Source organism: Osmerus mordax, chromosome 19 (genome assembly GCF_038355195.1).
Source record: "Osmerus mordax isolate fOsmMor3 chromosome 19, fOsmMor3.pri, whole genome shotgun sequence".
Taxonomy (NCBI): Eukaryota; Metazoa; Chordata; class Actinopteri; order Osmeriformes; family Osmeridae; genus Osmerus; species Osmerus mordax.
In genome coordinates, this window is record NC_090068.1 from 14399666 (window position 1) to 14469976 (window position 70311).

At 49.8% G+C, this 70311-nt stretch overlaps 3 protein-coding genes across 14 annotated transcripts; 2 read left to right on the forward strand and 1 right to left on the reverse strand.

Annotated features, from left to right (window-relative positions):
• The first annotated feature begins 2871 nt into the window (after positions 1 to 2871).
• LOC136963436 (LIM/homeobox protein Lhx1-like) lies at positions 2872 to 6213 on the forward strand. Its single transcript, XM_067257575.1, has 5 exons — positions 2872 to 3041; positions 4080 to 4300; positions 4674 to 4948; positions 5313 to 5478; positions 5837 to 6213. Exons 1-5 carry the CDS (start codon positions 2872 to 2874, stop codon positions 6211 to 6213), a joined length of 1209 nt encoding a protein of 402 aa, XP_067113676.1.
• Positions 6214 to 7986: 1773 nt separating this feature from the next.
• aatf (apoptosis antagonizing transcription factor) lies at positions 7987 to 17059 on the forward strand. 4 transcript variants are annotated; one of them, XM_067257330.1, is made up of 12 exons: positions 7987 to 8078; positions 8668 to 8832; positions 9747 to 10148; positions 10244 to 10381; positions 11989 to 12103; positions 12228 to 12453; positions 12850 to 13008; positions 13641 to 13724; positions 14497 to 14564; positions 14666 to 14746; positions 15039 to 15110; positions 16486 to 17059. In XM_067257330.1, the coding sequence occupies exons 1-12, from the start codon at positions 7994 to 7996 to the stop codon at positions 16544 to 16546; spliced, it is 1656 nt and encodes a 551-aa protein (XP_067113431.1). In that variant the 5' UTR covers positions 7987 to 7993; the 3' UTR covers positions 16547 to 17059. The 4 variants fall into 4 exon arrangements, 3 of the variants coding, with proteins under 3 accessions (XP_067113431.1, XP_067113432.1, XP_067113433.1); XM_067257331.1 differs by having other exon boundaries at positions 13644 to 13724; XR_010878975.1 differs by lacking the exon at positions 14497 to 14564 and having other exon boundaries at positions 16486 to 16551.
• Positions 17060 to 17343: 284 nt separating this feature from the next.
• acaca (acetyl-CoA carboxylase alpha) lies at positions 17344 to 54491 on the reverse strand. 9 transcript variants are annotated; one of them, XM_067257322.1, is made up of 55 exons: positions 54355 to 54491; positions 53106 to 53334; positions 50331 to 50463; positions 49729 to 49867; positions 49395 to 49504; positions 48796 to 48877; positions 48466 to 48564; positions 48129 to 48235; positions 47812 to 47922; positions 47522 to 47731; positions 47159 to 47329; positions 46452 to 46613; positions 44493 to 44656; positions 44227 to 44377; positions 44021 to 44124; positions 43417 to 43644; positions 43108 to 43258; positions 42896 to 43030; positions 42619 to 42765; positions 42315 to 42503; positions 42105 to 42205; positions 41935 to 42023; positions 41441 to 41565; positions 41227 to 41340; positions 40462 to 40575; positions 40274 to 40363; positions 39897 to 40015; positions 38760 to 38783; positions 38087 to 38200; positions 36924 to 37058; positions 36107 to 36245; positions 35875 to 35982; positions 35731 to 35787; positions 34943 to 34987; positions 33157 to 33198; positions 32470 to 32685; positions 32197 to 32352; positions 31778 to 32002; positions 30067 to 30222; positions 29795 to 29941; positions 29070 to 29339; positions 28747 to 28844; positions 28241 to 28361; positions 28033 to 28143; positions 26013 to 26156; positions 25378 to 25498; positions 25132 to 25228; positions 23800 to 23896; positions 23295 to 23430; positions 23038 to 23215; positions 22648 to 22760; positions 22204 to 22358; positions 20797 to 20967; positions 19795 to 19931; positions 17344 to 19333 (listed from the first exon to the last, which is right to left on the reverse strand). In XM_067257322.1, the coding sequence occupies exons 2-55, from the start codon at positions 53303 to 53305 to the stop codon at positions 19207 to 19209; spliced, it is 7185 nt and encodes a 2394-aa protein (XP_067113423.1). In that variant the 5' UTR covers positions 53306 to 53334; positions 54355 to 54491; the 3' UTR covers positions 17344 to 19206. The 9 variants fall into 9 exon arrangements, with proteins under 9 accessions (XP_067113423.1, XP_067113425.1, XP_067113424.1 ...); XM_067257324.1 differs by having other exon boundaries at positions 36143 to 36245; positions 50331 to 50475; XM_067257323.1 differs by having other exon boundaries at positions 36134 to 36245; positions 50331 to 50475.
• Between the last annotated feature and the right edge of the window lie 15820 nt (positions 54492 to 70311).

The following is a 70311-nucleotide window of genomic DNA, read 5'->3' on the forward strand; positions in this document are numbered from 1 at the left end:
AGCACCCTGCTGTCCTCTGTACCAGCACCCTGCTGTCCTCTGTACCAGCACCCTGCTGTCCTCTGTACCAGCACCCTGCTGTCCTCTGTACCAGCACCCTGCTGTCCTCTGTACCAGCACCCTGCTGTCCTCTGTACCAGCACCCTGCTGTCCTCTGTACCAGCCCCCTGCTGTCCTTTGTACCAGCACCCTGCTGTCCTCTGTACCAGCACCCTGCTGTCCTCTGTACCAGCACCCTGCTACCCCACCACAAAATGATCCAGAGTTGAGATCTCAGTATGTCGGCACCCCATGAACACTGGTCAGATCAATACATATTTAAAAGGGCTCCCCAAAAATGTGTTTGGTACTACAGTACCGGTAAAATGTTTGGACACATTTTTCCCATATAATGTGTCCAAACTTTTGACTGGTACTGTATATGTATGTTTTTTCACTATTTAGATCATTAAATAGACTTTTTTCATTTATAATTGCTTGTGTGCGTGTGTGTGTGTGTGTGTGTGTGTGTGTGTGTGTGTGTGTGTGTGTGTGTGTGTGTGTGTGTGTGTGTGTGTGTGTGTGTGTGTATGCATGAGGGAGAGGGGTCTTTTTACACAACTTATTTCCATTTTCTTACAATTTGGTCATACTGCTGGGTGTTGATATCTCAATGGGCACAACGGAGTCTTACGTATGCACAAGCCATTCTATTCATCTGCTTGACGTGTCTGCAGGAGCCATTCTATTCATCTGCTTGACATGTCCCCAACGTAAAGCCGTAAGAGGCAGCGGTGAACTATTTCTCTCATGGCGAAAATAAAGCGTCGACTCTCTCCTGATCTATGGGCTATCAAATTAAGTCCGTCCAGCGGTGTTGGCTTTTTATTCAACTACTGCTCCTTCACTCACTTGAGGCCATGAAGACAAATACTGCATGTTGTTGTCTTCTCGTGCTGCTTCTGTCGTGTTTTCATGGTTCCATCAGTTAAGAGACAGATGTAATGAGACCGATCCAGAACTTCACCTTATATTTTCTCTGTACCAAATTCTCTGAGTTGCTATATTTATCTGCAATGTTTTGTGTTTTGATATATTTTCATATGTCCTTTATTGAGGCCTATAAATGGTCAATGAAGAAAACAATTCTGCACGGATTTTGGTACAAAAATAAATATTCCACGTTCAAGACGATATCTGAAATGTTTCAGTCCATGTGGGGCTGATTGTTCTCCATTTCCCCAGGCGGCAGATATCAGCAACGCGCAGGGCTGCGACCGCGAGGACAAGCCCGCTATCTCCTGGTTCAGCCTCACTGGACGGCCCACGTGCATTGCCCACCGCGCGATAATATCTGTAAAAAATGAGCGCCTATCGCTAGACATTATATTATAATCATTAGTGATCCATGCCCTTTCACCCGAAATGTAGAATAAGCTCAGACACATTAATCTATGTAGCTGCAGGCTTCTTCTCTGTCCTCGTCAGAGGATACGATTTGTCTGTCAAGGCACCATGCTGGCCTTCTTTTGCTAATTAAAAGTGGGAAAATGTTTTTTGTAGATCTATTGGCTAATATCCAGAATAAACATATTTTTTTGTGAAACGTAGCTCTACGACTATAATTGTGGAAACATTGTTTTAGGCAAATTCATAGAAATCTAAATGACAAGAGACGCGCTATGAAAACAATCAAATAGTCTGCGTTGAGTTCGGCTACCATTACATGTAATTAATTACATTATACATTAAAATAAGCATGCAATAAGATGATAAATAAAACAAAAATTTCGGTTTTATTCAAATGTGCTACTATTCCAACTAAAAAGCTACGCCAACATCTGAATTGGGGCACGTTGATATAATTTGAAGAATAAATATAGGCCTATGTGCGACTGTAATTTACTCCCAATAGTTTTCACTACAGATAATCCATGTGTCATATTATCTAATTGCATTAACGCAGTGTCAGCTTCCCACAATAAATACGCGCCTTCTATAAAGGTTCATTTAAAAAAACAAGAAAACGAATTTAGACGAGAGCGGGACATTTCACCAAAATGTGCCTATGAAATGCATTATCATGTCATTGTAATGAAATACTGTACCTCGAGTATCTGTTCAGTATGTCTATCCGCACACCAAGCGCTATTTCGAGTAGCCTATAGTTTCCTTGATTTTATGCGTTTCCAAACCAGTTCTATATGTATGTTAAAAAGGGCCAGTATTCGCTGTCCCTGGTCCTTAGCGGGTCCAGGAGAATTTAGAGGGGCATAGTAATTGCCACTCTACCATCAAGCTGCTGATTGGTTTTGATTCAACATGACGTCACGAGACTAAGAATAAGGCTAGCTCGTGCGCTCTCTAAGGCAGGCGTATTCTGCTGCTGCCGCCTAGACCCGAGTGTCACTTCCGGAGGATCGGACTATTAGGTCTGAAATTATAGGAAATTGAATATATTTGACACTGCAATTTAACTCTGTTTTAGACCATCTTAAATCAGATGTGGTGGTCGCAATGTATTCATGCGTAATCCATGCGTTCAAGGGTTAGACACATCTACGCTCCGGGTCATCATTCCCTTGATGAGGCCTGTCTGTTCTCAAGTTTACGTTTTAGCTCGTGCGATGTGGAGTCTGTCTTAAGTTGTGCGGCTCTGTCCAAGTATATCAAGAACCCTAACCCTCAAGAAAAAACTGCATGGAGAAGGACTTTTTATTAGAGCTGGAGGTTGAGAGGCTCTGATCCGGGTGTGTTGTGGGTGACTGGACCCTCCGGAGGTGGGCTGGAGAGGGCACATCAGGACCTATCAACCCCACTCTGGAGATACTTTACATCGGGACAGAAAAGGGAAAGAGAACTGACCCAATTGCTGGAAATAAAACTCAAAAAATGGTTCACTGTGCTGGCTGTGAAAGGCCCATTCTAGACAGGTTCCTACTCAATGTTCTGGACAGACCGTGGCACATAAAATGTGTACAGTGCTGTGAATGTAAATGCAATTTGACTGAAAAATGTTTTTCAAGAGAGGGGAGATTGTACTGCAAAAACGACTTCTTTAGGTAAGCAAACCCACCCGCAATGTGCAGCGAACAGACACCAGTTATTCCGTGATTGTCACCAAAATTGCGAAGTGATATAGTCTTTTTCCGTTGCTTAATGTCTATGTAAAAAAAGAATACACTAAAAAATACACAAAAAATACAAAATCTTTTTCTATAGGCCTTTGTAAAGTGTTTATAATGTGTGTGGAATCTAAACCTCTACATGCACGGCCTTCAAAAATAAAGATAAAGACCAGCTCAGGACGGCTCAGATTATGAACGGTGATCCATCCAAAGCTGCTACATGTTCTGGGACGGATTCAGAAAAATCGTCCTTTGTTTACATGGCGCTGCACGCGACAAGCCGCGGGGAGATTCCTGGCGGAGGTCTTGCAGCACGTTCTGCCAGTCGGCTCAATCGCGTATGTTTGCAGTGACTCAAGTGAAATATGCGATTAGAAGGATTTGAATAATAAAAAAGCTCTATGTGGAAAACCACGTAGAATCGCAGACTTCAGAGTGTTATAGGCTATTAAAGCGCTTATTTAACTGGCTGCATTGCAATATAGGCTACTTAAGGCCAGAATGGGATATAGCCTACAATGTGCTATATATATATAGGTTAGATTGCCTTTTGGTAATTATTTAATGGGTGCTCTTATTGGTTTACACACATTAAATTACAGATACTTGTAGAATTTCCCACAACAATGGATAATATACTACAAGATAAACATTTAATCTAAGTATAACTGAAACGAATTATAGCCTAACACAAGCCATTTAGTCATATGTTCATGTCTTTTGTTGCATTATGCTTTCATAAAAATAAAAGCAGAATTAGAAAAGGTGGACAGCATGAAATGGAATAAAAAAATTCTGAGTGAAAATATAGACTGCATTATTTAGTCTGTAGCCATCACCTAACTGAATGCACAATTTTTCGCGTAAAATATAAAATTACAACGTTGGTTGCGTTCGTTTGAAAAAAAGTTTACGTTGGTCCTATTTATTTAACTGATTTCTTTTTCTATTCTTCTCGTTTTTCCTGTTTAGGAGGTTTGGCACTAAGTGTGGAGGCTGCGCCCAGGGGATCTCACCCAATGATCTAGTTCGGAGGGCAAAGAGCAAAGTGTTTCACCTCAACTGTTTCACTTGTATGATGTGTAACAAACAGTTATCTACCGGAGAGGAACTTTATATACTAGACGAATTCAAGTTTGTTTGTAAAGAGGACTACCTAAGCAGCAACGGAAAGGAGACTACTCTTCTCTCAGGTATGGAGTCATGATTCACCCTCCACTAATCATAACACGGAGGGAAATTGTCGGTTGTCCTTTTGGTTGGAATAGTTTTGGCAAACTGGGATTGTTGACAATAAAAGCAGAGCATTGATTATTTGATATTATCACACAAATATGCCTAATTATTACTAGAGCCATAATGAGGCTTGAATGTAGGCTAGGCCTTTTATTATGATAATTTAAATTATCAGCACGGTTATTTTTAGTAGGTCTATGCCTATTGTGAATGTGAAATAATTTAGCCTGCGTTAATTTTGTTACTATTTTCCTGCTGTTTTAGGTGTAGTTAACTGTTCAAAATAATTTATAGTTACGATTATTTTGCTTCTTTTTTTTCTAACGACAGTCACGACCTGCAGTGACCCAAGTCTGTCTCCAGATTCCCAAGACCCTCAAGAAGATAGTAAAGATTCAGAAATAGGGCACCTCTCTGATAAAGACACGTGCAACAATGAAAATGACGAGCAGAATGTCGGCGGGAAACGACGTGGGCCGCGAACCACGATCAAAGCCAAGCAGCTCGAGACCCTGAAAGCTGCTTTTGCCGCCACGCCGAAACCCACAAGACACATTCGAGAACAGCTCGCGCAGGAGACTGGGCTCAACATGAGAGTTATTCAGGTGAGATTAAAAAATCCATACAATTGGCCATCTTTTCACATTTACGTCTAAAATAAAACAAAAATCGTTGTTAACTGCATAGGCTACGTGATGACATTGCAAGGACAGATACAAAGGGCAATAGCTTACCTTATCTACAAATTTTGCAGTCAAATCACAGTTTGATATTTTGTAGGCCTAAATGGAAACGACCTTTAAAGGGAATTGAACAGGATGGTTAATCTAGTACATTTTGGCCTCCAAATTTGGAGGTGCAGCATATGTAATCAATTATTAGTTATTTTTTATAATACCATTATTGTAATTTCACAAATCAATATGCTGCTATCAGTATTATGTGTCAACCATGTATGTGTTTGTGCAGGTATGGTTCCAGAACCGGAGGTCTAAAGAGCGCCGTATGAAGCAGTTGAGTGCGCTTGGCGCTAGAAGGCACGCGTTCTTCCGCAGTCCACGGCGCATGAGAACGCTTGTTGACCGACTGGAACCCGGGGAGCTGATCCCCAATGGACACTTCTCCTACTATGGAGGTAGGCGAGGCTCACTTAGTGACAGTCATGGTTGAATTATAATCCAATGATAATTTTGGATATTCTTTGTTGTTCAGTTAGAAATGTCTGCACTGTTATCATGGTAACCGGTGCAGTGATGTACAAAAATGGTTATACATTAAATACATGCAGCTGCTGTATCAATAGCCTATACATCAGATCCATATGAGTCCTTGTGAGGTGATAAGATGTTGATTAAATGGATTTGACGACTTTGCATAGTATGTTCTGCTATGTTCATGGCATTAGCGGTTTATGCATATTTTCAAGGTTTTTCTTCAAAACAGTATCTACACTTTCTGTGACACCACTCCTAATGATCTTGCTGTGTGTGCAGATTACCAGAGTGAATACTATGGTCCTGGAGGGAATTATGAGTACTTTGTCCCGGGGCCCCCATCCTCCCAGGCCCAGACCCCCGCAGACCTGGGCTTCGTGGCCTCCTCCGGCCCCGCGGGCACCCCCCTGGGGTCCCTGGACCCCCACCTGGCCGGACACCACCCCCCAGGAGAGGTGCCCTGCTACACAGACATCATCTCTCACCACCCTGCGGACTCTCCGAGCCCTGAGCCCAACGGGCCCGGCTCGATGCACAGCATCTCCAGTGACATGTGTGGGCCCAGCACCCCCTTCACCACGCTGTCGCTGAACAGCGGCTACAGCAACCAGCTGTCCCACCCCTCGTCTGAGATGAGCGAAGGCACGGTCTGGTAGTCAAGAGCCTGCAGCCACACGGCACAATGACCCTGAATGATTATGTCCTGAATTATTTTTATCCATTTTATTTATTTATTAATCTATTTATTGTCGTTTTATGTCATAAATTAATTTGATCCATTGACAACTACCTTTAATGCTATTGCTCTTTGACATGTTTAATGGCTAATGGGTTAGGGTTGCTGTTAGCAGTTACAAACTCAAACTGCTGTTTGAGTGTATTGTTTGTATCATAGCAACACAGGAACTCTTTCTACCTGGAGCTTCTTGTAGCTTTTACAAGTATTTAATTTAAATGTTCTACAAATTTTGTTTCTCTATATAATTCAGTCTTATTTATTTGAGGTATTTGTTATATTTAATTTGACAAATTATATTGCAAGTTCGCCTTCAAAAGGAGAACTTTAAAAAGTTGTATAACCCTTTAGTTGATAGGAAAAAACCTTGAATCTTAAGATGAGGTAAATCTTTGATAAATGGTTGGATGGTTTGGGGGGTTAGAACAGTCAGCTGTTTACGTACATTCTGCAGTGACCACTTCAGGGGTTTGGATTTCAGCATTGTTTTAAACCTCTTGATTCCAATAGAAAGAACTCTTTCAAGCAACAAACCAAACTTTTGTATCTATTCTATTTATAATATGGTCGTTATTCCTCACTGTGCTAGTTTGTATTATATGTGTTATGAAACCATGTGAAAACACTCATAGACAGTTTTGCCAAATAAGGATCACAGCACAAACCCTGTAAGTGATTGCACCTCCTCTGCTGAACTTACTGTAGGATGTGAAACAGCATGTGAGCCCAGCATGATCAGGTGTGGTCTCTAAAGGTCATCGTGTAGCAAGCAGGAAGGAAGCACAACTCTGAATTGAACAGTCATGACTTTTATGTCTTTATATGAAAGCCAAATTATTAAACATTGATGGTCAAATGTGAAACCAGCAGCTGTTTTTTTAAATATCGACTTCTTGTGATGTATTTTAACTGCTCTGATAAACCCAAGCCTATATGTGACCTCCAGTGCATATTAGACCATTCACTGTACAATAAAACACATTGAAGGTATATCAGTTAAAACTGGTTATTACAATAGGCTACAAGTTGGCTCAAATCACTGCTAATTGTACATATGCTTACTGTTGTAAAGTAAAACAGAATCATAGCCCAATAAAACCCGGTTTATCTTGGGAATTTCGCTAAAATTCAAGTATATCAAAATAACTGAAATATGGACATGAATGCCAGACCTTGAGAATTTGCCTTGGAACTTTTCTCTTCGGACTACAAAGTCTACCTTCAAGGGATGTATCAAATGCGTTTGTGCTTTACTTTGATGTTCGTATTATATATTATGTTTTAATTAGGAACAAAGCATGTATAGAAACAAAAAGAGGAAGCTGTCATAACTGGGATTAGAAGGATATGTGAATGACTATCGATGTTAGGTTATATGATACGTTTATTAGGCTATATTTGTTAAAGCTCACTGAACTTTTATACACAACATTCCGCATCGCAGCTCGTTTGTACTCACACGTAAAAAAAACAAAAAACAAACACACAACTTGTTGCTCTTAACTTAAGGATGTCGTTGTCACCTATAGACAAATGCAGTCATCTAGTAAGAACTGCTCACACACGCCACCCTGGTTTACAAAACGAGCAGAATGAACAGGCGCGTATTGGTGACGTAGTATGCAGTCATCATTACGCGCATTTAAAAATTCGGTAACTCGCAACCCCCTGGAGCAACAACGTGTATTGTTCATTGCACAATGGCTGGTTCAATATCCCAGCAGCTGGAGGATTTATTAAACCCTCTCCCAAAGTTCGTGGACCCAGAGGATGATCACGATGAGGGTATGGACTATATTAATAGTAAATAAGGAAGAAATAAGCAGTTCTTGTCTGCAGTAACAGTTCAACCCACCGGCCGGCGAGCCTCATGCCTTGGACATGTGTGTTGCACCGCTATCTAGCTAGCTAGATAGCTATCTAGCTAGCTAGCTAGATAGATGCAAAGGCAGCTACGAAAGTCAGGACTGGTACACCCCGTCTTCTCAATAAAACATAAAAGCGTACATATAAGGTGTACAACACGTGTCTGTTAACTGTTGTTTTTACATTGTTATGGTGACACAGACCGCTAACTTGCTGGATGGGACAAGTGGAATCCTTTTCAAGTTAGCTCGATTTGTGTAGTTGAATCAAGACTCGTTCAAGACTTTTACATGTCTTAAGACAGTACAGAGTACTCTGTTGCACTTTGTTACCACACTACTATGTTGCAAACTATAATTGAACCTGTGAAGTTTACTAGCTTTACAGATCTTTCGTGACTCAACAACTATATACTGCTACATGGTAACTCGCAGCATTAACAAATAGCGTTATGTCCTTTTGGCTCGTTTGACATAAAATTGCTCGCCAATGTGTGTGTTATTTCCAGAGACTAAAGCCAAGGTGATAGATACTTTTGATGAAGGCGATGAGGAAGAAGATGGCGTGTCTTTGAGCGCACTGCGGAAACAGGCCACAGCCCTGCTGCCAGAGACGGACAGCAGGTACCTGGGCCAGACCACCTCTCGCAAGGAGCTGCTGAGGGACATCACAGGTGAGTGCAGGAATGCTTTCTTTTTTCTTGGGTAGACTTAAAATACCCAAGGAGGTATTAAACTATGTATGGAGGCTGGGCTAGGAGGAGCCTTGCTGTGGTGTGGATGGTTAGACTGGTCTACAGTGACCCTCACGTAGACCCTTAAGTGTCAACAGGAAACATCTTTCTGTGGAACTCTGCCCTCTTGTGGTCTTCAAAGAGGCCCCTGCTCAGAAGACTGCTTCCTGAGCAGTCACAACAACATACTAGTCCTAACCTAATACTACTTTGATATTCTGGCCGATGCTCTACAATGATTTACCATGATGCATTACACAACACAGCAATACCACACAAATCTCTGTATCGTCAACACTGGTCCCATACAGTGTTCTCCCTGTTGTACTCATCAGGTCATCACACAGACCTCCTCTGTGTGTATCACAATGTATATTACAAAAGCAGAATAGCTTCAGTCTCGCTTGGGGGCCTTCCTGTTGGTTAAATAGACACAATGTTTTGCACTTAACTAAACTAATCCCAGTTTATACAAACAAAATGCTGTGATTAAGGCAGAGATTTGCAAGTCAAACACAGGGCCATCTAATCAATGCAAGCCCACTAGACTGTTGATTACTGCTGTAAACAGGCACATGGACATGTTATTTGGAATCTACAAGCTAGGACATAACAGCCTACATGACATAACAGCCTACATGACATAACGACCTATGTCTGACCTCCCTGCTGTAGCTTTTATATCTCTGTCCATTTCCCATATATCTAACCCTAACCCATATCTCTGTCCATTTCCCATATATCTAACCCATATATCTAACCCTAACCTCTAACCCTGTTTAGATGAATACAGGAGAAGACCACCTCAGGTGTGTTTTGAATGAGGTGTATATCATATATATTATATATTTTAGGAGATGATGAAGATGATATTGAGGATGAAGGGGAAGAAGAACAGGAGGGTGATGGCAGTGATGAAGAGGAGGGTGATGGCAGTGATGAAGAGGAGGACAGAGGGGAGGCGGGGCTGTCCGAGGTCGGAGGCTTGGTGTCCAGGATGAAGAGCGCTGAGCTGACATCTTCCTCAGTGATGGACTTCCACACGCTGACGGCAGGGATGGATGACCTGGAGGACGGAGAGAGCGAGGAGGAGGACGGAGAGAGCGAGGAGGAGGACGGAGAGAGCGAGGAGGAGGACGGAGAGAGCGATGAGGAGGCGGAGATGGAAGATGAAGAACTGGGAGCTGTGAGGACTTTCTCTAAGGAGAAGGTAGATGAAGAAGTGGAGAAGGGGAAGGCAGTGAAAGACCAGCTGGGTATGTATTGCTCTGCTGTGTGGAGCTGCTGTTGTTGAACTGAGCTATTCTGCTCAGCGATAGATGTTTTTATCGATTGTGTTTCATCCATGCAGCTCTTTGGGACCAACTGCTTGAGGGACGAATCAAAATCCAGAAAGCTCTTGTGACAGCCAATCAGCTTCCTCAGCCCCAGACCTTTCCAGAGTTCAAGAGGAGGGGAGGAGCTGAGTTGGCGGGAGCGCTGAAGAACAGTAAGTAGTTTGACACCAGGACCGTTTTATCATCCCTCAAAAACAAATGCTGGATATTTTATTATTTGCTTGTCAAAAAAAAATTCATGATTGTCAGCTCTCACACAGCATGACATGATGACATCACATGATGACATCACATGATGACATTACATGATGATGATGTACAGTGTTTCCCCTAGGTTTACAGCTTTGGGAGGGGGGGGGGGGGCGGGGGGGGGACCATGTAGAGACAGAAATGACATGCCGCCGTGTAAATAAGATAAATAACATTAGGCCATTTAGTTTAATAAAAGAGCAAGCTATAGACCTGTTTTATAGGAAAGGTAACCTTAAATTACTTATTTTGTGATCGGGCGCTATATATATATATATAATTTTTTTTTTTTTTATATTTATTAACTTGACCTTCCAGGGGGGGGGCGGGGGGGGCTGTTGGGGGGGCGGGGCGTTCCCCTAATATAATGGTAGGGGAAACACTGCTGTACAAATATAAGATGAGTGATTCGGCTGTCAACATTCCACTTTATCAAAATAAATGTAAAATAAACATCTTCACTTTCTGCCTGGTAACAGCTGACGAATAACAGTCCCAGTGGCTATTTCAGTGTTTATTTCAAGTTATGCAGTGCCAAAAAAAATGCATTCCTTTTTATCGTAAATGTAAAATACAACAAATGAGGACCTAAAGAGTTTGGCTGCTAGAGGCTGCCACTGCAGGATCCCTAACATGTATCTCAACATTTCCTTCCTTTAGAGGTTTTGTGTTTTTGAGTCCTTGGTAGGGTTAGGGTTAGGTAGGAATCCTCATTTAATTGCTCCTTCATTGTTGTTCAAACGTTACTGATTTGATTCTCAAATAGTTTTCTCCTCCTGTTTTACTCAAGGCTTGATAGTCCTCCTCCCTCACAGTTTTATAATCAATGCCCACAGTAATAGGATTCCTGTGGCCACGGGCAATTAATACCGTTTTCTCTCCACCCCACCCCCCCCTCCACGCTACGAGACACTGGCTTCTTCTCATTTACATATTTATTGCATTGAACTCAAATCTGGCGAGTGATTGATGTGGAGCCTGCCTCCTGAATTTTTAGCATCCCATTATTATGAGGGAGGAGGGGGGCGTGCTGGTGTACTTCTGATTAAAGTTGAAGAGGACCCAGTCAGTTCCCCTCCTCTCTCTTCATTCGCCCGGCGAGTCTGGAGAGTTTTGCGGCCCCGTTTTAATGGATGTTGACAAGACGTGGACCAACATTCCAAGCGTAGGATCTGAAGGCCTGCGGCTGAATCAGTCACGTCGGGGGGATAACAGGCTTGTTTATTGTTTTGGTTTGACAGGTGAAGTTAGGAGAGATATTGTTATAATTATGTAGCAGTGTGGTCGCTACTGGTATTGTCCCTGCCCAAGACGAATCAATATTTTACAGATTTAGTTTCACAGATAAAGACAGCCACCCTCCTAAAGGGGATACCATAGAACCATCACCTTCTGAATGATCCTATTAAAGATGATGTTATTGGGTAGATTTATCCCGATAGTGTATAGTGACAGGGGTCTCTGTGAAGATGGTTATAAGTGCTGCTAACAGACTCCCTCCCTCCCTCAGGTCACAAAGCCCTGAAGGCCCTCCAGAGGTCTCTGCTAGAGCTTCAGGACCAGCTGCTGTACCAGAGCCCCGACACCAGGCCCCTGGCCCTGGACAGGAGGTGGGGAGAGCACAGGTCAGGTTACCTCCAGACTAGAGGTACTCGTAGTCATGCATACTGCATGTAGGTTGTTTGTATTTGTTTATTTCTCTGTGCATCAGAATGTTTCAGCATGTGACAGTGGCTGTGACCTCTACAGTGAGGAAGAGGAGATTCAGAGTGATGAAGAGGAGCAGGAAGCAGGGCAGGAAGTGGGGGTTTCCGTGGCGCCCGGAGGGAAGGCGGGGCCTCCCAAGCGTAAGCTCGACATGGCAGAGTACCCACAGTTCATGGTGAAGCGCTTCGCAGCCTTCCAGCCATACAGGGACACCACACTGCAGAGCTGGCATGACAAGACCAGGCTGACCCTGGGGAAGGGGGCCAAGGTCAGAACACACACTCATACACCCACACATGTATACACACACACAAACACGTATGTGGGTGCCTTGTATGCACCTGCACAGTCAGAGAATTCTCATCATTCAAGTTTCCTGTCTCGATCCTTGAGTCAGAGAGAGAATTCTCACCACGTCTGTTTCTGAAGGCAGAGAATAACAGAGTGTACTCCCTCCCTCCCTCCCTCTGTCCCCTCCCCCTCCCTCTGTCCCCTCCTCCCTCCCCCTCCCCCCCCTCCCTCTGTCCCCTCCTCCCTCCCTCCCTCCCTCCCTCCCTCCCTCCCTCCCTCCCTCCCTCCCTCCCTCCCTCCCTCCCTCCCTCCCTCCCTCCCTCCCTCCCTCCCTCCCTCCCTCCCTCCCTCCCTCCCCTGTGTTGGGCCCCAGGGCTTCGGGGCGTTCGACCGCAGCGTGGTGACCCAGGTGGAGCAGGTGCTGCTGGACACGGAGAGGCTACTGAGACGTACCCAGACCCCCCGCTCAGAGTACCGTGTTCTGGGGAGGAAGGAGAGGCCTGGAGACAACCCCACAGAGACAGGGGGGGAGGTGAGACAGGGGGGGAGGTGAGACAGGGGGGGGAGGTGAGACGGGGGGGAGGTGAGACGGGGGGGAGGTGAGACAGGGGGGGAGGTGAGACAGGGGGGGAGGGGGAACGGGAACGGGGGGGGGGGGGGGGGGGGCAGGGGAGGTTCGGAGCTGCGAGCTATACCCTTAAAGTCCTTATTTTCAGTCCAAGAGCTTGGAGTGTCTCTCACAAGTTGTCCTGAAGGAGAGTGCTGTGTCCTCTCTGTGTCCGTATCGGGGGGGAAGCATTTAGCTGTTACAGCGCTAACTGACTGAGATACATTAGCTCGCTATCTTAATTGAATCTAGCCAGCAACTGCAGCATTGAACTATATTAACCTGAAATGTAGTCAGCAGCGAGTCCAGAATGATTCAAAGCAGGTTGTCTGATACATCCTGGCAGAGCGCTTGTTTCAGCAGTGTAGATTAGAAGCCCGACCACCATCCCTCTCCCTCTGCCAGCTATGTCAGTTTATCTGGAGAGCAGCCTGTTTATCTGGGGGGGTACATCTGGAGTTTATGGCTTCACCTGCAGGACTGCTGCATGACAGAGAGCTCTCTGCTCCTCCTCCCCCTCCTCTTCCTCCCCCTCCTCCTCTCCCCTTTCCCCTCAGGAGGGGGAGGAGCAGCTGAAGGCCAACGCCCACCTCAGATACCTGGACCAGGAGATCTTTGATGATGATGACTTCTATCACCAGGTGAGACTCCAAACTAACCACAACTCTAAACTACACCCCCCAGCTGGCACACAATGGACCATGAAGCAGCATGGATAATTGTTATTGTTTTATTTCGAGGGCAAGTCTTACTTTGGTGTCTAGATGTTCTTGTTAACCAGTGTCCCAGCTAACCCTAACCCAGCCTCAGCCAGAGTTCTTAGTCAGTAACTCTCTGCAGACCAGGAATCACGCTTGTGTTTCTGTGTGTCAGATCAACATCTGACCCATGGCTGTGTTTGGTGTGCGTGTTGATGTGTGTGTTTGGATGTGTAAGAGATCTCTCTGTCTCTCTCTGTGTCTCTGTCTGTGTGTGTGTGTATGAAGGGCTCGTCTTCAGGGCCAGCCTGAGGGACTGAGCTCGGGGCTGCAGGATGAGAGGGACTGAGAGGTGCTGTCAGGTAGATCAGTTTGAGGTTAGGGTTAGTCGTTGTCGTCCTGCCCCGGAGCTGACTGTGACGAAGAGACACAGATAAGAGGCACTTGATTTAGTGCTGGGGGTGTTCCCGGGCTCCTCACCTCTCTGTGAGGGTGTTCCCGGGCTCCTCACCTCTCTGTGGGGGTGTTCCCGGGCTCCTCACCTCTCTGTGGGGGTGTTCCCGGGCTCCTCACCTCTCTGTGGGGGTGTTCCCGGGCTCCTCACCTCTCTGTGGGGGTGTTCCCGGGCTCCTCACCTCTCTGTGGGGGTGTTCCCGGGCTCCTCACCTCTCTGTGGGGGTGTTCCCGGGCTCCTCACCTCTGCTTGGTTCCTCAGCTGCTGAGAGAACTGATCGAGCGCAAGACGAGCACAGCCGATCCCAACGACCAGGTAGCCATGGGCAGGTGAGACCACACCTGTGTGTGTGTGTGTGTAACTCTCAATCATATTGTGTGTGTGTGTGTAGCTCACCCTAATATTGTGTGCTTGTGTGTGACCCTCCCAGACAGTGGCTGGCCATCCAGAAGCTGCGCAGCAAGATAAAGAAGAGGGTTGACACCAAGGCGAGCAAGGGACGCAGAGTCAGGTGAGACCAGGGGAGGTGAGACCAGGGGAGGTGAGACCAGGGGAGGTGAGACCAGGGGAGGGGAGACCAGGGGAGGGGAGACCAGGGGAGGTGAGACCAGGGGAGGTGAGACCAGGGGAGGGGATACCAGGGGAGGGGAGACCCCTGTAAAAATCTTTATATTTCTGTTTATTCAGAGTGGAAGGATCAGGCTGTATCTGAGGCTGTATAGGAGGCTGTTTGGGAGGCTGCATAGGAGGCTGTTTGGGAAGCTGTATCTGAGGCTGTATCTGAGCTGTGTGTTTGTCTGCAGGTTCCACATCCACAGTAAGCTGGTGAATTTCATGGCTCCCATCGACCACAGCTCCATGAATGATGATGCCCGGTGAGTATCTTCTTATTGAGGTGGGACTGGAGATGAAGCTGCTTCCTCTGGCGTCCTCATCGATCTGCTCTCAGCTCTGTGCTCAACCATCCCTGAGTGTGTGAGTCTGTGTGTGAGTCCTCTTCCCTCCTCTCTCTTGGTATTGGTTATAGATATCGGTGCTGTGGATGACAAGGCAGGTATAGGGTTAAGCACAACCAGTTTTTTGTTAGAAATATAAGAGGACATGAGTGATCTCATCACTGTGGCCCTCTCTCTCACACACTCCATCCCATCTCTCCTCTCGTGTGTGTCTCTCTCAAAACCCCTCTCTCTGTCTCGGCTCAGGCAGGGCTGTGAGCTCTGTCTCCAGGCTCTCAGTATTCCTCAGCCTGTGTTTACCAAGCTCTAGCAGAATGACAATGTATGTATTATGTGCTCATGATGTGGGGTATTGTAATCCGTGACCCTGGTGGTGCATCTCAAACAGGGATTGGGGATTAAGCCCCCCTGTGGCAGGCCAGGGGCCCGGGGGAACCCTGCCACCTCCAACTCACTGAGTCTGAATTAAACAGCCATGCAGACCATCTCACCCTTCACCCCCTCTCCCTCCTTAATGGGGATTGAAAAGGTTTCAGAAGGGGCCACACTAACCCAGACCACATTTCCAGAAATCAGACCACATCTGTTCATCTTCCCTTTCTCCTTTTTTGCGTTGTGTTTGACTGAAACAAGCGGGGTCTGTCAAAGAGCTGAGCGGCTCTCATCCTGGGAGAGGCACGCAGCGACTCCCAGGAAGTGTGTCTGTCGAGGCCATAGATACTCGTGTGGAGGTGGTAATCAGACCAGCCCAGGGCTCAGTAACAACCCTCAGCTGCCCAGGGCTCAGTAACAACCCTCAGCTGCCGCACACACTGGAGGCAGCATGGGGCAGCTCTCAAGTGGTCGAGACACATGAATGTGGAATATTCTCTGCTCCTGGTGCATGATTGAGTCCTCTCTCTTACCTCCCTTTTCACTCTCGCCCCATGTCTGTCTCACCTACTGATTTCCACTTCTCCATCACATTCTAATATCTTGTCTACTTGGCTGGCAACACAAGGGTTTTTTTTTTACATTTACATTTAGTTATTTAGCAGACGCTCTTATCCAGAGCGACTTGCAGTAAGTACAGGGACATTCCCCCGAGGTAAGTAGGGTGAAGTGCCTTGCCCAAGGACACAACGTCAGTTGGCATGACCGGGAATCGAACTGGCAACCTTTGGATTACTAGCCCGCTTCCCTTACCGCTCAGCCACCTGACTCCCCTTTTTGTAGAACTTTCTAGCCAGAATTTGTCTTTTCAACATGGTTAAAAATGTATAAAGAATAAAAGCTTTCTTTTCCGTTGGTGCAGGACTGAACTGTACCGTTCACTATTTGGAAAGAACTTGAGTGATGGTGTAGTTCAGGAGTGACCAGGCCAGGGACACGGGCCAGGCCAGGCCAGGCCGGGGACACGGGCCAGGGACACGGGCCAGGCCAGGGACACGGGCCAGGCCAGGCCAGGCCGGGGACACGGGCCAGGCCAGGGACACGGGCCAGGGACACGGGCCAGGCCAGGCCAGGGACACGGGCCAGGCCAGCATTATGCAAATCAAGTTTCTGGACTTGGGAAGAGCATACTTCAGACTACCCACGATGAGCGAGACAAAATGCATACATTTGGCTCTGTTCTTAGTCTGGTTCTCTGGTGCCAGTCTGGTTCTCTGGTGCCAGTCTAGAGACAATCTCAGCCCGGTTTGGACTAAGTTCAGACTGGATTCCAGTCGGGGATTTTGTTTATTTTTTACCTGACTTTGTTTCATAGAGTTGACATTTTGTGTACAATGTTTTATATATTTGAAGTTTATCCTTCTCATTTGTGCTAAATGCTGAATAGAAACAAACCACCATTGAATGTTGGGTAATAAAAATGTATTTTATTGTAATAGTCGTTCGTCATAAACCTGTAAAAAACAATGTAGAGCCAGGCCGTATCCGGGTAAAACAATTCCCTGCAACTTTCTCTAAACAATCCCCCTTCCTCCTTTCCAGCCGTCCAGGAAGAGGCCTGATGCTGCTGTTAGGCGGTGATTAGCGTAGGAATTAGCCGGCCTAGCGCGCCTCCACAAATGAGCAGAGCCCCTGGAGACACTGGAGAGACAGGGCCAGGCGCATTTCCAATTATACCACCCAAATGACTCATTTTCTTATTGGGCCTGCTATAATTGTGGTGGGTATTGGGTGCATGCAACTCAATTTGTCTTCCATATTTGTTGGTAGCATGGTGATGGAGTACAGGGGCCGTGGGGTGAGGGCGGATCATACGAGAGAAAACCCCACAAGACCGGAGATCCGAGTCTGTTTGATCATCTTCATCTCTCCTAAGACAGTTGAAGTTTAAAGCTGGGAAATGACTTCACGTTGACGTGTCTAGATTACCACGGCAGGCGCTGCTGCCGTGATTGCGCAATCTGGAGATCCGTGATCTCGCTGAGAGGAGTGTCGTTACCACGGGAACAACGTATCTGCTGAAGGAACTGAGACGACTATGAACTGGAAGTTAAGTTTGTTTTATTAAATTAGAACAGAGTTCATAAACACAGTCTCCCTCCCATCAGCCAATCACCTCATTAGTAACAGGACGACACGCACTCCTGGTCAACATTCCAAATGAGTTTCCCGCTTCTTCAGCCATTAGACTTTTAATGGAATCAAGTATCAAGGTACGTGACTGCAACTCTCAGGCACATCTAGCCTTCATTTCTGAGCAAGGGACTACAGTTCCCAGGATGCATCACCCTCCCACAGTGACCTCACCAGGTGCATGCTACACACGTTACTCTCATTTTCTCCTTGGAAAGTCATGATTGAAAAAAGTTTGTCACATACAGAACGTTACAACGGTCAAAAAATTACTACAGAAAATAAAACTAATTCGCAGAACTTCACACTGATGGGTTAGTGTACAGTACCATGTTCCTTTATGACTGATGTGATAAATTTGTCACAATGATATTTAAAATTATTTCTAAATAAGTAACAAAACTGAATAGGTCGTAATTTATTTTCCCCTTCTTTAGTTGAGGATAGCTAATGACAGTAGCCACAGTGGGCCTATCACCCATACTCCACCCAGCTGTAGTGTGTCCCATTCTACCAAGCAAGCTGCCTTGGGGTGGAACAGGGTTAGAGAGCCAGGGTTAGAGTTAGCCAGGGTTAGAGTTAGCCAGGGTTAGAGAGCCAGGGTTAGAGTTAGCCAGGGTTAGAGTTAGCACGAGTTAGCCCTAACCAGCAGGGAGGGAACAGAAGAGACAGCTGTGGTTAGTTGTCTCTCTGAGGGGGCGTTATATCTGAACCCCAGGACACCTGAGGGGGCGTTAGATCTGAATGGGGCGAGCTCCCTGCATCCTGCGTCTCTCTCCTGTCCAGCCAGCTAACACCTCCCCTGCCGAGCGGACCCACCTGGGGTGTGTGTGTGGTTGTGTGTGGCTCCTGGGGTGTGTGTGTGGTTGTGTGTGTGTGTTCGCTCCTGTGGTTGACCATAATCAAGACCTCCCATGTCAACTCCCACTGACGCTCCCAGCAATCTAAAACTAGTTCATATTCAAGGTCAGTTCCATATTCAAAGGTCAGTTCCATATTCAAGGTCAGTTCCATTAAATCTCTCGACCCATTTAAAGCAGCCTTGGTCTATCTGAAAGCTAGCTTTTCTTTCGTGACATGCATTGTGCCTCATCATCAAGCCAGAAGCTATAAGTGCGTCAATTGTTGTTTTCTATCGCATCACACTGGCTTCTCAGTAATCCACATTAGTTGGTTTACAACCAGTTTGTTTCCCCACTTTGCTTGTTGAACAAGTTTTCAATTGCACTTACATACATACAACACTAAAACATGTAAGACATGAGTAAATTCAGGCCCCAGCAGATCTCCACTGTCTCTCCCCCCTTCAGAATCACTGCCCACAGTCCCTTCAGTAACAGCTCAGCCCTGGTGGACATGTTGGGTCCTCCAGACCCAGATTCCAGCAGTTCCAGTGAAGGAGCAGTGGGGGTCCTGGCTTTGTGGCAAGGGGGGCCTGGGCGGGGCCCCTCTAGGAGGACGCCGGGGCGTCCATAGTGGACAGGATGCGCACCACCTCGGCCCGCTGTGTGGGAGAGATGTGCTGGGTCATGTGCACGATGGAGTCCATGGCGACCTCTGGGTTGGCTTGCACCAGGCTGGAAGGAAACAGGGAGGTTAGGAGGATTGGATTTCTCTCTTAGAACGAGCAGGAAGTACACAGGCTGACACATAGGTCTGGACCCCCTGTGGAGTCCCACTTGTTGACACAGCACCCCCACACAGCACCCCCACACATCACCCCCCCCCCCCACACACACACACACACACACACACATCGCCCCCCCCCCCCCCCACACACACACAGCACCCCCACACACAGCACCCCCACACATCGCCCCCCCCCCATACATCGCCCCCCCCCCCCCCACCCCCACACAGCACCCCCCCACACAGCACCCCCCCCCCCCCCCCCCACACACACACATCGCCCCCCCCCCATACATCGCCCCCCCCACCCCCACACAGCACCCCCCCACACAGCACCCCCACACACAGCACCCACACAGCACCCCCCACACACAGCACCCCTGGTGCGTGACGCAGGCTAGAGGCTAACCTGCGTATGTGTTTGAGGATGTGGTCTCGCCGGATGTACTTGATGTTCTCGTCCACCACCGACCTGGCGCCCTCGTCCTCACAGAGCTGTCGCTCCAGCCACTCCACCACCTCCTCATTACTGTCCCACAGGTACGCCTGCACACACACACACACACGTCTGAGGAGTACGGTCCCTGTGTGTGTGTGTGTGTGTGTGGAGGGGGGGGCAGGTAAGTTTATAATAGTTGATTCCCGGCTGTGCCAAATGACGTTGTGTCCTTAGGCAACGCACTTCACCCTACTTTCCTCGGGGGAATGTCCCTGTACTTACTGTAAGTCGCTCTGGATAAGAGCGTCTGCTAAATGACTAAATGTAAATAATTCAACTCTGTTTTCAAGCAGGAGAATATCCATCAATTCTCTAATCTCTGGTTTTTGAACCTGTTTGACTTTAACCGAGTCAAGGAAAAAAATAAAATAAACACACAAAATAATAAAAGGAATAAAACAACAAGGACATCTTTCATTTCAAGAGAGAGAGAGAGTCTGAGCTCTACAAAGCAGGCCACTGATGCCTGTTTGACTGGACCTGATACAGAAATACATATTCATGGGTTCAGCCTCCTCTGTTGCCTGCCAGGCAGGGCTTATGAAGCTGGGGGTGTTAATGGCCTCACACTGGTTAGAGCGCTCCTGCTTGTATCCTGCAAGAACATTTAATGCCCTTATTAATCATTTTTAATCCGTTTGCTTTTAATTAAGAAACAGCGTGTTGCTCTCCTATCTGCACGTGCCAGGGCTCAGATTAATTGTGGTTTAAGATAGTCGTCCCTGATTGGAGGAATGTGTTAGCTAACAAAACACTTCTAAAAAGATACTCCACCATTAGACCCGGGGATGGCAGGCCCCAGTCTCCCCCAGCACCCCAGGAGAGATGCCCCTCCAGGGGAACAGGGCAGGCTGGCTCACCCAGCACCCCAGGAGAGATGCCCCTCCAGGGGAACAGGGCAGGCTGGCTCACCTTCACGGCCCCCTCGGCCTCCACGAACCAGCGGCGCAGCATGGCCTGGATCTGTCCGTCGGTCAGCTCTGTGTTGGCCTTCTGGATCTTCCTCTTCACTGTGTCCTCCAGCAGGAGGCGCCGCAGCCGCCAGTAGAAGAACTGACGTGACGTCCTCCACTCCAGGATGTCCTGAGGGGGGAGGAGAGGGGGGAAGAAGTAGAGAGAGACAAGAGGAGGGAGGAGAGGGGGGGAGGGAGTAGAGAGAGAAGGGGAGGGAGGGGGAGAGAGAGAAGGGGAGGGAAGAGTGGGGGGGAGGGGAGTAGAGAGAGAAGGGGAGGGAGGGGGAGGGAGTAGAGAGAAGGGGAGGGAGGGGGAGGGAGGAGTGGGGGGATGGAGTAGAGAGGGGAGGGAGGGGGATGGAGTAGAGAGAGAAGAGTGGGGGGAGGGAGTAGAGAGAGAAGGGGAGGGAGGAGTGGGGGAGGGAGTAGAGAGAAAAGGGGAGGGAGGGGGAGGGAGTAGAGAGAAGGGGAGGGAGGGGGAGGGAGGAGTGGGGGGATGGAGTAGAGAGAGAAGGGGAGGGAGGAGGAGATATGGGGGGGGTGAGAGGGAGAGCAGAGTACCAGTCAACACTGTTCCAGAGAAGGGTTAGGGGAAGGGTTAGGAAGTGAGTCCGGGAAGGACTGGTTCCATGTTCTACCGGGCTGCGGAGCAGCAATCCTTCACTGTCTAGAGATGCCTGTCTCCTTCCTGTCACCCTGTGTTCCTCACCCGCTCAGGTCCACTTTCAGACAGAAATTTGATTTCAGTATTATTGCGGTGATGAGGAGACTGAATGATGTCACTGTGGAGCTGGTCACTTCTTGGAACACGATGGCATTAGTGTGGCAGGAGAATGTGTGTGTGTGCGCGCGCGCATGAGTGTGTGAGTGTGTGCGCCTGCGGATGTTCCGTGCTTGCTGGGGTGATGGACCAGGGCATCACAAGGTAATTATAAAGACATGTTTCCCAGGCTGCGTGAGATTGGAACACTATTCCCTAGATGTACTGCTAGTCAGCCAGCCAGCTACACAGCCAGCCGCACAGCCAGCCACACAGCCAGCCAGCCGCACAGCCAGCTACACAGCCAGCCAGCCACACAGCCAGCCAGCCACACAGCCACACAGCCAGCCAGCCACACAGCCAGCCAGCCACACAGCCAGCCAGCCACACAGCCAGCCACACAGCCAGCCACACAGCCAGCCAGATATCTGTGACTACAGGCTGGGCCAACTGTCATACTCCACTATCACCCTTCCTCATGTGTGAGCACAGATAGCATAAAACATCCCATGTGAAAACACACAAACAAAAACACAGCCTGCCTATCGCATCTTTCATGTCCCCAGACAGGAAGTATGTGTGGCGTGCGGAGGAAGTGGGGCTCACAGTGATCACGCCCTTCTCCTGCATGCGGCCGGGCGTGTCGTGGAGGTCAGCGAACTGTACCGCCACCTGGTGGTAGATAGGGAGCAGGAACTCCTCTCGCTCCTTCAGCTTCGACTCGAGCTCCTTCCTCTCAGCTTGGCTCAGCTCTGGGGTTCCTGGAGGAGGAGGGAGGAGCAGGGGGGGGAAGGAGGGAAGAACAGGGGGGGGAAACAGGAAAGAAGAACAGGAGGATGACTCAGATTGATTTGTATCAAAGCCAATCAGTTAACCCTAACCCCCCAGTCCCCCCCTCCCCTCCCAGATATAGGGGAGTGAGAAGGAATTACAGCACATGTTCCCTATAAGATATACCCCTCCTGCTGAAACACAGAGAGGAGAGATACAGGGGAGCGAGGGGAGAGATACAGGAGAGAGAGAGATGTTGTGGGTAGCTAGAGGACTTACCCAGCTTCTCTGCCAGACCTGTGTAGACAGGATCCACTCTCCTCATGGTCTTTACCAGATCCTTCTTCCTGAACTTGATCTCCACTGTTCCTTCAGGCTCCAGAACCCCACCTCTGAAGGGAGGGTGGAGAGAGATAGGGAGAGAGAGGGAGAGAGAGGGAGATGGAGATGGAGAGAGAGATGGATATAAACAGAGAGAGAAGTAGACAAGATTGTTGTGGATTAAGACCTGAGTTTCATCATGTGATCCACAGATGAATATCAAGGATATTTATATCCAAACATCAGCCTCAGGAATCAACTTGTCTGTCTGACCCCCTGTCTGTCTGACCCCCTGTCTGTCTGACCCCCTGTCTGTCTGGACCAGGCCAGTCCTGTGTGGAGTCTCACCGGCTGTCCTTGTCAGCATACATCTCCATGTGCCGGGGGTTGATGGTGGGGTCTATGACCACCCAGGAGCCCCCCCGGAGCTCAGCCTGGGGGGGGATGTACACCAGTACCGGCTGCCGGTACTCCCTCAGACCGTCCACAATGTAGGCCCCGAATTTCAGCACCTGGTCATACATGTCTGGGGGAGGGGTTAAGAGCTGCATGTACTGTATATATACACACTCACACAGTCACACACCCCTCCTGGCTGCAAGTACCTTTCATGCCCCCTGAGAAGCCCCTCCAGTTGGCGAACACCATGAGCGGCAGCCCCTCTCGGTTCAGGTCCCTGATGGCCTGGGCAGTCTTGAAGGCCGAGTCTGGGAACCACACCTGGCCCGCCTGCTGGATGATCTTAACACACAAGGTCAGAACATGTTAACACACAGGGTCAGAACATGCTAACGCACAGGGTCAGAACATGCTAACGCACAGGGTCACAACATGCTAACGCACAGAGTCAGAACATGCTAACACACAGGGTCAGAACATGCTAACACACAGGGTCAGAACATGCTAACACACAGGGTCACAACATGCTAACACACAGGGTCACAACATGCTAACACACAGGGTCACAACATGCTAACACACAGGGTCACAACATGCTAACACACAGGGTCACAACATGTTACTATATGTATGAGTGGTACCCTCTCTAGTTACTATATGTATGAGTGGTACCCTCTCTAGTTACTATCTGTATGAGTGTCGGGACAGTACCTTGGCCTCTGAGTCCAGGTTGGCCGGGTCGGCCGGGATCGACAGCTCCACTGATCTGGTTTCCACGGCAACCACTCCCGTGGGTATGCCACCCAGCCTGGGAAAGGAGAGGTCACAGGTCAGTCATCAGTGAGACAGGGCACACTGTGCATCAGTGAGACAGGGCACACTGTGGATCAGTGAGACAGGGCACACTGTGGATCAGTGAGACAGGGCACACTGTGGATCAGTGAGACAGGGCACACTGTGCATCAGTGAGACAGGGAACACTGTGGATCAGTGAGACAGGGCACACTGTGCATCAGTGAGACAGGGAACACTGTGGATCAGTGAGACAGGGCACACTGTGGATCAGTGAGACAGGGCACACTGTGCATCAGTGAGACAGGGAACACTGTGGATCAGTGAGACAGGGCACACTGTGCATCAGTGAGACAGGGCACACTGTGCATCAGTGAGACAGGGCACACTGTGGATCAGTGAGACAGGGCACACTGTGCATCAGTGAGACAGGGCACACTGTGGATCAGTGAGACAGGGAACACTGTGGATCAGTGAGACAGGGAACACTGTGCATCAGTGAGACAGGGCACACTGTGGATCAGTGAGACAGGGCACACTGTGCATCAGTGAGACAGGGCACACTGTGGATCAGTGAGACAGGGCACACTGTGCATCAGTGAGACAGGGCACACTGTGCATCAGTGAGACAGGGCACACTGTGCATCAGTGAGACAGGGCACACTGTGCATCAGTGAGACAGGGCACACTGTGGATCAGTGAGACAGGGCACACTGTGCATCAGTGAGACAGGGCACACTGTGGATCAGTGAGACAGGGCACACTGTGCATCAGTGAGACAGGGCACACTGTGGATCAGTGAGACAGGGCACACTCTGGATCAGTGAGACAGGGCACACTGTGCATCAGTGAGACAGGGAACACTGTGGATCAGTGAGACAGGGCACACTGTGGATCAGTGAGACAGGGCACACTGTGCATCAGTGAGACAGGGCACACTGTGCATCAGTGAGACAGGGCACACTGTGGATCAGTGAGACAGGGCACACTGTGGATCAGTGAGACAGGGCACACTGTGGATCAGTGAGACAGGGCACACTGTGGATCAGTGAGACAGGGCACACTGTGCATCAGTGAGACAGGGCACACTGTGGATCAGTGAGACAGGGCACACTGTGGATCAGTGAGACAGGGCACACTGTGGATCAGTGAGACAGGGCACACTGTGGATCAGTGAGACAGGGCACACTGTGCATCAGTGAGACAGGGCACACTGTGGAGGGTTAGCCAGGCGTGTGTGTGTGTCCTCACCTGGCCCTGCCCACCACCACACTCTGAGCCCAGGGCTGCATGATCTCCATGAAAGAGCCGTGGTCAAAGAAGCCGCTCTGCCAGGAACCCTTAGGAGCTGGTGGGGGGAGAGAGACACAGAGTCAGAGTGAGAGAGAGAGATGGGAAAGAGCCCTCCTGGAAGAGAGACCAGCATCGTTCTACAGGACTACTGTGTTAAGTTTCCCCCCTTACTGTGTTAAGTCTCAGACACACAGTAAGACTTACTCTGGCTGGGGCGGCCAGCCAGCATCCAGCGGGGGTCGTAGGGAGCCTTGGTCGGCAGGAACTCAACCAGCCGGTCGATGGGGTCCTTGGCCTTGAGGATGGGCACCGGACTGGACGCACACTACAGAACGGGAACATCCAGAACACAAGTCATTACATATGGAACAGGTAGGAGACACTACAGCAGGGGTAGGGGTAGCTATGGTAGGGGTAGCTAAGGAAGGGTAGGGGTAGCTATGGTAGGGGTAGCTATGGTAGGGGTAGCTAGGGTAGGGGTAGCTAGGGTAGGGGTAGCTAGGGGTAGGGGTAGCTAGGGGTAGCTAAGGTAGGGGTAGCTAGGGTAGGGGTAGCTATGGTAGGGGTAGCTAGGGTAGGGGTAGCTATGGTAGGGGTAGCTAGGGTAGGGGTAGCTAGGGTAGGGGTAGCTAGGGGTAGCTAGGGTAGGGGTAGCTAAGGTAGGGGTAGCTAGGGGTAGCTAGGGTAGGGGTAGCTAGGGGTAGCTAAGGTAGGGGTAGCTAGGGTAGGGGTAGCTAAGGTAGGGTAGGGGTAGCTAGGGTAGGGGTAGCTAGGGTAGGGGTAGCTAAGGTAGGGTAGGGGTAGCTAGGGTAGGGGTAGCTAGGGTAGGGGTAGGGTACCTTGGGCATGTAGGAGAGCCACTGCAGGAGGGTGAACACACCCTCGAAGTCGTCGCACACCGTGCTGTGGGTCACACCGTTGTTGTGCATGATCTGCACTCCACCCAGCTGGTTGTTAGAGGTGTACACCTCCCTGCCCAGCACCTGGGGGGAAAGCACATACCTGTCACAACATTTACCAATGTGTGTGTGTGGTCCCGAGGACATGTGTGTGTGTGTGTGTGGTTCTGAGGACATGTGTGTGTGTGTGTGTGTGTGGTCCTGAGGACATGTGTGTGTGGTCCTGAGGACATGTGTGTGTGGTCCTGAGGACATGTGTGTGTGGTCCTGAGGACATGTGGATCAATACCGGTCCCCTACACACACACACACACCGGCCATCATTGACTGCCTTTATTACCGTTACGGTTATCTCCATGGCTACAAATCTGGGCCTCTCTCCTAAAGCTGTCAGCCCCGCCTGCCGCCCCGGGAATCACCGCAGTCACCTTGACAGGCTGACACACGGCCGGGCGACAGGAGGGAGTCAGCAGACTATCAAAGCCACCTGCGGTACACGTTGTTCCACTGGTTACTATCCAGTCACTATCCAGATGTTCTGAGATGACGGTTCTCTGGATGAGACCATCAGGGTCAGAGCTGATATAGAGGCAGGTGCATGGCATGGACACTGTCCAGCCAATTACAGGTTTCCTCAAATGAAATCAAATTTATTTGTATAGCCCTTTTTACACGCAAGCATGTCACAGAGGGCCTGCTGCAACTCATAGTAGCAACGGAAAGACACCAACACACACAAATGCTCACACACACACGTGCACACACACATGCAGGCGCTTCCAGCTAAATTTGCAAATGGAACCAAGCATGTTGTATTTTGTAACTGCAATTTGTCATGTACTTTGGAATGGAGTCATGTTAATGCAGTGACAGGGAGAGACAGGGGAGGGGGAGGAGGAGCCAGTGCTGCTAGAGCACACAGAGAGAAAACAATCTGCCTCAGCAAAACTTTTCATTCTGATTGGAGACAAATGATGTGGGTATCCTACTCCCTAGCCCCTGCCTCGGGCCTAACGCTATTTCTATGCAAATAACAACTTCACGCCTGTTTTTCCATTATCCCTGGAGGGGGCGGGGGGGGTGGGAGGCGCTCGACTGGCTGGGGGAGGAGGAGTGGGGGGGAGGGAGAGAGAGAGAGAGAGAGAGAGAGAGAGAGAGAGAGAGAGAGAGAGAGAGAGAGAGACAGACAGAGAGAGAGAGAGACAGAGACAGAGACAGAGAGAGAGAGAGAGAGAGAGGGTGGGTGGGTGGGAGGGTGAGGAGAGGGAGGACGAGTGCTATCACCAAGCAAGGGAGATGGAGGGTGAGGAGAGGAGAGGGAGGCCTGATCCCTAAGCTGGAAATACTGGACACTAGTGAAAGGTACAACCAAGATCCAAGACACAAGTCTGTCTGTCTCCAGTTCAGATGGAGTGTTTGCAGCATCTCAGAGGATCTCCACCGGTCAGAGGGCTTATTCACTGCTTCCCTGATGCACATGCTCAGAACACCCCCAAAAAACTCAATATGGCTCCTCCCACTAACTTCACCAAAATTAACCACAAAATAAATATTAATAGAGGATCATATTAAAATGCAGATGAGTTAACTGCATGAATTAAAGAGACAATCTATGGCTCCCAGATGTTGGTGCACAGCACACTTTACGGTCTCATCACAGGCCTCTTCACAGGATAATCACAGGAACCGCTTCCTGCTGTCTGTCCTCCGACGTTCATCTAATGCTCGTGAGAGGACACACCCTGAAGCTGTCTGAAACACGCCTGCACACACAGCCTCACACGCTGCACACAAAGCCTCACACACCCTTCCACGTCTATAGTCATATGTACATGACAGTTACAGCCATGAAACACTGGACCAGGCGTGCTGGGTTCCTGTGTTCTACCTTGTTGAGGAACCATGCTGGGTTCCTGTGTTCTACCTTGTTGAGGAACCATGCTGGGTTCCTGTGTTCTACCTTGTTGAGCGCTCCGGCGCCAGTGAGGATGATGTGAGAGTTGTCCACCTGAATGGTCCTCTGGCCCAGCCGCACCAGGTAGGCCCCGATCCCTATGGCTCTGCAGGTCACCTGGGGTCAGGGGGTCAGGGGTTAGATGAAAGACGGTTTGTATGTGTTTGTGTGTGTGTCTGTATATTTGCGAAGAACACAGGAAAGCCCAGTATACCAGGTTCATGGTGATGACCTCATCGTAGGCCAGGGAGGATTCTCCTGCAATCATCCCAGAACCCTTCAGGTTCTCTACCCCAAGCCCCTCCTCCTTGCCAATGATGTCAGTGATCTTGTACCTGCGGGGGAGGAGACATCTGACATCATGACCTGGCAAGGCTTGTGACATCACCTTGCCAGGAGGTGAGGGTTGGGTATGAGTGTGGAGGTGAGGGTTGGGTATGAGTGTGGAGGTGAGGGTTGGGTATGAGTGTGGAGGTGAGGGTTGGGTATGAGTGTGGAGGTGAGGGTTGGGTATGAGTGTGGAGGTGAGGGTTGGGTATGAGTGTGGAGGTGAGGGTTGGGTATGAGTGTGGAGGTGAGGGTTGGGTATGAGTGTGGAGGTGAGGGTTGGGTATGAGTGTGGAGGTGAGGGTTGGGTATGAGTGTGGAGGTGAGGGTTGGGTATGAGTGTGGAGGTGAGGGTTAGGAATGAGTGTGGAGGTGAGGGTTGCTGCAGGTCACCTGGACTCTCCTTCATCCTCCACATGCTCACAGTGGACAGAGTTGAGGGCCGACACCTTCTTGTAGTCCTGGGGGGTCAGGTACAGGTACTTGAAGCCCTAGGGGGGACAGGAAGTCTTCATTAGGGCTGGAGGGTCAGAGGTCATTCACAAGGATTTTATGAGGAATAAAGGAACGTGGCCTTAATTCACACTGAGGATGGCTGCTGCTGTTATCAGAGGCATGTACAGATCTACTGGATTTCATGTTGTGAAAAGAGTTCCGCCTTGAATGCTGTGAATATCATCAAACATCACCCTGCCCACTGAACCCTGAACCCTGACCTTGTAGGGGTCAGCTGGGTCCTGCCAGGCCACATGGAACATGTGTCTGATCTCCTCCGCCAGGCCGATGCGGGCGCCGCTGTTGGCAGCGATGTAGATGCGTGGGATGGCACTGGCACGAGACATCTCCGAGGCCTGCAGGAACAGAGCGTCTTCCTGGGGCCCGAACGAGCCGATCTTGTGTGTGATGTCGTTGCTAATGACTACCACCTCGCGCCCGGACGGGTACTCCGGAGTCCGCAGGGTCATCCTCCATGCTACCATGCCGATCTGGGGGGGGGGAGAGGAGACACACACACTGTGTAAGGGTTTACACACACCTAATCCTAACCACACTGTGTAATTGCCGTTTTGAAGGGAATCCTGTTATATGCAACTGAAGATAAGGAATGCTAGAGTCTGCGGGTCTATAACACGATGACCCTGCAGTTACGGAACAACAGGAACCTCAAGAGAAAAAACACCAAGAAGAAGAGGGCAGGTCGATCCAGGTTCTTGCAGCATCAGTAAATAGGTCATAAGGCCTTGGTAAGTTAGTCTTATAAACACACACTCATTTTAATAAGCATCTTAAAGCATAGGCATTATTACCTATTAGAAAACGCTTAGAACAAGCACCAGGATCTAAAGCTCATAAACAAGCACTTGTGGTTTATAAGTATGACAGGGTCCCGGTTGTGTTTAGGTAGCCAAGTTGACCAAGTGACCGTGGCAATGCTGCTCACCTCGTTGCCCCCGGGTAGGCGGTTCATCTGCACCAGCTGGCCCTGAGCGTCCAGCACCAGCTCAGTGAAGCTGAGCAGCTCTGAGGGCAGGGGGCAGGGGGGCAGGTGGGCCTGCGCCTGGCAGGAGTGCCACAGTTTCTTCAGAGCCTGCGGGGGAAACGGGAAGACAGAGAGAGACAGACAGGTGGATATATAGACAGAGACAAAGAGAGATGGATCTCCATGACTGAGGAGTGAAGCAGTGATGTTCCTGGTCCTGTGGAGGGTCCTACCTGCCTGACCATCTCAGGGAAGTCGTACACATAGGTGGTCCCCAGAGACTGGGCCTGGAAGCGCTTGGACTGCAGCAGGTCCTTGGTGACGTACGGGGTGTTGATGAGCATGCCATGCAGGGGCCCCTGCTTGTCCCCATACGCCTGGAACATGATCTGGACAGGGGGGGGAGGACGAGTCAGGCACCAGACCACCAGGAACACACGCTACAGACACACACGCTACAAACACAGCTACAGACACACACTACAGACACACACCACCAGGAACACAAGCTACAGACACACACCACCAGGAACACACGCTACAGACACACCACCAGGAACACACGCTACAGACACACACCACCAGGAACACACGCTACAGACACACACCACCAGGAACAGTTCATCTCCACTGACGCACACAAAATCACTCACTACAAACACACACACTCTACTGACATGTAAACAGCTAGTTCATCTCCACTGATGCACATCTACAGGAGCAGTTAATCTCTACCAACACAACCATAACCACTCTCTACCAACACAACCATAAACACTCTCTACCAACACAACCATAAACACACTCTCTACCAACACAACCATAAACACACTCTCTACCAACACAACCATAAACACACTCTACCAACACAACCATAAACACACTCTCTAACCCTAACCCAAATATGTGTCATTAGTCATCTTTAAAATAGGGAGTTCCCATGACTTGATAGGTGATCAGGGACCCCAACACCCCCCTTCCCAGACAGACATGGAGGGATGGAGTCATCTAGACTGATGATCCCAGGTGCTGCAGGGAATGATCAGTTATTAACCAGAGTAACCAGGTCTCTGTAACCTTGTTAAGGCTGTGTTTCCATCACATTAGGCCCTGAGCACAGCCCAACACAGGCTGTGTTTCCATCACATTAGGCCCTGAGCTCAGCCCAACACAGGCTGTGTTTCCATCACATTAGGCCCTGAGCTCAGCCCAAAACAGGCTGTGTTTCCATCACATTAGGCCCTGAGCTCAGCCCAACACAGGCTGTGTTTCCATCACATTAGGCCCTGAGCTCAGCCCAACACAGGCTGTGTTTCCATCACATTAGGCCCTGAGCTCAGCCCAACACAGGCTGTGTTTCCATCACATTAGGCCCTGAGCTCAGCCCAACACAGGCTGTGTTTCCATCACATTAGGCCCTGAGCTCAGCCCAACACAGGCTGTGTCACCTATAATCACATCCAGGAGGACGCCCAGTCTCAACACAACACAGGAGCTGATACAGAACACGGCCAGAGTCCTGGTCTCTCAAGCAGGGGGGGAGTTGCTTGCGCACAATGCTGCTTCATGTCCTCCCATCCTAAATAGGAACCACATTAAACACTTCTCAGATTCAAAACCATGGAACTAATGAGGCACATATTCCCCTCCACTGCAGAGGAGAGAATGGAAAGATGTGTCATGTCATTATTTCTCTGTCCACCTTCGTAAGAGTTCCAGCTTGTCAAACAGAGCTGTGCATGGCTACTGCCAGCACCTGTTACCTGACAGGAAATAGACCCAGGACGAGAGGATACAGCCTATGGATGTGACTTCAAGGGTTAGGGTTAAGAACATGTCCTCCTGAACAAAGGACATGTTCAGGAGGCTGGACAACACTGCCTGGACTTCCGCCAGCAGTCACTACTAGTGTGTGTGTGTGTGTGAGATGTGTGAGGGCCCCACCTGACGGTCTTTGGGCCCCACCTGTCCGGTGCGGGAGTCAGTGACCTCCTTGTACAGGCTGATGTCCAGGTAGTATCCAGACTCGTTGGTGAGGAACAGCCGGATGGGGATCTGCTTCCCCGTGGGTGTCAGCCGGATGTTGATCTTCAGTTCAGCCTGCAGCACGCGCAGCTTCCACAGGCGGCTACCGTAGCGCATCACCATGGAGCGCACCGACTCCTCGATCTGGTATACAGGGGCAGGGGTCAGGGGCAGCATAAGTGCAAACAGCTAAAACAGCTTCACACATAGAGGGACATCCCGGTAATAGACAGTTCCAGCACACAGCCCCCCCAGGGGGACCCCGGCAGCCCCCCAGGGGAACCCCGGCAGCCCCCCCAGGGGGACCCCGGCAGCCCCGTGTCTGGGACCCCACCCACCTTGGAGGGGTCCATGATGACGGTGGGGACAAAGTTGAGGAAGATGTGGTTGCAGTCGGTACGGACGGTGGTGTTGTTGAACGCCACCTCCAGCTCATCCATGGCCTCCAACAGCAGCCGCTCAGCCTCGTTGTGGAGGTACTCAAACGAGGCTTCCTGGACAACACACGGGACAGTCAGGCTGACACACACGACGACAGACACACGACCACACACGACCACACACACACAGACACACACAGACACACACAGACACACGACCACACTCCTCACCTTGGTAACCAGGTCTGAGTGGCGGATGATGGCCCTCACAAAGAAGCGGTAGTCCGTGACCTCGGTGCCCACCTCCACGCGGGCGGCACCCAGGTACAGGTGCATCTTGTGGTTGGCACAGGGGATGGCAGTCAGGGCAAAGTTCCTCATGCGGTTCAGCTCCAGCTGGAAGGCAAGAGCCGGCTCCAGGTGACGGTAGATCCTGTCCTCCTCGAACTGGACACAACAACATGGTCAGACCACAACCACACGGTCCTACACAGCAGGGAGAGGGGTCTCCTCCACAGAAAGTCCCCTCGTGGGTTCCCTGTAGGAGGTTGGTCCCTGAAACCTAACCCTCTCTCCTGGGTTCTTCAGGGTTCCTTTATCTCACTAGAGGAGCTATTTCACCTTCAGGGAGGATGGAACCCGGCCCAGAGCCACAAACAGCATGAGGCAGGAGAAATCTGCAATCTCAGCCTGCTAATGCGTGTCATTTTTCTTCAATGGGCGACATAATTAAATAGTTCATTACTTTAATGAGGTTTGGTGGTGCCATTGTAGTGAACCTGGCAACAACCGGGACACAACCATCAATTATCAGGATGGAGAGAGACCCTGGTGGTGAGGACCACACTGGAGAGAGACCCTGGTGGTGAGGACCACACTGGAGAGACCTGTCTGTCTGTACTGGGAGAGCAGACTCACCTTGTCTCTGGCACGGAAGGTGAAGAACTTAGGGAACTCTCTCTGTATCAGAGAGAGAGAAGATAGAGAGAAGAGAGATAGAAAAGAAGAGAGAGAAATAATACAAGTTACAAATGTGTTCAGGTGTTGTGAGACACATCATCACCCTTCCAGAGTGTTAGAGGTTAGTGACAGTCAGAGCTCTGAGCAGTGTTAGAGGTTAGTGACAGTCAGAGCTCTGAGCAGTACATACACACATACAAACTAACCCTAACTACACACATACAAACTAACCCTAACTACACACATACTAACCCGAACTACACACAAACTAACCCTAACTACACACACATACTAACCCTAACTACACACATACTAACCCTAACTACACACATACTAACCCTAACTACACACATACTAACCCTAACTACACACATACTAACCCTAACTACACACATACTAACCCTAACCCTAACTACACACATACTAACCCTAACTACACACATACTAACCCTAACTACACACATACTAACCCTAACTACACATATTAGCATCTGGACATGGCGCTCACAGCTCAGGATATGGTGACAGGAGGGGTGAGAATCTGACTAGACGACTGTCAGCCACACGTAAGTAGGCTGTTCTCTCTAGAAGGTTCTCTAAAGGGGTTCTCTGAAAGGGTTCTCTGACTCTGGACCACAGGCAGGCAGGCATAGCGTCGACAGCTGTGGTGAGACTCCTTCTCCTGTAGGAGCTACAGCCAACAGGATTACAGGCGTCGGCCTGATGATGAGTACACCTGCCTGTACATACAATACCTGTCTAATTACACGCCTAATGCCACGGCAACGCTGGCAGGCAGACACCGGGCCACTAGAACACATGATGTCCTTTAATTGTAGCCGTTACCCGCCTCTTTCTAGGGTCTAAATTGGGGAGTGTTGTAATTAGGCGGGTAGAAACCCTAACCCTGACCCTGACCGGGGAAATTGAGCTGCTTCCCCGTCGCCACGCCAACCATGGTTGTAACCTATTCTTTGCTAATTCAAACAAAAGGTGATTACAGACACAGCAGTAACAGCTACATACTGAGGGATGAATAAACCAAGAAAATTATCCCCGGAACCAGTACATCCTAGAATGCTGGGAGGTGTGGGGAGACCAGGACAGCAGTCCACACGGTAAAGCAACATGCAGTTGGATGCTAAAACACACTCGCTAGCTCCAACCCTCACAGAAGAGGCTGTATGGCTCTCTGTGGTGCTGGAGGGACAGGGTTCCCTCAGCGTAGCCCGAACCCTAGACCCAACACCCTAGCAAGGCTAGCCTCACTTCCCAGGTCCACAGTGGGGCAGTAGAGGTGTGGAGGCTGGCTGGGGCACACAGGGGGGGGGTTTGCCCCTCATGACAAAGCCAGATAACGAGGAGGTAGTGGGAGAGGGTGATTATCTCATCAGGCCTGTTCTTCTCTGCCTGAGGAGGGGAGTGAGCAGGCAGGAAGCAGGGGGAGAGCCTGCTACACCAGGGAACACTAATAATTACCCCCCCAAGTGTGTCTGAAATCAGTGGAGAATATATATATATATAACAATATATAGATACACTTGGAAAACACTCTTCATTGTTGCTGAGTGGGGTGGGGGGATAGATCGAACCCCTCCCTTCCTCCACTCCCATTCCTTAACTCTGACCACTGAAATAGTAGATCATCTTCTGCTTTCTATTTTCACTGAGTACGTCATGCTGCATAAAAGCGATCAATGAAACGTCCAATGTGATGTAGATCACATCCTTTCATTCTACTTACATGAAACCTCTGGTCGACCTCACAGTTCACCTGCTTCCTGAAATCCTGACAGCCCAACCCCCAGGGAGGCCAGGCGGGACAGGAAGAGGAGAAGAAGAGACAGGAAGAGACAGGAAGAGACAGGAAGCAGACAAAAACAGCCAAATTTAAGATGCTAATTAGGACCAATCGCAGGTGAGATAATTGACTCTTGTTATTGTAGTGATCTCTCTCTGGGTAGAAGATTGGGGAGAGCTGATGAGGAGCGCAGGAGACATGTGGAGGAGGGAGGAAGAGGGCAGGGAGGGGAGAGAGGGAGGAAGGGAGGAGGAGGAGGGAGGAAGGGAGGGATGAAGGGAGGGAGGGAGGGAGGGAGAGGGCAGGGAGGGGAGAGAGGGAGGAAGGGAAGAGGAGGAGGAGGAGGGAGGAACGGAGGAGGGAGGGGAGAGAGGGAGGAAGGGAGGAGGAGGAGGAGGGAGGGAGGGAGGGAGGGAGGAAGGGAGGAGGGAGGGAGGAAGAGGGCAGGGAGGGGAGAGAGGGAGGGAGGAAGGGAGGAGGAGGAGGAGGAGGGAGGAACGGAGGAGGGAGGGGAGAGAGGGAGGAAGGGAGGAGGAGGGAGGGATGAAGGGAGGAGGGAGGGAGGGAGGGAGGGAGGAGGAGGAGGAGGAGGAGGGAGGAAGAGGGCAGGGAGGGGAGAGAGGGAGGAAGGAGGGAGGGAGGGATGAAGGGAGGAGGAGGGAGGGAGGAAGGGAGGAGGAGGAGGGAGGAAGGGAGGAGGAGGGAGGGAGGAAGGGAGGAGGAGGGAGTACCTTCTGCGCCACAAGGAAGGTCAGTCTACGGATGCCATGTTCGATCAGCAGGGATTTCTGGGGAAGGAGAAGAGAGAGAGAGGCAGATGAGGAGGAGGTACTGTACCTCCACAGCAGCAGAGGGCACTGGAGCAGACAACCCACCTTGGACTGGGTGAACTCTCTGAACATGGAGGCTAGGCCGTCATCATCGATGTCACTGTCAGTCTTGATGGCAATGTTTAGGATGTGGATGGGCTCGTCCTGAATGCCCTGGGTTTGCACACACACAAACACGAATGCACGCAGTCAGACACACAATTCGATGAAAGAATCAGCCAAACTGTAAATGCATCCTAATAGTAAAGTCTGGATTGGGACTCCCAGTGGTTTGCACCTGTACAATAGATAAATCCAACCTCACCCCCCTCACCTTGCTGTCCTCCTCTCCGTACAGCACAGGATTGCCCCCCTCAGGGAAGGTGGGGCTGGGGGGAGGAGAGTCAGAGAAGCAGCTCATAACATCTTTAATGTTCCTGCAGGTGGAGAGGAGAGCTGGGTTAGACATCATCACAGCTAGGACCAGAGGAGAGCCAGGGGGCCAGAGTAGGGGGCCAGAGCAGGGGGCCAGGTGGCAGGGGGGCAGAGCAGGGGGACAGAGCAGGGGGCCAGGTGGCAGGGGGGCAGAGTAGGGGGCTAGAGTAGGGGGCTGTGGGGCAGGGGGCCAGAGCAGGGGGCCAGGTGGCAGGGGGGCAGAGCAGGGGGCCAGAGCAGGGGGCCAGGTGGCAGAGCAGGGGGCCAGAGCAGGGGGCTAGAGTAGGGGGCTAGAGTAGGGGGCTGTGGGGCAGGGGGCCAGGTGGCAGGGGGGCAGAGCAGGGGGACAGAGCAGGGGGACAGAGTAGGGGGCCAGAGCAGGGGGCCAGGTGGCAGGGGGGCAGAGCAGGGGGACATAGCAGGGGGCTAGAGTAGGGGGCCAGAGCAGGGGGCCAGGTGGCAGGGGGCCAGAGCAGGGGGACAGAGCAGGGGGCCAGAGCAGGGGGCCAGAGCAGGGGGCCAGAGCAGAGGGCCGTGGGGCAGAGTAGGGGGCCAGAGTAGGGGGCCAGAGTAGGGGGCCAGAATAGGGGGCCAGAGCAGGGGGCCAGAGCAGGGGGCCAGAGCAGGGGGCCAGAGCAGGGGGACAGAGCAGAGGGCCATGGGGCAGTGTGGTTTCTCACCTGCAGAACTCCTGGAAGGAGCGGAAGGACACCATGGCGCCCATGCGCTGGCAGGGCGGGGTGAAGGAGGTGTCCAGCAGCACATCCGTCACGCTCACCACCCCATAGTGGTTCAGGTTGGACGAGAAAGACATTCTGGAACAGAGCACAGTGACCCTATCAGAACCCTAACCCTCGCCCAGACCAGCCCACAGCCCCCACCCAGGAGGCCCCAGTCCTGACTCCTCACTCATCACTGGACCCTATCTGAATGAAGAGGCTGGCAGAGAGTGCACGGTTGGAAAACAGTCCCGTCTAAATAGCTCTGACTTGTGTGAATGAAGGTCAAAAACACCAGAAGCCCAGAAGGTCAGAAGTGGATACACGCCACACAGAGTTCCCCTCTGGTACAGCGGGGGTCAGAGAGTTCCCCTCTGCTACAGCGGGGGTCAGAGAGTTCCCCTCTGGTACAGCGGGGATCAGAGAGTTCCCCTCTGGTACAGCGGGGGTCAGAGAGTTCCCCCCTGGTACAGCGGGGGTCAGAGAGTTCCCCTCTGGTACAGCGGGGGTCAGAGAGTTCCCCTCTGGTACAGCGGGGGTCAGAGAGTTCCCCTCTGGTACAGCGGGGGTCAGAGAGTTCCCCTCTGGTACAGCGGGGGTCAGAGAGTTCCCCTCTGGTACAGCGGGGGTCAGAGAGTTCCCCTCTGGTACAGCGGGGGTCAGAGAGTTCCCCTCTGGTACAGCGGGGGTCAGAGAGTTCCCCTCTGGTACAGCGGGGGTCAGAGAGTTCCCCTCTGGTACAGCGGGGGTCAGAGAGTTCCCCTCTGGTACAGCGGGGGTCAGAGAGTTCCCCTCTGGTACAGCGGGGGTCAGAGAGTTCCCCTCTGGTACAGCGGGGGTCAGAGAGTTCCCCTCTGGTACAGCGGGGGTCAGAGAGTTCCCCTCTGGTACAGCGGGGGTCAGAGTTAATCTGGCCAGGCCAGAGGACACCAGAGATTTCCCAGAACACAGACCCAGGAACCAGTAACCTGTGAACAGCAGCTTGAGAAACCATCAGGCGCCCACCAGAAAGTCCTCCCCAGGATGTGAAGTGAGATGCAGATATCTCAGTGTTTAGTCTTCTCAGAAGATGCCCAACGAAGCCCAGTGGCCAGACAGGGGGACAGGGGAGTGTGTGGGCTGACCTGTCCTCAGAGCTGCCAGCTGGAGGTCTCTCCTCCTTCAGCCCCTCGGCTGTGAGAGCGCTAGCAGCCAGCCTGACCTCAGCCTTCCTGCCAGCCACAGGAGCAGGCAACCTCCTGAGAGCAGTGGCACAGTTCACACAACCGCATGTTTCTGATGAGGATAGCAACTCTTCTTCTTTTACAGTCATAGTTGGTTATCCACCCGTAATGTTTGCATGCATACACAGAATACAGTCAGCCATACAGTACTGTCCTACAAGGCATACTGCTGGACACACACACACACACTCTCGTGTTTTTTTTTGACGTGGGACTTCTGACAGGTATGCTGCCAAATGACGCCATGCTGTCACCTCAGAGATCAGAATCATCAGAGATCAGAATCATCAGGACAAATCAACTGAAGTTAGCTCCAGCCTCCAAATCACAATGTTTGTTTGTCAGCAATTCAAAAACATTTAAACAGGAACAAACAGCATGGCCAAACAGGGTTTGCAACTCAATCAGGAAAAATCTTTATTTTAATATTATTTTATATTTATAGTTGATATTCACAATGTGAGACAGTGGGCCAAATGCCAATGTTGTCACATGTGTTGTTCTGAGCTGGCCTGATGGGTTAGGCCATGCTGCAAGTCCAGTAAATATGGTGTCAATAAAGAAATGTTTTTACCTGTTTAGAGTGGGGATGTTCCCTCTGAAATCAAACAACATGATTACTGAAAGGTTAGTGGCAGGCAGCAGCAGGAGACGACAGTCAGGGTGCTGAGTGTGTGTGTGTGCGTCTGAGTGTGTGCGTGCGTTTGAGTGTGTGTGTGTGCGTTTGAGTGTGTGTGTGTGTGCGTCTGAGTGTGTGTGTGTGCGTCTGAGTGTGTGTGTGTGCGTCTGAGTGTGTGTGCGTCTGAGTGTGTGTGTGTGTGCGCGTCTGAGTGTGTGTGTGCGCGTCTGAGTGTGTGTGTGTGCGCGTCTGAGTGTGTGTGTGCGCGTCTGAGTGTGTGTGTGCGCGTCTGAGTGTGTATATACAGTAAATGTTTTACTTTAAATAAGGTCAACTATCAACACAGCCTGACACCTGTTAGCAGTCTGTAGAGACGCTGTATCTCGCCCTCATTCCCGGGGTGAGAGAGGCAGTATCTCGCCCTTGTACCCAGGGTGAGAGAGGCTGAGTGGTGGGAATGTGCTAGAATAATATCAACATCTAAAACACAAGTCACCATGACTGCCCCTCCACAACATGCAACATGAGCTTTGTCTAGCTGTTCTACAGGCGTATTATCAGGTCAGTTCATTCCTGGAGAGCACACATGCTGCTGTTAGTCCGTGCCTGTAACTAGCACGATACACACACACATGCAGGTGCCCTGCACTTGCAGCAGAGACATTGTTGGGGGTCTGGTGGTTAGTCACGCAATCACAACCTAGACTGACGTCTCCACTCCCAACATCAACACACTGAACACAACCACTCTGAACTATCCGAGTGGAGCTGGTGGAAGAGGGGTGGTTATGTGCAGCCGGATCAAAGAGGATAATGTGCAGTTTCTCACTGGTCAACTGGTGATGACATCGTAAAGACGCAGTCTATTTGTTCTTAACTCTTCTCACATCCAGCGATCTGATTGGATGAAACCAGAAACACAGCACCTAGCTATGGCCATGGAGACAGTCAGAGCAGCTCTGCTACAACAGCTGCTCTACAGGAGTCCCAATACAGGGTCAAGACAAAGCAGTGAGGACGGGACACGGAGGGAGGGGTTAAAAGGTGGAGGTACGTGGTTATGGGGCAGGGCTGCAGGGCGGGGTCACCTACCTGTTGGGGTGAGAGGTGGGCAGCATGAATTGGAATTCTACAATGCAGGTGTTGTCTTTCAGCTGCCGATGCTGGACGCTGTTCAGCTCGTAGGCAATGTAGGCTCTCCGCACGTACACCTGGGGGGAACATACAGGACTACTGATGTAGGACAATTGAGGTAGGACTATTGAGGTAGGACTACTGATACAGGACTACTGACACAGGACTACTGACACAGGACTACTGACACAGGACTACTGACACAGGACTACTGACACAGGACTACTGACACAGGACTACTGACACAGGACTACTGACACAGGACTACTGATACAGGACTACTGACACAGGACTACTGACACAGGACTACTGACACAGGACTACTGGTCTCTCACCTCCAAGGCAGCCATCCTCACTACCTGGTTGCTGTGGTAGAAGAAGTTGGGCAGCACATCAAAGATGGACGTCTCCGACAGGATGAGTTTCTACACAGAGAGAGAGAGAAATGTAGAGAGTGATTCAACAACATATAAGTGAGCTGTTCGAATACCTACAGACAGACAGACAAGTCTAGGGTCGCTACCTGCAGGTTCTCGATGCAGAACTGGTGTCCGTACATGTCGATGGCAGAGAGAAAGATGGACTCCACCTGGTTGTGTCTCAGCTCATAGGAGGGGAGGTGGGAGGCAATGAGCACCTGGACAGAGATGGAGGGAGAGACAGCGGGAGAGATAAAGAGAGGGCGAGGGTGAGAGTAGGAGGGGCATGGTGAGGGTAGGAGGGGCATGGTGAGGGTAGGGGGGGCATGGTGAGGGTAGGAGGGGCATGGTGAGGGTAGGGGGGGCATGGTGAGGGTAGGGGGGGCATGGTGAGGGTAGCGGGGGCATGGTGAGGGTAGGAGGGGCATGGTGAGGGTAGGAGGGGCATGGTGAGGGTAGGAGGGGCATGGTGAGGGTAGGGGGGGCATGGTGAGGGTAGGAGGGGCATGGTGAGGGTAGGAGGGGCATGGTGAGGGTAGGAGGGGCATGGTGAGGGTAGCGGGGGCATGGTGAGGGTAGGGGGGGCATGGTGAGGGTAGGGGGGGCATGGTGAGGGTAGGAGGGGCATGGTGAGGGTAGGAGGGGCATGGTGAGGGTAGGGGGGGCATGGTGAGGGTGGGAGGGGCATGGTGAGGGTAGGAGGGGCATGGTGAGGGTAGGAGGGGCATGGTGTGGGAAGGAGGGGCATGGTGAGGGTAGGAGGGGCATGGTGTGGGAAGGAGGGGCATGGTGAGGGTAGGAGGGGCATGGTGAGGGTAGGAGGGGCATGGTGAGGGTAGGAGGGGCATGGTGAGGGGAGGAGGACTGACCTGGCGTGCCCGCAGGGCCACCTTGGCGTTTGTGGTCTTGCTGAGCTGGGTGAGCTCAGTCAAGATGGTCATCAGCTCGTCTGTCAGGGTGGGATCCCTGCCACACAACTGGTCCTGCACACACACACACACAGCTCAGTATTCAGATACAGCCCCCCACACACACACACACACACCCCGCACACAGGTTCAGGACTGAGCTGCTTAGACGTACAATGAGCATGGTGACCAGCAGGTTCTTCTTGGTGACCTGAGCATGGGAGAAGATGTAGTTGAGCACGGTGGCCATGTCCCCCTTGTTCTCCTCACGCAGCATGAACACACACTTGTCATAGTGTCCTGGAGCAGCAATGCAGGACAGACAGGAAGCACAGTTAGTGTAACAGCGCCCTCGTGTGGGCAAACTGAAAAACTACCGGTCTGGCTGAAGACAGGAAAGATGTCAGTCATAGAACAGGGTCGGTTTATCATCACCCTATATGCTAACACTGCCAGGCTCTGCTGTTAAAGACTGGCGGGGACGTTTCAACGGTATCGACATCAGTACAGACATCCCTCCTGTCCCTAATACCCCGCTCAGTAGGGACATCCCTCCTGTCCCTAATACCCCGCTCAGTAGGGACATCCCTCCTGTCCCTAATACCCCGCTCAGTAGGGACATCCCTCCTGTCCTTAATATATAAACCTATGACAGTAAATTTCTCTCACCATTCTGGAACTGGACCTCTACTTTGAGGTACTGTCTGAGAAGGTCCATCACCACTGCCTTCATGTGGCCCCGAATCCCACTGCGGTACCTGGACACACACACACACACACACACACGTCAGTGTATGATTGATACATATTGAGAGCGCGGGGAGGGGAGGAGGACTTACTTCTGCACCAACTGGACAATGCTCTGGGTGTTCATGAAGAACACCTCCCTTTCTGACTTCCTGTTCAGGGTGGCAGCATGGCTGTCCAGGATGTTAGCGATCTGGGAGGAAACAGATTCAGCCTTCACCTTGTACCTAACTAGAATGAAGAGTGTGTGTGTGTGTGTGTGTGTGTGTGTGTGTGTGTGTGTGTGTGTGAGAGAGAGAGACCTGCTGGCTGGGGAACTGGCAGAGCACGGATGTGATGTTGCTGGCGTACTGGGCCATCTCCTTCCTGATGGCCTTGTCCACCGCGGGAGGGACGCGTCCAGACACACTGGTCATGATGTCCTGCAGCTCCAGGAGGGGCAGCGAAGGGTCGCGCAGGGTCTTCATCAGACGCTCCACCCACTCCTTCAGCTGCACACACACACACACACACGCATAAATATACACACACATACATACATTACATTTACATTACATTTATGCATGAGAGAGACAGACAGACAGAGAGAGAGAGATATGGACCCACCTTGGTGCTGTAGAAGGGCTCAGGCAGACAGTATCCACTCATGATGTGGACCAGGTGGTCCAGAGTGCTGTGGAACACTCTGTGTAGCTTCTCTCCTCTCAGAGCCACAGCCTGGATACACGGCAGGGGGCCTGTGTGGAGCTCCGCCTGGCGCACACACACACACTTAGAACCACTCAGTATCGAAAGGGGAACGTCTGCGGTACATGGTGCAACACACACACCCAACACACACACACCCAACACACACACCCAACACACACACACCCTCCCCCACCTGCTGGACTCTGCTGGGGTCGTCCAGCTGCAGTTTAGCGATCACACAGCCGGGCTCCAGCACCGCCCCAGCACGCTTCACGTAGTGGATACACCCCGACTCTGCTGCTGTTAAAGTCATAACCATCTTCATCACCTGAAACACACACACACTGCATTAGTCTTCATCACCTGCATTACCCCCCACGTCTCTCGGCCCTCCAGCTCCCTCACCTCTATCTCGGCGTAGCACTGCCCAGAGAACACGTGTCCTCCATCTTCCACGCTGTACTGGATCAACTTCCCTGCCGACGGTGAACGCAACACAGACGGGTCGTTCTCTCGCTCAAACACACACGTCTTGTTCCCGATGGTGACACGGTACCTGAGGGGGAACACACACACCTCTAACATGCATGTCTTGTTCCTATGGTGACACGGTACACAGAATTATACCCACCCCTCTGTATCCAAACCCCATTAAGGAAAGTGTTTCTGCAGAACATCTGCCCATAAAAACAGTAAAGGTGCCTCCAAGCCCACCTGTCCACCTCCTCCTTCATGTAGGTGGTGTAGCTGCTGCCATCGTAGGACAGCAGCACACCTCCGTCGCTCAGCCTGTGCACGTCCACCTCTACCAGGGAGTGGTTCATGATCACCACGTAGGAGCTGGGGGACTGGCGGGTCACCTTCAGGATGTACTTGGTGCCCTCGTAGATGAGCTCCACCTCTACAGTGTTGAGCAGCGTGTGGGCTGGGAGGACCTGGCCCCTGGAGACACGAGGATAGAACTGTAACTCTCCGAGAACATCACTACTATACCTCTTCTAGGACATCACTACTATACCTCTTCTAGAACATCACCACAGTACCTCTTCTAGGACATCACTACTATACCTCTTCTAGAACATCAGTACAGTATCTCTTCTAGAACATCACTACTATACCTCTTCTAGAACATCACTACAATACCTCTTCTAGAACATCACCACCGTACCTCTTCTAGAACATCACCACAGTATCTCTTCTAGAACATCATTACAGTACCTCTTCTAGAACATCACCACAGTATCTCTTCTAGAACATCATTACAGTACCTCTTCTAGAACATCACTACAGTATCTCTTCTAGAACATCACCACAGTACCTTTCCAGAGAATGCAGGAAGTTGGAGACGCTGTTCCTGAGGTTGGAGTCAGCAACATGGAGAGCCCCGCTTACGATGCCCAGCATGGTGTCTGGACGCTCCGCCTGCACACACACACACACACACGCGCGCGCACATGCACACGTTGGTTAAAACACAAACACTACAGGATTCTCCAAGCACAGCTTGTTGTGTCCAGACTCTACCTGCATCTTCTCAGAGATTAGTCGGTCCAGCCAGCCAGTGTCAATGCTGTTGTGTTGGAAGCTCTCTGTCTCCAGCAGCTTGATGAGATACTCCACCGTGGTCCTGAAATCTCCTCGGATAGACAGCTCTTTCAGAGCCACCACCATATTCCTGCACACACACGGTCACCATACAGACACCATCAGTATCTAGGATAAGGGATGTGGGGCCTGTGTGTCGTCAGTGGTTTCAGGGCCCTGGTGGACCTGTGGACGGGTGAGCTTACGAGATGGCCTCCTCCCGGTTCTCCCCCCAGGAGAAGCAGTGTCCAAACTGGGAGTCAGCGAACTCGTGCAGCCCCCCGGCCGCCGCCACGCTGAAGTAGCCCCACACGTTCTTGTTGCTGCGGAAGTTCAGCTCCTGAACAGTGCCGGAACTTGGCTTGAAACCCTGGTGGACAAAACACAGTTAACACTAGTCTCTCCTCTCTGTTGACACTAGTCTCTCCTCTCTGTTAACACTAGTCTCTCCTCTCTGTAGACACTAGTCTCTCCTCTCTGTAGACACTAGTCTCTCCTCTCTGTAGACACTAGTCTCTCCTCTCTGTAGACACTAGTCTCTCCTCTCTGTAGACACTAGTCTCTCCTCTCTGTTGACACTAGTGTCTCCTCTCTGTTAACACTAGTCTCTCCTCTCTGTAGACACTAGTCTCTCCTCTCTGTTAACACTAGTCTCTCCTCTCTGTAGACACTAGTCTCTCCTCTCTGTAGACACTAGTCTCTCCTCTCTGTTGACACTAGTGTCTCCTCTCTGTTAACACTAGTCTCTCCTCTCTGTTAACACTAGTCTCTCCTCTCTGTAAACACTAGTCTCTCCTCTCTGTAAACACTAGTCTCTCCTCTCTGTTGACACTAGTCTCTCCTCTCTGTTAACACTAGTCTCTCCTCTCTGTTAACACTAGTCTCTCCTCTCTGTTAACACTAGTCTCTCCTCTCTGTTAACACTAGTCTCTCCTCTCTGTAAACACTAGTCTCTCCTCTCTGTTAACACTAGTGTCTCCTCTCTGTTGACACTAGTCTCTCCTCTCTGTCGACACTAGTCTCTCCTCTCTGTAAACACTAGTCTCTCCTCTCTGTTAACACTAGTCTCTCCTCTCTGTAAACACTAGTCTCTCCTCTCTGTAAACACTAGTCTCTCCTCTCTGTAGACACTAGTCTCTCCTCTCTGTTGACACTAGTGTCTCCTCTCTGTTGACACTAGTCTCTCCTCTGTTAACACTAGTCTCTCCTCTCTGTAAACACTAGTCTCTCCTCTGTAAACACTAGTCTCTCCTATTTGTAAACACTAGTCTCTCCTCTCTGTTAACACTAGTCTCTCCTCTCTGTCGACACTAGTCTCTCCCCTCTGTAAACACTAGTCTCTCCCCTCTGTAAACACTAGTCTCTCCTCTCTGTTAACACTAGTCTCTCTCCTCTCTGTAGACACTAGTCTCTCCTCTCTGTAGACACTAGTCTCTCCTCTCTGTAGACACTAGTCTCTCCTCTCTGTTAACACTAGTCTCTCCTCTCTGTTGACACTAGTCTCTCCTCTCTGTTGACACTAGTCTCTCCTCTCTGTAAACACTAGTCTCTCCTCTCTGTAAACACTAGTCTCTCCTCTCTGTTAACACTAGTCTCTCCTCTCTGTAAACACTAGTCTCTCCTCTCTGTAAACACTAGTCTCTCCTCTCTGTTAACACTAGTCTCTCCTCTCTGTTAACACTAGTCTCTCCTCTCTGTAAACACTAGTCTCTCCTCTCTGTTAACACTAGTCTCTCCTCTCTGTTAACACTAGTCTCTCCTCTCTGTTGACACTAGTCTCTCCTCTCTGTTGACACTAGTCTCTCCTCTCTGTAAACACTAGTCTCTCCTCTCTGTAAACACTAGTCTCTCCTCTCTGTTAACACTAGTCTCTCCTCTCTGTAAACACTAGTCTCTCCTCTCTGTAGACACTAGTCTCTCCTCTCTGTTAACACTAGTCTCTCCTCTCTGTTAACACTAGTCTCTCCTCTCTGTTAACACTAGTCTCTCCTCTCTGTTAACACTAGTCTCTCCTCTCTGTTAACACTAGTCTCTCCTCTCTGTTAACCCTAACCCTACCCTCTCTGTCCAGTCCATGAAGGCCTGGATCCCCTGTGACCTAACCCTAACCCTAACCCTAACCCTAATCCTAACGCTGTGACCACAGGAGAGGAAGGAGGAGCCACCTCGTCTGGGTTCTCGCTGGTGATGCGGGCGGCAATGACATGTCCCCGGGGAGAGGGGGAAGTGGACAGAGCCTCGAAGTCGATGGGACAGTCTCCCCAGGGCTGCACCCCGTACAGCATCCGGATGTCCTTGATCCGGTTCAGGGGGATCCCCATGGCGATCTGGCAGCGGCAGGCAGAGGAGAATCATCAGCTAACACATGTAGCATCTTTATAAGCTCACACATGTAGCATCTTCATAAGCTAACACGTGTAGCATCTTCATAAGCTAACACATGTAGCATCTTCATAAGCTAACACATGTAGCATCTTCATAAGCTAACACATGTAGCATCTTCATAAGCTAACACATGTAGCATCTTCATAAAATCACTGCAACAAACTCTCTTGCACTTTTAGCACTTTTATTTCTGTGTACAGGGTCTGTTCCCCCAGAAGCCTGACTGTTTACAGGGTCTGTTCCCTGCCTGGGCTTCTGCTTGAGCAGATCTGACCTACTTACTAACAGCAGGACAACCACGAGACCTACTGCTGTACATCTGCCCCAAAGCTGTGGGGAGGAGGGAGGGGCCTGTACTCTGACTCTCTCTTTAACCTTGGTTACCATGGGGATGGAGGCCTGAGGTAGAATTAGCCGTCAGGAGTGGTGAAGCGCTCTGATGTGAGAATGAACACACACACACAAACACATCCACACTGCGCCCCACCTGCAGCTGTGCGGCGGGCAGGTTGACGTCAGCCACCATCTCGGTGCACGGGTGTTCCACCTGCAGACGGGGGTTCAGCTCCAGGAAGTAGAAGCTGCTGTCTGGGCTGTATAGATACTCCACCGTCCCCGCACTCACATAGCCCACCATCTTAGCCAGCTTCACCGCACACTGGGGACACACAATCACAATACAGAATACACAGTCACTGTACAGACAGTCACTGTACAGATTCATATTAAATACACCTGTGCAGGTATACAGGTACATTATATGTTAATCATATAACAGTATTATACAGTACATAACTATATATACATAGAATTAAAGAGCAAATGAAATTGAATCTTTAACGTCTCCTACCCTCTCCATATCCTCAAACACGTCTCCATTAGCGATGGTGGCAGGAGCTTCCTCAATGATCTTCTGGTGGCGTCGCTGCACTGAGCAGTCCCGGCCGAACAGGGAGATGGCGTTGCCGTACTGGTCGGCCAGGATCTGAACCTCCAGGTGCCGAGCGTGCTTGGCCAGCTGCATCACGAAGATGGGCGAGCCCGGAACCTCTGCCTGGACCTGGGGTTAGGGGTTAGGGGTCAGCAAGGGGGTCACACATACACACCGAGCGGGTCCCCTGGTGGTCAGGTGTCCCTCACCTGTCTGAAGAGGTTGGGGAAGTCATCTGCTGTGTTGACCTTGCGGATGCCCTTCCCTCCGCCGCCCTCTGAAGCTTTCACCATCACAGGGTAGCCCACCTCCTCAGCAGCCTGGCGACACACACACACACACACAATGCTCAGCCTCCTCCTAGTGAAGCATCAGGACCAGAGCATGAGTGCACACACACACACAATGCTCAGCCTCCTCCTAGTGAAGCATCAGGACCAGAGCATGAGTGCACACACACACACAATGCTCAGCCTCCTCCTAGTGAAGCATCAGGACCAGAGCATGAGTGTGCATGAGGTCAGACCTTCAGTCCTGCCTCCACATCCTGGATGCAGCCCAGGTCATACACCTCCGGAGGAACATTGATCACCCTCTTCTTCTGGTCACTCTCTGTCCACTCCACTGTCAGACCTGACACACACCAACACAAAGTCAGTACCTTCCCTGAGACACACACACACAGTCAGTACCTTCCCTGAGACACACACACACACACAGTCAGTACCTTCCCTGAGACACACACACACGCACACAGTCAGTACCTTCCCTGAGACACACACACACACACACACGAACACACAGTCAGTACCTTCCCACACCTCAATTAGAATGTGAACAGACAGAGCGGCAGACAGACGTACCTCTCCCGCTCCAGGGTAAGGTGGGGATCCCAGCTGTCTGGGCCACGATGGACGAGGCGATCTTGTCCCCCAGCGCCCACATGGCCTGGCTAGGAGGACCTGGGAGAAGAGCAGAGACCAGCATCTAAAAAGGCTACCTAGGATCACGCACACACACATTTTGTTAATGGGGACTCAGAATTGAGTCCCATTCAAAATCCAGTTTCCCCCAATCACTAACCTTAACAAATCTAACCTTAACCCCAAAACTTAGCACTCACCTCACAAAAATGAAGGGTTATTACTCATGAAGGCTATGCCATCTTACCCATGAAGGTTATGCCATCTTACCCATGAAGGCTATGCCGTTCTTATGAAGCAGTTCAGGGAGTTTGGGGTTCTCTGACGCGTGACCCCACCCAGCCCACACCGCCTGGGGAGAGAGGGGCGAGGGGGAGGAGAGAGGGGCGAGGGGGAGGAGAGAGGGGCGAGGGGGAGGAGAGAGGGGCGAGGGAGAGGAGAGAGGGGCGAGGGGGAGGAGAGAGGGGCGAGGGGGAGGAGAGAGGGGCGAGGGGGAGGAGAGAGGGACGAGGGGGAGGAGAGGGGCGAGGGAGAGGAGAGAGGGGCGAGGGAGAGGAGAGGGGCGAGGGAGAGGAGAGAGGGGCGAGGGGGAGGAGAGAGGGGCGAGGGAGAGGAGAGAGGGGCGAGGGGGAGGAGAGGGGCGAGGGGGAGGAGAGGGGCGAGGCGGAGGAGAGGGGCGAGGGGGAGAGAGGTAATCATGAACATGTCCTCCACCCAGGTGGACCAATTAGCTACACCAGCAGAGTTCCTATTGGTCCATCTCATGAGAGAGGATCTACACCCAACAAGTCAAATACTGGTGTTAGATGAACACTTTCATATTTGCTGTGAATCACTGAGAAGAGTGGAAGCGTGGTGTTTCAGTGCACCTGCACAGGGATGCGTTTAGCGATGTCCAGAATGAGCTCCACGTTGGCATAATTATTGTTGTTGGTCCCTCCGGGAACAGGAACATAATGGTCTGCCATTTTTATGTACTCTGTGGATTACAGTCAAGGAAAATGTATACATTTTGCATGTCTGGCACAATATGCAGTGTTTGCTTGTTTGCACAATATTGTCAGACGTTATGTAACCCTGACCCTAGAGCAGCATGACTCATGTACAGAATACAGGGAACGTTCTGTCTGCTGAGTTAGACCAGGAGTCACTTGTTAACTGACGAGCTAAACCAATAGGGGTTCTGCAGCCCTACCCCCTCACCTGCATTGGCTTTTAGGTCTTCCGGGGTTACCATGACGACGAAGCGGATGGCCCTCTCATTGCGGAACATCTCGTACGACCAGCGGCGGATGGAGCGCATGCACTTCACCGCGGCGATGCCGTTGTTGGCGATGAGGACCTGAGGGGGGATTCAGCATTATGACACCCTCACCCCCAATACTGACCTGAGGGGGGATTCAGCATTATGACACCCTCACCCCCAATACTGACCTGAGGGGGGATTCAGCATTATGACACCCTCACCCCCAATACTGACCTGAGGGGGGATTCAGCATTATGACACCCTCACCCCCAATACTGACCTGAGGGGGGATTCAGCATTATGACACCCTCACCCCCAATACTGACCTGAGGGGGGATTCAGCATTATGACACCCTCACCCCCAATACTGACCTGAGGGGGGATTCAGCATTATGACACCCTCACCCCCAATACTGACCTGAGGGGGGATTCAGCATTATGACACCCTCACCCCCAATACTGACCCCAGCGTGACCCCTCACCCCCAATACTGACCCCAGCGTGACCCCTCACCCCCAATACTGACCCCAGCGTGACCCCGGGGCTGAGGACTACCTACCTTCTCGATGACCTTGTTGCCCCCGAAGCGTGTGACAAACTCTGCCGGGGAGGCGACGGTGAAGTCCCTCTGCAGGTCCATGCGGCGGCGGTCTCTACCCTGCTTCACCAGGTGCAGCCCCGACATGCTGGGCCTGTGTGACAGACTGACACTCATTCAGTATCAGCAGGACACAGCCTGGGCCCTCCAGCTAATCACATGATGCCTTATTTTCAGCCCTTTAAACCAGCGGCTTCACAGATGCCCACATCAGCATCTGTAACCAACCTAGCCCCTACCAGAAGATAAGAAATAAAGTCCCCCACATAAACTAAACTCAAACACCATCACAATCATCAGGAACCAGGAAGTCAGAAAAGGCATTTCCTTCATGCATGTTTGAGGGTTTGTTAATTGACAGACTGCAGGACAGGAGGGATCAGGTGAGATTCTTGTGGACTGGATGTCTGTTTTTTTACAACTTGGATCAGGCTGATCTGAGGGCACCCATATGACTTTAGAGATAAGAGGGCTACTGAAGGAAATAGCAGATCAGAACGTGTCATGAAACTCAACTTCCAGTCTTCACTGACCTTGGATCAAAAGGGGAAATGTGTTCAACCATAATAATCAATCAAGGTAGGTTCAAAATCTGCTTTTCAAAATCCCAAATGAAAGTTTCACCAGGTGAAATGTTTGCTTTTTAAGCAATTCCAGTGAGTATTACACAAGACAGGTTAAGTAGCCAGCAGAACTGGCCAGTTAACATGTCTGTTCCATTCTGTCTGGACCTCAGGAGAACAGCCGCTGGTTGGGCAGGGCAAGCCCTCGACGAATGAGAGATAGAGGACTGTGGGAGGTAAGAGAGAGACTCACTGTCCAGTATTTCCAGTTTCAACACCCTGAACTTTAGCCAGACCTGACCTCAGGTGAGCTTGGGTCTCTGTCTGGCCAACTCAGAGAGCTTACTCATAGGGTTAGGGTTAACCCTTACTCATACAATCTGAACGCCTGCTAGAGAGCCAACAGAGATAACACCCACATGTAGAGGGAGAGTTAAAGGGTTAGGAGAGCTGAGAGTGCTGTCGGAGGGTTAGGGAGAGCTGAGAGTGCTGTCGGAGGGTTAGGGAGAGCTGAGAGTGCTGTCGGAGGGTTAGGGAGAGCTGAGAGTGCTGTCGGAGGGTTAGGGAGAGCTGAGAGTGCTGTAGACTTGTACACACGTAATTAATTAGTAACAAATTATTTTACTCAGAGTAACTGAATTTAAGCGTGCACATGAGCCACCGTTGTAGACTCTCGTCTGTGATGCACATCGTTGTGTTGTTATCAGCGCCTACTAGTGGCGTATATCATTAATTTTAATAACTCAAGTCAATATAGGTAGCCACATTTGCATTTCGATACTCTGAGTAAATATAGTTGTTAATAATAATTCATTATTTTCATATAAAGCACCTTGTCAATAAATGATACCCTATGATTGCAAATGTACTTTCTAGGTATTATACATATTGGAAACTACAAACTCTCCTGGATACAAATCTGTTTAAATCACTCAGATATCTTTATCACATCTGAAGTTACATCATTTTAAAGTCGACCTGTGTCAAAAAGTGATATGGGAGAAAATCCTTTTGTTCGTCGACGTTGTGAATGTAAATGTCATTACATTAATAACTTCTCAGCAAGTTATTTCATTGATCAGTTGTTATGGGCTGCTGCATCACTCAAAAGAGCAGGCAAACTAAGCATTTGATTTGACATGGCTTGAAAATCTTGCTAGCTGACATGTCCAGAAACCATATACTTTTTGCACATTACAATGAAGTTTAGGGTGTTAACTATACAAAACATAAAAAATCTCAATTTTGACAGAAAACGATTTTCGATCTTTTACGGCTTATAGCCAACAATGAGCGGCCGCGACATCCACGGGTTTCCGCAGGCCGCCACACATACTTAAACAATTCTATTCTAAAATGGCCGTGGGGCAGTTAGGCTACATGACAGTAGACAAAAGCTGCAAGACACCCAATGCAACTGCCACGAGACACTTGCGTACCACTATCAACAGAACAGTAACTGTCATGTACCAGTGGAGGCGCTGTAACGTACCACTAGCTACTGTCACGTACCACTAGCTCCACTGGCACGTACCACTAGGTGCCAGTAGAGGCGCTGTCAGGTACCACTAGCTACTGTCATGTACCAGCGAAGGCACTGGCTAGTACCACTAGCTACTGTCACGTACCACTAGGTGCCAGTAGAGGCACTGGCACGTACCACTCGCTCCACTGGCACGTACCACTCGCTCCACTGGCACGTACCACTAGCTACAGTACAGCACAGTTTCGGTTCTAACTGCCTCTCGTTTACATTGAGCAATTTCACGACATTTCAGACAAGTAACGCAAAAATGCTTAAAGAAACAATGGAATGACAAAACTGAACAAAAATTCTCTACATTTTTTTATATTTTATACTGCTGCACAAATACAGAAGACAACAATATATATATTTAAGACAATATTCATGTAAAAAAATTACTTTTTCTCAGTACTGTATATCCAATTAAATGTTCAGGGGGGTTTGAACCTGTGACCTTTTTATCTGCAGTCAAATGTCTAACCACTGTCCCCATGGCAACATGTCCTATACCACTGTCCCCATGCAACATGTCCTATACCACTGTCCCCATGACAACATGTCCTATACCAGTGTCCCCATGCAACATGTCTATAAACAATAAACATGCTGTTCTACAAGAACGGAACCACTTGTGTATGTTGAACAAACCTCAGGTTATGCAGAGGCCCGTCCACGTGGTCGAAGCCCATCTCGAAGGTGCTGTCGGAGCTGATGGAGGAGGAGGGGGACAGGGAGCGCTCCTTTTCCTCCTGCCTCCCCAGCACCTCGTCCTCAGAGTTCTCCTCCGACACAGAGCCCACCGTGAAGTGGGAGAGCAGGGCAGCGGGCTTCTGGTCCTGCTGGGCCATGGCGGGGCGACACGGGCAGCTGGCTAACACTGAGGAGGGAGAGGCGCTCAGATATAAGGAGGGAGGATGTAGGTGTGTGTGTGTGTGTGGGGGGGGGGCTAACATGTTAAACAGGATCATCCTGGCATCCACCTTTCATCAACATTTGACAGGTTGCATCAGTGGGTGCAAAGTCTAGCTGATGAAGCATCTGTATGTGAAACTATTACAAAACTCACTATGCTGACCTGAAAGGGTAATTTGCCATGCCAACATCACCTCATCCAGGCTGCATGCTCTTGACAGCTAGGCTACTGCAGCAGCAACCCTCACAATGAACATCGCCATCCATCTGGCAGTAAATTAACTACATTGGTTTTAAATGCCATGTTTGGTAGAGAATGTTTACGAAATCCCAGCAAACATACACCGTTACTAATAGGTGACTATCCAGATTGAGTACGCTGTAAGGCACACCTTGCTCATCTACCTGCTGGACCTGTTTAACCCGACCCTGTAGCGCACCCCCCCACACACACACACACACACACATTCTTACAGTATCGGGCCAACGCCAGGATTACTTAATCCATAATACTGCATCATACAGGATTACATATTCACTAGATATTCACGAGAAACATATTTTGCAAGTATGTTAATTCCCAAACGTTGAATTTACATCTCGCCTGGACAGCTGATCTGTGCTGGAGGAAACTGCAACAGCGACCACAACAGAGCAGTGGCACGGCTTGGATCCTCACCCCTACTGCTGCTAAATCCATACAATGTTACTCGCGCTATACATTTGCAAGAACATGTTTTCTGTAAAGTTCCTATTAGCAATACTGCTGTTAGTTAGCTAGCTAACTAGTCTAGCTATTTGCTGTTCGTTAGCTAGCTAACTAGCTATACCACTAGATTGCTAGCTAATGAGCTTATAGGGACAGCAAGATCGCTGATGGCTGGACTAGCTAGCTAGATATCGAACGAGTACAGTACTAGTACCGGCAGAAGCAGACAAACATGACTTGCTTCTTGTTATCGCACTAGATAACAAGCTAACTCACCGTGGGAAATAAATCGACAAGAAATACTGAATAGTTGATTCCAAACGACTGATTAATATAGCTTCACTTTCTCCTGGGATCCATCTGACGTGTTTTTCCAATCGCTTATGACAAAAACTCACATCATGATGAGCTAACACGAGTACAACAGACGCTTTGACAGTGGCGGTGGTGCGATATGATGCTGACACAGGTTACTCCTGGTCGTTCCACTCTGAACTGAGTTCATTAGCCAATCACGCTACTGCACTGCTGACAAGTAACCAATCGTATTGCAGAACTCCCTTTAGAGGCGGGCTAATGTTGAGAGGAGGTGTGCCCAATAAAAACCTCCTTGCCGGCCACGTGCCTGGCCGTCTGACGAGTTAAAGGGACATTCCTTAATGTTGTACTTTTACATCTGCTTTCTACTCCAGACTCCAATGCTACGAACCAAAATAAAACTGTAAAAAAAAAGAAGCCATTATTAGTATTAAATGAAAATTTTAAAATACATGTTTTTTAAGGACTTTAAAAAAGCTACATTACCGGTATATTACATTAAAACATTTCAAGATTACGCTTGTGATTGCACTCAGCTGGTGGAACAAGGCCCAGGAGTACTTTGAAATCACCAAAATACATATGATAAGTGTAATGTACCTACAGGCTTTGGACAATTTGATGCAGCATGTTTGCTGGTCACCATCTGCTGTGTCCTGGGACTGACCCAAACATTTGTTGCTCAAACTGTGTCTGGGGACTTGCAACAGACTATGTGCAATGCACTGACACTCGTTTTGAGGATCTATTTTCTTTATTCAACTACCAAACTGGAGCAGGAATCCAGATTGTCAGAGACCTGACAGGATCAGGCTGGTCCAGTCTGGCTGGATTCTAACACATATTTTGAGTCTCACAATAGTAGTAATAATAATTGTAATAATTTTATTTGTAATGCACTTTATATTTAGGTAAAATCTCAAAGTGATACAGGTTAAAAACAAGAAAGGGTGCAAAAAAATTATAATGAAATCACTATCATAATAGCGATGGGGGGTAACCCTCAACACACTCAGATATTGACACTTGACTGACACATTTCTGAGACACTGTAGGGCAGAAATTATTTGGTAAAAACGAATTCTGAGTTTGGTGTGAATATCTTAAAAACCAGCGCAACACTGTCCCCTTGTGGATATCATTATGTATGTTTTGCGATCTCGACATAATATTAGAAACCCAACACCTTAACATGGGTGATTCGCCTTCACCGTGGTGGTTGGACCTCCACCTTGCCCCTATTAAGAAATATTTAAAAATATATTTAACTAGAGAGGGTACCATTTCTAGGGAAATTGCGTTGGTTGCAGATGTTTTTTAACTTACATTTAACACTGATATTTCTGTATATTTTAAATAAGTATACATACTTATTATTTTTGAAGATTGCATAGATTAACACTTCAAAATACTAAGAGTGCAGTGTAGAATGAAACAGGGTTCTCTTCTCATTTCCCTTAGTGCAAGAAGGAATGGTGATAGGCTATGTGCAGTGTTGGGAAGGATACTTTCAAAACGTAGGCTATATCGTTACAGAATACATGCCCAAAAATGTATTTTGTAACGTATTCCGTTACGTTACTCAGATTGAGTAACGTAACGTATTCTGAATACTTGGATTACTTGGACAATTTCCACATTGAATTGCATTTTATACGTGTAGGAATTTGGCCATCAAATCCTGCTTACTAAACTGCGTTTCCCGATAACGATGGATCTTAGTTGTTACGAGGGTTCTCTACCACTAAAAGACTACAGCTCATTCAAAATTCTGCAGCTAGATTATTAACCAAAACTAAAAGGAGAGAACACATTAGTCCTGTCCTAGCTACTTTACACTGGCTCCCCGGGGAGTCAGGTGGCTGAGCGGTGAGGGAGTCGGGCTAGTAATCTGAAGGTTGCCAGTTCGATTCCCGGTCAAGCCAAATGACGTTGTGTCCTTGGGCAAGGCACTTCACCCTACTTGCCTCGGGGGAATGTCCCTGTACTTAATGTAAGTCGCTCTGGATAAGAGCGTCTGCTAAATGACTAAATGTAAATGTAAATGTTACCTTCAGAATTGACTTGTCAGGCAATGCATGTATGCATGCATGACTGCCTGCAGCTACACCTGGATGAGAGAGGCCTGAGGAGAGAGGTCTGCAGTTGGACCCTTCTCGGAGAAGTGAAATAGTTTGATTGCATTCAGGCTTGATTGCCTTACCCATCCATGCTATCCCGAATGTTGCAGTCTGAATTTTTTCGGCTCAAAGTTTTTCGGTTCAGAATTTTTTTAAATCTGAATTTCACCATTCGAATTTGAGCAGCTAAAATTGAAGCTTGATTTTTTTGGGGGTATTGTTGGGATCTGAATAAATTTTATTTGAGCTACCTGAATTTTGCGAACCTTGAATTTTGGGATCTTAATTATATATTTTTTTTAATACATATTTAAATTTTGAAGAGGTGAATTCAAAACCAACACATTTGGTGGTGTTTAAATGTAAATATTAAGCCTTCAATGCAATTATAAAAGTTCCTAGTTAGTTTTATATTGTTTGGTTTGTTATCAGATATTTCACTGCTGTGTTTTGTGCAATACAAGATGTGATGGTAACTTGCAGCAAGAATGGAATGGAAGCGTCATTCCTTGTGTTAAGCACTGCTGCCCACCAGAGGGCAGCAAAGTCCCTCCACTGTTTATTACTGAGCTCAGTATTCCACAGTTAAAAATGCAAATGAAAAATTGGAAACACTGCTATACTTCTATAGTCTTACCTGAACTTACCATGGTTGTTAACAGTGTTTTAACACTTACAATTTGCTTACATGTCTTCAATCCCAACCAAATACAAACCTAGCAGTCATGATTTCGATGTGACTTTGACGAGCAAAGTCCAAGTTACAAATCTATTTTCACAATAAAAGCTCCTGAAGCTGGTGGAAATTATGTTCTTGCGCAGGCTGTCAGCAGCCTCTAGAACTGCTGGGTAGACCTCTATGGGGTTGCTGAAAATCAAATGCACTGTAACAAACACCCCAGGTATCAGGAAACCTGCAGAGAAAAGAATCTGTGTTAATGTGCTCACCCATCACACAGAGGAACATATTGCTTACAACCCACACAATGAGGGTGGGTGAGTTCAGTTACACGTTCCTGGAGACGGGCAGCCCGCTACAATAGGGACAGGACCCTGGCCTCTTTGTTGCCACAGTGAGGAGGAAAGTGGCCAGATACGGTTTCACTCCATCCCTCCGTTGCTGACTGACGTCTGTGAATGCAGCTTTTGAGGTGAGCTCCAGTTTAATTAAAGCGTTTCCCGGCTTCACAGTGATCCTGAGCGCCATGATCAATATTGAATGCAGTTCACCTGCTGGTTAGTGCTGGAGGCTGGCTGTACAGACAGCTGCCTTGTGTGGAGGTTTCTCTGGGGGCCTGGGGGGTCCGGGGGTAGGGCCCCCCACTCTCTGGGGCATGGTGGGGGCATCTGGGAGGAGAGGGCCCCCGTTGTGTGAGCAGGGAAAGTGAGGAGGAGCGACTCTGAGCCGTGCCAGCACGGTGAGCCGAAGGCTCCACAGAGCGGGGCTTCGTGTGAGATTTCACACCGTGGACGCTCTCAGGTGTCTGGGCGGCTGTGCAAGGGGGAGTGGGGGAGAGGGGCCTCGCAAGGGGGCCACTTTCTCTCCGCTGGGCTGAGGAGCCGAGTATCAGGATACCTCCAGAGTGAAAGGACTGATAACCTGTTAACCAAGCCCTGTGTGTAAAAGACACTGGCATATACAGGGCCTTATCTCAGCCACCTGCCCCTGCCTCTGATACACTGCCCTGCCCCTGATAAACTGCCCCTGATACACTGCCCTGCCCCTGATACACTGCCCTGCCCCTGATAAACTGCCACTGATACACTGCCCTGCCCCTGATACACTGCCCTGCCCCTGATAAACTGCCCCTGATACACTGCCCTACCCCTGATAAACTGCCCCTGATACACTACCCTGCCCCTGATAAACTTCCCCTGATACACTGCCCTGCCCCTGATACACTGCCCCTGATACACTGCCCTGCCCCTGATAAACTGCCCCTGATACACTGCCCTGCCCCTGATACACTGCCCCTGATACACTGCCCTGCCCCTGATACACTGCCCCTGATACACTGCCCTGCCCCTGATACACTGCCCCTGATAAACTGCCCCTGATACACTGCCCTGCCCCTGATACACTGCCCTGCCATGACCTTGCAGGTCGCTGCTGAGTCAGACAGGCTGGTGTTGCTGCCAGGCGCAGGCTGGCTGTGCGGTGGTGGGAATAGTTTGGGTGTACCTGCTCCCTGGTCTGAGTAACCAGTGGTGGGAATAGTTTGGGTTTAACTGGGGAGGTTTTGGGATGGTTCTGGTGTAAAGGGAGGTTTTCTATCGGCATCCCAGAGGCCACTCCAGTGGTGTGAATGACGGAGAGGCTGTGTCAGGTGTGTCAGGTGTGTCAGGTGTGTCAGGTGTGTCAGGTGTGTCATGAGTCTCTGTGGTCGGAGAGTAGAAGGTGGAGCTGGAGGCTGTACAAAGAGGGCTAGTGGGGCTGGAGGCTGGACAAGGAGGGCTAGTGGGGCTGGAGGCTGGACACGGAGGGCTAGTGGGGCTGGAAGCTGGACAAGGAGGGCTAGTGGGGCTGGAGGCTGGACACGCAGGGCTAGTGGGGCTGGAGACTGGACACGGAGGGCTAGTGGGGCTGGAGACTGGACCCGGAGGGCTAGAGGGGCTGGAGGCTGGACAAGGAGGGCTAGTGGGGCTGGAGGCTGGACAAGGAGGGCTAGGTGGGGGTGGGTGGGCTGGGCTGAGGGGGCTGGTGTTGTTGGGGGGGGGGAGGGGCTGGGGGGCTGGGCTGGGGGGGCTGGAATAGAGGGAAGAGTAACAGATACTCTTGTGTCAGCTGTTTCCTGCGCTGCAGATGACAAGGACCCCCATTCACAACATCTCTACCCTTCTTCCCCACTGTGATGAATAAATAACCATCCCGTCACTTGGAACAGACTGCTTCATGTGGCAGCCGGGGGGAAAGCGATCCGCCGTTACGAGCAACTGGAGCCGAGTGTGACCAGCTCTAGCAGGGCCGTAACCTGACCTGCTGCCCAACGCTCCCTGTGTTTGGCACATCAGCACAGCCTCCCTCTGAGTGACAGCTCGAAAAAAGGAGTCACATCCACCTCCACTCCAGCGCATCTCGTAATAACCCTCACAATCCTGAGAGGGAGCACAGGTAACCAGAGACCAGCCTTTCCACCACAGCAGAGGCTAAGGAGCCTGCTTGATCCCCACACGCCGTGGCTTGGGTTAGGGTTAGGGTTGCTGTTGGTTGTGAAGGACTGACCTCAGCTTGGAGAGAGAGCGAGGGAGTGTAGAGTTGTTATTTGTGTGTGAGTGGGCGATAATGGATTTTACTTGATGTACTGTAGCCGAGTAGGTATGTAGCTTTTTGTGATGGAAAATAAGGTGTCCATCACTTTCATGTAAAAAGAAAGAGAATTTAACCCCCCCCCCGAAAGTAAGCTGAATGTGTGTATTTCAGGCTCTGTGTGTTTTCAGATGGAAGTATGGCCCCACTTTGCTGTTCAGTACTTAGCAGGAAATACCTCTCTCAAGGAGACTCCTCAGCCAGGGTCATCTTTGATCTGCAGGTGAACTAAAATCCTGCTTTGTGTGTGGTGAGGGAGCCTGTGTGTGGTGAGGGAGCCTGTGTGTGGTGTGTTGCTGAGCGTGTCTACAGGCAGGTGTTGCTGAGCGTGTCTACAGGCAGGTGTTGCTGGGCGTGTCTACAGGCAGGTGTTGCTGGGCGTGTCTACAGGCAGGTGTTGCTGAGCGTGTCTATAGGCAGGTGTTGCTGGGCGTGTCTACAGGCAGGTGTTGCTGGGCGTGTCAATAGGCAAGGGTTGCTGAGCGTGTCTACAGGCAGGTGTTGCTGAGCGTGTCTAGGGAGTCAGATGGCTGAGTGGTGAGGGAGTCGGGCTAGTAATCTGAAGGTTGCCAGTTCGATTCCCAGCCGTGCAAAATTACGTTGTGTCCTTGGGCAAGGCACTTCACCCTACTTGCTTCGGGGGGAATGTCCCTGTACTTACTGTAAGTCGCTCTGGATAAGAGCGTCTGCTAAATGACTAAATGTAAATGTCTACAGGCAGGTGTTGCTGGGAGAACACAGCCAGGTGTTGCTGGGAGAACACAGCCAGGTGTTGCTGGGAGAACACAGCCAGGTGTTGCTGGGAGAACACAGCCAGGTGTTGCTGGGAGAACACAGCCAGGTGTTGCTGGGAGAACACAGGCCTACAGGGTCTGGCTGGTCACAGATGAAGGGACGAGGCCACAACCTTATAACATGACCTGCGGTCAGATTCAATTCAAGCAACTGTCAATGAAATGTAATATCATCTGGTTTGATGTGACGGTACAAAGTAGGGCAGAGTCACGCTGTGTCTCAGGGAGGAGGGACCCAGGAACCAGATTACTGTTTGTTTTCTCATCAACCATGAACAGTGAACACGCTGAACACTACTTCTAACTAATATCTCTTTCCTATTCTATCTATTATTCTATCTATTATTAAATACGATTATATATATGATTATATCTGTCTTACCAACTTCTACGCATCATATTCTAACACTTACCTTGTTCAACCACTAGATGGCTTTAAAGCCCATTGGTTGGCAATTAGTGAAAAGGTGGTGAGCTTGCAGTGTTTTGAATTTTACATTCAGATTTTTCCTACTACAAGTTGAATATGTTTGATTCACAAGCTCCCCAACTGCAGTCTACAGTTTACATCGAACCTGTAAACTGTATCATTTTACAATCTCCATGTTTACCCATAGGGTCCCATGTTTACCCATAGGGTCCCATGTTTACCCATAGGGTCCCATGTTTACCCATAGGGTCTCATGTTTACCCATAGGGTCCCATGTTTACCCATAGGGTCCCATTGATCTAATACTTTGTGCACTTTGTCTCATGTCTCACTCTTGTCTCTCAGCAGTAAAGCCCACGCACACTGAGTGCAACATTTTTGAATGCGTTTTTTTTTAAATTGTCAGCCTCAACATTCGGTGGCTCTGAATTGTCAAAAACCTCTCAATGTGCCGGCTATGGATGCGAAAAACGCAGAAAATTAAACCCGATCCGAACTTTTTTTTGACTGACGAAAGTTTCAGAGGCAATGTGTAAGCACAATTGACATAACGTGAGGTCGTATTTATTTTTTAACGTGCGAACATTTCGGACACGGATTTCGGAGTCAGTGTGCAGGCCTCAAGTGTGAGAGAATAATCAGTGGCCTCCTTGTGTTTCTCGGCGTGGGGCTGTGCCTGCTCGGCGTGGGGCTGTGCCTGCTCGGCGTGGGGCTGTGCCTGCTCGGCGTGGGGCAGTGCCTGCTCGGCGTGGGACTGTGCCTGCTCGGCGTGGGGCTGTGCCTGCTTGGCGTGGTCGTTGCTGTCATGTCCAGAGTTTGAATAATTCACGTCTTCACGTGTGTCCTCTTCCTGCCTCTGAAGGAGGTCTGTATGCTTCATTTATGTGGCCGGCAGCATAGATATATATAAATAAGACATCTAGTCTTTATATATATATCTATGGCCGGCAGGGCTTCTGGTACCTTTTATTATTAAATGTATGGAAACAGCATCGCAACTCTAAACTTTAAAGCACAAGGATGCAGTTTCATCACATTCTGTTTAAAGTGAATCTATAAAATTTGGGAAATTATTCATATTAAAATTATTACTCAGCATGTCTTGGTGTCATATTTCCTATCAAAACTTTTTGACATTTGAAATACAAATGTAATGTTTTTAGATCTGATTATTTTTATGTTTTAAGCTGGGATATTCTGTAAGTGCACATTTGGTACAGTTTTTATTGTAACACAACTGAACTAAATGATATACACTAAAAATGAATATTTCAGAGACTCACTGAGAGAACCTTGCTGTCTGTTTTCCTCAAGCTTCTTGTTATTATGACGAAAGTCAACTGATGAATAATTCAGCACCGTGATGTATAAGACAGACGTGCGTTTGTGGGCCACATTCTTCAAGGATAACGACAAATGTTGACAAACAATGGTTCTTGTCGCTTCGCCATTCCAGCATGCCACTGATGATGTTTAATTGATGAGTCCTTTCAAGCTTTCCTGTCCCGAAAAAAGGAAAGAAACCCTCTTCGCTTGACTTCCCCACCCAGGAACCCAGCTCTGGCACCCAGCTCAGGGTTAGAGGTTAGGGTTAGAGGCCCTTTGTGTGCTAGCTCTCTCGTTTGTATCTTTAACCCGCCTCACTAAATATTTTACTTATGTGAGCTGATGGCCTGCTCAGGCCCCTGCCTCTGCTGTTCTCCTCCCTGCTTCTGCTGTTCCCCTCCCTGCCTCTGCTGTTCCCCTCCCCACCTCTGGTTGGAGAGGAGGCTGTGGTCTAGAGAGGAGGGTTAGAGTTAGGAGGCTGTGGTCTGGAGAGGAGGGTTAGAGTTAGGAGGCTGTGGTCTGGAGAGGAGGGTTAGAGTTAGGAGGCTGTGGTCTGGAGAGGAGGGTTAGAGTTAGGAGGCTGTGGTCTGGAGAGGAGGGTTAGAGTTAGGAGGCTGTGGTCTGGAGAGGAGGGTTAGAGTTAGGAGGCTGTGTGCAGGGTGAGAATAAAGCTTAGCTCCAGACAAAAACTTGGCTTGAGTCTGGTCTGATGCCAAGGTCTCCTCCCTCCCTCCCTCCCTCCCTCCCTCCCTCCCTCCCTCCCTCCCTCCCTCCCTCCCTCCCTCCCTCCCTCCCTCCCTCCCTCCCTCCCTCCCTCCCTCCCTCCCTCCCTCCCTCCCTCCCTCACTCACTCACTCACTCACTCCCTCCCTCCCACCAGAATACTCCAACTCTGCAGAGGGAAGTTTTCTGCTGACGGGGGAACTTGTAGTGACCTCCTCACCACGTTTCCAAGCCAGTGGAGATGCTCTGCTCAGCCAAGGAGAAAATCCACCCAGCGGAGACATGAGTGGGGAGAAGCGCGATATGAGGGCTTTTAGATCAATGCTCCTCCCAGGAGAAACCCTGACTTTTTGCACCAGTTACAGCGTCGCCACAGTGATTTTATTATGAGGGGGAGAGTTAAAACACAACCAGCTCTCTGCCAATAAAGGGGAAATATAGAGCAGGAAAGAAGGAAATGAGAAGATGTACTTTAATACTCATCTTGTGAAAACTAAGAGGGGTGTGTTGTGTGGCTTGTAAGATGAAGATGCTGTTGAGGTTTTCTAATGCGTTTGATAAGAGTACCTCTCAAAGGTTGGAGATATAAGGGATATAATCTTCCATATTATTAATTATATTTAATCATGTAACCATAAATGTTCTGTTACATTGCAACTTGATAGTTTTGCAATATGTCGTACACAAGTTGCACTACTACTACAAAAGAAAACGTTTTATGTTGTGAGTTAAGGCTTGTGAAAAATACAAAATACATACAAGTTTTTCAAGCACAGACCTGTCATAGCACTGTAACATGCTTTCTCTAGATTGGATTGATAAATTGACAAATGAGTTATCTTTGTATATTAACAAATATCAAGTTAATCTCGCGACAACTGGCAGTTCTAATGATATTTAGATAAAGTACACATTTTCACACTCAATGTGACTCAGGACATCTTGTACCCTTGCTTTTCCATCCCACCTGTCAAGGTATGTAAGCAGTTCTCTTGACTATCACCGTGGAGATGAGCAGATGATAGACGCGAGGCGCTCTGCTCCGAGGCTGTGAGCAGCGACTGGCCTTTTATCTCTGGGGGCAGGGTTTGATTTTCCTTCTTTTCCACCTGGCTGGACCTGGGGAGCCTAACCTGACTTGTGCCTGGCTGCTGTGTCTCCCCACAGTGCTGAAGTCTCAAGGCCATGGACAGGCCTCTCTGCGTCGTGTTCATGGACAGCAGACAGGTGACCTTTCGCAGTAATGGTGTCACGTCCAGCCACATCAGGGGGAGCAGTGTTGAGGTCACCTGCTGGGGTCTGACACGACACTCACTAAGACCTCAGGAGGGACTGATTCACTAGAAAACCTTTCATCACCTCCTGTCACACCGGTACTGTGGCAGGAGGTTCAGGTTATCCTGGCTATTGTCTGATAAGGAACATGGGTTTGGTCCCTGGAAAGATGACCTGATTCTCCATCGAGTGGATATGACATGACAGTGACACTAGTGGAGGCTCCCAGGCCACAGGGACAGTAGGATAGGGGGCTGGGGGCTGGGGACTGGGGGGCAGGGGCTGGGGACTGGGGACTGGGGGGCAGGGGCTGGGGACTGGGGACTGGGGGGCAGGGGCTGGGGACTGGGGACTGGGGGGCAGGGGCTGGGGACTGGGGACTGGGGGGCAAGGGCTGGGGACTGGGGACTGGGGGGCAGGGGCTGGGGCTGGGGACTGGGGACTGGGGGGCAGGGGCTGGGGGTTGAGAGGAAAATTACGACCATTTCTTGGCTCAAACACACTGAAATATCTGAAAAACTGCGTTGCTTTGGATTGCATCTGGTATGTGATGTGAAAGTAATGTAAATGCGATTTAAAGGTGTTCCTGGTCATGACAGCAAGAAGAGTCTGGTTGATTTCAGACTGCTGATCAGCTCTCTGCTCAGACGGAACTCAAACCACCCAGATTCAAGATGGCCACCGCTAGCCAACGGCCTCCAGGTCAACGAGGCTTAGCTGCACAACATCCCCAATGGCTAACTGTATGTTTTCACGGATGAACAGGTACGAGAGAAGCACAACAAGGAGGAATAATACCATCTGTTTTATGACATTTAAATGAATCCCTTCCAGCTTCTGGTTCTGAATTGTTTTAAGGATCTTTGCTAAGAGCAGAAACAGACATTTTGGAGGGGACATATGCAACTTGTCAGGTTGTGTTGAAGGCTGGTTTGTGATTGGAACTAAATGACACAGAGCCCTCAGGCTGATGGCCTTTCCCCTTCACTGCCTCGCTGCCTTGTCCCTGCTGGTGTCACCAGACGGGTGGGATCTCATCAGGAAGCTAGTGGCCTTTCATGATACACGTGTTGATGGACAGTGATAGGCACCTCTGCTCCTGGCAACAACCATGGTGGCGTTGCTTCTCTGCGGCTCTCTGAGGAAAGCGTGTCATGACAAGTTTTGGGCTCGGCCCAGCTGAGAACATACTGGTTTTGAGGGGCACTTGCCAGGAAGATGACATAGATCTAGTGGTCTGTGTGTTAATGATTTCATGTAGCATATGACAGATGTCAGGGTAAGTTAGAGCATGTTAGCTGTGGGAGTGGGCATTAGAGGGCCTCCTCTATATCAGGAGTGACAAGGCCTTCCGTGATGGAGTACCTGCCTTGCTCCCAGGCCTGGAGCTTGCCTGCCTTGGTTCCTCCTGCACCTGTTGGAGGGTAATTTCCCCCCACGCACACCACATCCTGTCAGATGACATATCAGTGAACTTATCAGTCGTCAGTTTCCAGCCAACGTGGACGACAGCGTCTGAAACCAGCGTCTGCTTTCCTGCCGTGTCGTGTCTGTGATACGATCCTACAATGGGTGTTTTCTGAGGGTTTATAGACTGTGAAAACCAGTATCACAGATCAGCACTGATCTGTGATACTGGTTATTAGAGGGTATTAACTACCCTATTTAAAACTAATATCCTTTAATCTGCAAGTCATGAAGCTCCCCTGGAGGAAGGTTGAAACTGGCAGATTGGAGTTTAATCTTCTTCTTGAAACCTTCGACTGTAAAAAACAGAAGATTTCCGAAACTGATTCCATCTAAATGTTTTTCAAAAATACATGACAGTATCCACAACTAAATCACAGTTTATGGAGGAAAGATACATTTCAGAAAGTAGTTCATCTGTTCGCATAATTGTCATGAAGTATTCCATGCATGACAATATACAATGACAACAATATGATACATCTCTGTAGACCCAAACCCAGTGTTTTAGTTTCCATGTCTGTCGCAGAGCGGATGAGAGCAGATTAGGGCCTAATATCATGAGAGACTGGTAATCTGAGGATTTACCTTCTCTCCTGCTAGACTGTCGGAACTCAGGTCCATGCCAGGTCCTGATGAAGGTGATACAACACAGATTAGGGAGAGAGAGATGGATTATCCATTCGTACCAACATTATTCTTTTGATGCCATTTTCCCATTGTGTCTTTACTGATTAACCTTTTGACCAAAACCACATAAAACTGACCTGTCAGTTAGCTGACAAACAGTTCATGGAGTTGACAAAATGTCTATTAATTATTCTTAACACAGCAGTTACATTGCCATACTTCATCACTTATACATTTTTATGGTAAATGCTAGATGATATTACATCATCAGGTCCTTTCCCCCTTGAGCCAGTGAGTGAGAAAGGTAATTCCACCTGAATAAGATCCCAATGTGTGTGAACACAACCACAGGACCATGTGTTTAGCATCATCTACTATGGTTAAGTAGAGATGGTCGGTTAGAGCAGTCTGTCTGTGTGATTAGCTGGCACTTCCTAGCGTGATGTCATATTAGGATTAAAGAGCTCAGGGAGCTTCTTAATGCGACCCGCTGATGAGCCGTAACAATTATCTGTCAGATCAGTTACATTTTTGAATATTCGGTTAATTAATTTACATGTCGCTAAATTATCCAAAGCGACATTTAAATAACGCATCCAGAAAGGACAGCAGATAATCGAGGATCAAAAGGATATAGTTCTGACAGTATTTTGGTGCTCAAAGCCTAGGACAGCCTGTCTTTCACCAGGCACAGTGCAACAACATCTCAACTACAATATGACATGGTACAGAGCAACAAGAACAGCATCATATCTTAAGAACAACATCATAAACTATTTGGTAGCTGCAGTGTGTTCATGAGACAGTGCTACACTGCCGGAATGTGATGGAGAACCACAGCTCATTCAGGCACAAATACAACTAGAGAGGCTACAATTTCTGGGGAAATTGTAGGGTGTGCTTTCTTGCGTCGGTTGCAGGTGGGTCTGTCCCCTTAAGTTTTTCCCTTCTAGTGATATTTTCAAGCATTTAGCTTACTCATATTGCATATTTCATTAATAACCCCCTTTGAAACAAGCTGAACCCCCTTTGAAACAAGCTATTGTAACAACGTTGTCACCGGCAGTATTTCAGATGGAATCGCGATTCAAGATTCAGATTTTTCAGGTTGATTTTCTACCGGCGAATCAGAGGAGACAGAGGAGACAGACAGAAGGACAGAGGAGACAGAGAGAGGCTCGTAGGTTCAACTCACTCGGCGATGAAGCAACAAGGACAGATCCCCTGGGTGGTCCCACACTGATGTAAACATTGGAAGTGCTGAAATATAATGTGTCAAAACACGCAGAGCTGCTATTCTGGAGAGAACAAGACCTGCAGGAGCCGTGTGGTTGGCAGAGATCACTTTGGGATAATGAAGCGTGTTGACAGACATGGGCTTTAATGAGCAATCCTGCATGCTGAGACAAAATAGTTTGTATAGAAAGATGCATACACACACACACACACTTACACACACAGCATGCTGTTGAAACTTACATCCCATGAAAGTATAGAGACAACTTTGTGAAAGTTGTTTTGGGGATGCTGATAGATAAGCAATGAATATGGATACAGCAAAATCAACAAAATCCTTAGCCTTTCCCCATTTGATCCCAAAAATACATCTAAACATTTCCTTCCTTTTCTGACTGTTACAATAAACATAAACACACATACTGAATGTAGCACAACAACTTCTGCTTCCTTTTGATGCTGGAGAGAAACTCCTGTTGATCCTGAAAAGCTGAACTGAAACAGCATAAAACTTCAATTAGCTGGAATGGGGATAAAAGGTACTTAGAGTCTGAAAAGAGCTCGGCTCGGCTGTTTTTGTGTGTGCTGTCAGGCGAGGGATTACCTGCTGTGAGTGAACGTGTGATGAGGGAGCCCTTGCAGGTGTAGATCCACAGAGAGGCTGTGCTCCTGGACCGGCGGCAGGCTGACTCACTCAGACGGCCTCTTCAGGAGGTTATCGTGCCAGCAGACAACAGCCACCACAGATCTGGACAATGTGAGCGGAGAGCAAGAAAACAGGAGAACACCTCAAAAACAAACATTACACTCTCGCTCTTCTCCAAATGTGGGCTGAGGCTTTGACAGAGCCTCTCTTGTCCAGGGCAGGCAGAGACAATGCCCAGACAATTAGCCCTGGGTTCAGAGCGAGCGCCTTAGAAAGCACCTCTCCCTCTAAGCCAGCTGATTAAATGGCTCTAATGCTCTGCGTTTTGTACCATGTTTGCCTTTTTTGAGGGCTTTGTGTGGGAAGACTGATGTTCCCTTGGAAACACTTTAAAGTGTCGCCATGCCGGTGGGAAACAGGGAGGCCGCTGTTCCAGGGAGCTGTTTGTCAGGGAGGGACTGAGGGAGGCTTGTGTACCCAGACAGGCTACAGTCTCTGGGGAGGGGTTCTCACTGGAGCCCTTCACCTCAAACTTCCATCACAACTCAAAGCTTTGGATTGGATTCAGACAATGGTTATTTCTCACCTTGAAGCTTTAGTCTTGCTTTCAAGGTGGGGTTGAATACTTTAGGTTATACTGTGTGAGTGTGTGTGTGTACAGTACGTGAGTGTGTGTGTGTGTTCAGTATGTGTGTGTTTTGGAGTATGCTGCCAGCCAATAGATGTCATTGTGGATTATGATTGTCTACACTGACACAGCAGACAGTCTCCTCTCCTCCTTTTTTCCCCTTCTCCAGCCTTTCTCCCCTCCACCCCTCCCCTCCCTTCAGTGTCAATGTTTACCCTGCTTCTGTTCAACACTGAGTGCTCAGGTTAACTAAAGGAGGGTTGAGCTAATAGCTCTGGAGTCCTCCCATCCCTCTGGGCATGTCCATACATTATCCTCCTATCTGCAGTTCTCTGCTGTGCTGGCAGGAGGACAGGTAAAGCTTGATGCAGGAGAGCAGACTGTGTGATCCTGGTGGGTGTTTGTCAGCCTTCAGTTGACATCCTCTCCCATCTGAGTCTGTTCTCTGACAGACAGCTATCAGTTTCATCAGAGCGCGGTCAGTCTGGCACCCAAGGCACCCTGAATTCTATCAACACTACTATCTTTCTCTCTCTCTCTCTCTCTCTCTCTCTCTCTCTCTCTCTCTCTCTCTCTCTCTCTCTCTCTCTCTCTCTCTCTCTGTCTAACACACACACACATATACCATATAGAGTTCAAAAGAACAGTAACCGTTGCAGACACGGGACTTCACGCTGTATCTGAGGTCTGTCTGAACCATCTCTGATGTCTTGGCATTCCCCAGCTGTGTGTTCGTACTGTTGCATGATCAGAGCAGGAGATACCCACCTCCCTTGTTCCTGCTAGCGCCATCTGACAGACACTAGGCCCCTACCTGCACACCCACACACCTGTACACTACAACACACACCAATGCTCATTGCAAACATATACACCCACTCCCATAAAATAAACTTTAAGCAGAGCTGAACAGAGGTGCCATTGGGGGAAAGTTGTGTTGAGGATGGGGGGGGGAAGGAAGAGGAGGTGTTGACCACTCACTGTCTGCTGTCATCTGTGGCCACCCCTACCCCCCCCCCCCCCCCCCCCCCCCCCCAGCAACACCCTTCCTGTCTGGGTGATAACCATCTCTGCCAGCCTGTTTGGATTCCTCCCTTGCACCCCTGGAGTAAGAGTGCCTGTAATCTGGGGAAACACGCTCCAGCCCTCCAGCAGCTCTGAAGGACCCTCTCCTCGTCCCTTCAAGTGGTGGTGGGGGGGAGGGTGTCTGACCATCCCTCACACACCCCGGCTGGCTCTACTCCCCCCCCCGGACGTTTGAAGTGAGGAGTGAAGGAGCAGGCCGAGGTGAGATGTCTAGACGGCCTCTTACACCAGCGTGTGCTCTGACAGA

Excerpts from the sequence above, each read along its gene's own strand:
- acaca (XM_067257321.1), bottom strand. The coding sequence starts at position 53,305 with ATGGCCCAGCAGGACCAGAAGCCCGCTGCCCTGCTCTCCCACTTCACG. Across the intron at positions 44,125-44,226 it reads TAATCTCTGAGAAGATGCAG|GCGGAGCGTCCAGACACCAT; the intron begins GTAGAGTCTGGA and ends GTGTGTGTGCAG. Across the intron at positions 34,988-35,730 it reads CCTTCCTTGTGGCGCAGAAG|GATTTCAGGAAGCAGGTGAA; the intron begins GTACTCCCTCCT and ends TTGGGCTGTCAG.
- LOC136963436 (XM_067257575.1), top strand. The coding sequence starts at position 2,872 with ATGGTTCACTGTGCTGGCTGTGAAAGGCCCATTCTAGACAGGTTCCTA. Across the intron at positions 3,042-4,079 it reads TGCAAAAACGACTTCTTTAG|GAGGTTTGGCACTAAGTGTG; the intron begins GTAAGCAAACCC and ends TTTCCTGTTTAG. Across the intron at positions 4,301-4,673 it reads GGAGACTACTCTTCTCTCAG|TCACGACCTGCAGTGACCCA; the intron begins GTATGGAGTCAT and ends TTCTAACGACAG.
- aatf (XM_067257330.1), top strand. The coding sequence starts at position 7,994 with ATGGCTGGTTCAATATCCCAGCAGCTGGAGGATTTATTAAACCCTCTC. Across the intron at positions 8,079-8,667 it reads AGAGGATGATCACGATGAGG|AGACTAAAGCCAAGGTGATA; the intron begins GTATGGACTATA and ends TGTTATTTCCAG. Across the intron at positions 8,833-9,746 it reads GCTGCTGAGGGACATCACAG|GAGATGATGAAGATGATATT; the intron begins GTGAGTGCAGGA and ends TATATATTTTAG.